Source organism: Pseudophryne corroboree, chromosome 6 (genome assembly GCF_028390025.1).
Source record: "Pseudophryne corroboree isolate aPseCor3 chromosome 6, aPseCor3.hap2, whole genome shotgun sequence".
Taxonomy (NCBI): Eukaryota; Metazoa; Chordata; class Amphibia; order Anura; family Myobatrachidae; genus Pseudophryne; species Pseudophryne corroboree.
This window is the reverse complement of record NC_086449.1, coordinates 775,035,854-775,107,942: the sequence shown is the minus strand read 5'-3', so window position 1 is coordinate 775,107,942 and position 72,089 is coordinate 775,035,854. Positions and strand designations below refer to the sequence as shown.

Below are 72,089 nucleotides of genomic sequence, written 5' to 3'. Positions count from 1 at the left end.
ACGAAGAAAGCGGTCGCAGAGACAACCACTAGAAGATTGACAGAAAGAAGGCGTTCCTGTGCGTCACTGGACCGTTGCCTGCCGTTTTCAGGGAGTGGCGAAGAATATAGGATTTTAATACCTACTGGTAAATCCTTTTCTCCTAGTCCGTAGAGGATGCTGGGGTCCACTTCAGTACCATGGGGTATAGACGGTTCCGCAGGAGCCATGGGCACTTTAAGACTTTTCAAAGGGTGTGAACTGGCTCCTCCCTCTATGCTCCTCCTCCAGACCTCAGTTATAGGAACTATGCCCAGGGAGACGGACATTTCGAGGAAATTATTTACGTTTAAACTAATGGTGAGATTCATACCAGCTCACACCCCAACCATGCCGCACACATGGCATTCAACAAAACATACGCCAACAGGCATTAACCATTTGCAGCAACATGCTGAAAACAAAAGTAACACAACTTGTGTAACTATAATGAACAAACTGTAGGTAAAGTACGCACTGGGTCGGGTGCCCAGCATCCTCTACGGACTAGGAGAAAAGGATTTACTGGTAGGTATTAAAATCCTATTTTCTCATACATCCTAGAGGATGCTGGGGTCCACTTCAGTACAATGGGTTTATACCAAAGCTCCTTTACGGGCGGGAGAGTGCGGATGACCCTGCAGCACCGATTGACCAAACTTGAGGTCCTCATCGGCCAAAGTGTCAAACTTATAAATTTAGCAAATGTGTTTGACCCTGACCAAGTAGCCGCTCGGCAAAGTTGTAAAGCCAAGACGCCACCGGCAGCTGCCCAGGATGAGCCCACTTTCCTAGTAGAATGGGCCTTCACCGACTTCGGTATCGGCAATCCTGCCATAGAATGAGCGTGCATTGCCGCTCTGCTTTTCGTTCCGCCTTGCCTGTTTATGTACACGACTGCTGTTACATTGTCCGACTGGATCTGCACGGGATGATCTTGAAGAAGATGTACCGCTTGTAGAAGGCCGTTGTAAATGGCTCTCAATTCCAGAACGTTTATTTGAAGGCAGGCTTCCTGACTTGACCATTTTCCTTGGAAGCTTTCTCCCTGTGTGACAGCTCCCCAGCCTCGGAGACTTTCATCCGTGGTTATTAGGACCCAGTCGTGAATCCCAAACCTGCGTCCCTCTAGTAGGTGAAAACTGTGTAGCCACCACAGGAGCGAAATCCTGGCTTTGGGGGACAGGATTATTTTCCGGTGCATGTGTAGGTGGGATCCGGACCACTTGTCCAACAGGTCCCACTGGAATACTCTGGCATGAAATCGGCCAAACTGTATGGCCTCGTAGGCCGCTATCATCTTCCCCAACAACCGAATGCATTGATGGATCAACCCGCTTGTTGGTTTCAATATTTGCTTGACTATTTTCTGGATTTCCAGAGCCTTTTCCACTGGAAGAAATACTCTCCGTACTTCTGTGTCCAGAATCATCCCTAAAAAGGACAATCTTGTCGTCGGTTCCAACTGCGACTTTGGAAAATTCATGATCCAACCGTGTTGTTGGAGTATTGACAGGGAGAGTGCGATGTTCTGCACCAGCTGTTCCCTGGATCTCACTTTTATCAGGAGATCATCCAGATAAGGAATTATATTGACTCCTTTTTGACGAAGGAGGACCATCATCTCCGCCATCACCTTGGTGAATACCCTCGGTGCCGTGGAGAGTCTGAATGGCAACGTCTGGAACTGGTAATGGCAATCCTGTACTGCGAATCTCAGATAAGCTTGGTGAGGAGGATAAATGGGAACATGCAAGTAAGCATCTATTATGTCTACTGACACCATGAAGTCCCCTTCCTCCAGACTGGAAATCACTGCCCTCAGGGATTCCATCTTGAACTTGAACCTTTTCAGGTAGAGATTCAGATTTTTCAGGTTTAAAATCGGTCTGACCGAGCCGTCCGGCTTCGGAACTACAAAGAGGCTTGAATAAAAACCTTCTCCTTGCTGTGACAAGGGTACCAGGACAATGACCTGATCCTGACATAATTTTTGAATTGCCGTTGGAACTGCCTCTCTTTCTGGAAGAGAAGCTGGCAAGGTCGATTTGAAAAATCAGCATGGGGGGACGTCTTGAAACTCTAGTTTGTACCCATGGGACACTATTTGTAAGACCCATGGGTCCAGGCCAGATTGAATCCAGATTTGACTGAAAAGTTTCAGACGTGCTCCCACCCGAGCGGACTCCCGCAAGGGAGCCCCAGCTTCATACTGCAGATTTGGCAGAAGCAGGGGTGGACTTCTGCTCCTGCGTTCCGGGAGACGCTGCAGATTACTTTCCTTTTCCCCTGCCCCTACCTGCAAAAAAAGGGGGGAACCTTTGGCCTTTTTGTATTGGTTGGGCCGAAAGGACTGCATGTGAGAGTGATGTGTCTTTTTCGCCGGTGTAGGAGCATAAGGCAAGAATGTCGACTTACCTGCGGTAGCCGCCGACACTAACGCATCCAGCCAATCGCCAAACAAGGCCTCACCTTTATACGGGAGAGCCTCCATATTTCTTTTGGGATCTGCATCAGCATTCCACTGGCGAATCCACAACGCCCTCCGAGCCGACACTGCCATGGTAGCGGTTCTTGATCCCAAGAGACCAATATATTTCATGGTTTCTAGCACGTACACAGCAGCGTCTTTGATATGACCTAACGTTAGGAGTATCTCGTCTCCATCTATTGTGTCAATGTCTAATGACAAGTTTTCTGACCACTTTTCAATAGCACTACTCACCCACGCACAGACAATGGTAGGCCTGAGTAGTGTCCCATTGGCCACATCAATAGATCACCTCACTAACTTGCGGTCTTTCAGCTCCTTAAGTGAAGCCATTTGAAGCGCAGGGAGAAACACCTTTTCTCTTTTATGACAGGGCCCTGTCTAAAATGTGGGGTGACTCCCACCTTTTTGAAAAGAGTAAGCTGCCTGAATTCCTTTTGGGAATCTGAAATTTCTTTTCAGGTTAAATCAGATTCCCTCCAAGAGACTGTTCAACTCCTGAGGTGGAGGGAAAACTACATTACTTCTTTACTAAAGTAAACCCTCTCCTTGTGGTAAAAGAGGGGGCTTCGTAACTTCTAACACCTCCTTTATAGCTAAAACATGTTTTGAATGCTTTTTGCTAACTTAGGACCTATTCCCCTGGAATCACTAGTGTCAACACAGGGATCAGAGTCCGTGTCGGTATCAGTTTGTTCTACTTGTGCAAATTTGTATGTGACCCAGAGGGGTCCCTGTGGATGAAAGGCTATTAAAAATCACATCTTCAACAGATTATATTCAGTTTTCTGTATGAGATTCAGTCCAACCTCTTACTGATATGATTCAAACTATCATGTAACCTTTCACCCAGTCAGGCTCTTGGTGTCATATTACACCTCTGTGTCCCTAACATGTCTCCCACAGAGGAAGAGTTCCCTGCCTCAGACATGTCACACACGTGCACAACCACACCACAGACACTCCGGGCTTACAGGGGACAGACCCACAGTAAAATCTGTCAGAGGGACACAGATAGGATTTGCCAGTTCACAACCCAGCGCCAGTAACACAATGTCTGTGAACACAAAATGCCCACTGACATGCAGCGCTTTTATAATGTTAATCACACAATTATATAGCACCAAATTCACTGTGCCCCCCCCCCCCTGTTTTGCACCCTGATACTTGTTCATCAGTGGAGGAGGACCAGCGTTCTTCTCTGCAGCCTGGAAGGAGAGAAAATGGTGCTGAGCAGTGTGCTGGCTGACTGAGGAGGAAGCTCCACTCCCTCAATGGCGTGTTCCTCCTCAGCTTTTATGAGGTAATTTTTTATACTGGCGGGGGTAGGACTGTGCCTCAGCAATTTATGCCCCTTATTTATGCCAGTTTCAATAGGTTTCATGCTGCCCAGGGCGCAGGGCGCCCCCCGCGCCCTGCACCCTGAAGTGCCTGTGTAAGTGTGGGCAACATGGCGCGCTGTGTTCCCGCCAGCCGCGCGGTACCTTTAGCCGTCACTTTGATTGAAGATCCTTTCTTCTAACACTCACCTGTCTTCTGACTTCTGGCTCTGTAAGGGGGGTGACTACGTGCTGTGGGAGTGAGCATCTAGGTACAGCTAGCATTCAGTACCCTTCAGGAGCTAATGGTGTCCTGTCAGCCAGAAGCAGAGCCATGAAACTCTTTAGGAAGTTGGTTCCTACTTCTGCCCCCTAAGTCCCACGAAGCAGGGAGACTGTTGCCAGCAGTCTCCCTGAAAATAAAAAACCTAACATAAAGTCTTTTCAGAGAAACTCAGTAGAGCTCCCCTGGAGTGCATCCAGTCTGCCTGGGCACATTTCTAAAACTGAGGTCTGGAGGAGGGGCATAGAGGAAGGAGCCAGTTCACACCCTTTGAAAAGTCTTAAAGTGCCCATGGCTCCTGCGGAACCGTCTATACCCCATGGTACTGGAGTGGACCCCAGCATCCTCTAGGACGTATGAGAAAATGCAGGTGTGTCCAGGAGAACGGAGGGCAGATATCTGACGTCAAAGCCGGCCCCAGCATCGCTGAGATCGTCGCACAGGGTAAGTATGTCCAGGGCTACTCTTGTTCTGCTTGAATTTTTTTTAGCTTAGCAGGGTTGCACAAGCGATCGCAGCCCTGCTAAGCTAAAATACACTCCCCCATAGGCATGGACTAGTTGATCGCAGCAGCAGCAAATAGTTGCTGGCTGCGATCAACTTGGAATGACCACCATTAATTCAAAGGATAGCTAAAAATGTTTTAAATAAACACCGACGTTAAAAACAATGGAAAACAGAAGGAGAACACGCTACCCACAATCTGGAACACTGAAGGACTGCTTTCAAACAAATGTGAGTCCACTAACTCTACATATCAAACTACTCCAGTCTGAGTCACCTGGACACTTATAACTTGTGGGCCTAATTCAGATCTGATCGCTTGGTTGCGTTTTTTGCTGGCCTGCGATCAGATAATCGCCGCCCAGAGGAAGCTCTACCATAGAGCGAAATGCGCATTGGTTAGCCGTGTGCCGCCGATGCATGTTGAATGTTTTAGCTCACTAAATACTTGTCTTTACTGCTACCTAAATACCATTTAGTATATGGAGGAGATTCAGTCGGGAAGCCTGGATTCTTAGAATTTGCTTGTTATCCACGTATCATCTTATGACGCATGGCTATGTTGAATAGCAGATAGCTGTTGCAAGCAGGGTCAGCATACTTGGAAATTGAGATAACAATAACTCTATATATATTGCTAAATTTGGCACATCTTATTATAGAACGCTGTGCCAGTAAGCACAAGATCAGAGGCGTTTGGAAGTGTATGGTAGTAATTTATACAATTGATTTAAACGTAACCATATACCAATTGGGACATACTTCCTCTGATGTGGGATAATATTAGTAATCATAGGTGTACCTTGATTACAAGTATCACTGCTAATAACTTGTGCACATCAGTTATAAACAGCAGTCCCTGTAACAAACAGGGTACTGAGTGTCAATAAATAAATACATATGAATGGCTGACTCCTGCAAATCCTATTACAGCCTGTGTGCATCAGCAATAAACAGCAGTCCCTACAATAATGAATGTGTTGAGTGCATATGATCTATGAGGAATTAAGAATGCTGTGCATAAAAGCACAGGATTAGAGGTGGATGGAAACACACTGGGATATTTAATATAACTCATATAAACATACTAATACACTATCTGGGACGTATTTCCCCCGCTGTGGGATAACATCAGCAATTACAAGTGTGTAAACATATATACCTGTATTACGCAATTATATAAACAGGGACATAGATTGGAAATATTTGGGGTATAAATATCACGTGCAGCCAAGAAGCCTGGTATATGTAATGTCTGCACAATGGGGGTCATTCCGAGTTGTTCGCTCGGTATTTTTTTCTCGCAACGGAGCGATTAGTCGCTAATGCGCATGCGCAATGTCCGCAGTGCGCCAAGTAAATTTGCTATGCAGTTAGGTATTTTACTCACGGCATTACGAGGTTTTTTCTTTGTTCTGGTGATCGTAATGTGATTGACAGGAAGTGGGTGTTTCTGGGCGGAAACAGGCCGTTTTATGGGTGTGTGCGAAAAAACGCTACAGTTTCTGGGAAAAACGCGGGAGTGGCTGGAGAAACGGAGGAGTGTCTGGGCGAACGCTGGGTGTGTTTGTGACGTCAAACCAGGAACGACAAGCACTGAACTGATCGCAGATGCCGAGTAAGTGTGGAGCTACTCAGAAACTGCTAAGAAGTGTCTATTCGCTATTTTGCTAATCTTCGTTCGCAATTTTGATAAGCTAAGATTCACTCCCAGTAGGCGGCGGCTTAGCATGTGCAAAGCTGCTAAAAGCAGCTTGCGAGCGAACAACTCGGAATGACCCCCCATGTCCCTAGCATATAAATAAGGGCAGAGTGCTAAGAACTTGAATTGAACTACATTTAGCAACATTTGTTGCCACTCTCTGCAGACAAGACTGAATTGACACATTATAAACATCAAGGTTGTTATTAAACATTTGTTGCCAGTCTCTGCACACAATACTATATTGAAAATAACTGTTATCAGCATAAGTAAGCTAATAGATACATTATAAACATTAAGGCTGTGATTGAATCGGTATATCTTTTATTCACTCTTCCCATTTGTTATGGTCAACCCGTAAGACTAATACACATCACAAGTTCACAACACATGTAATATGTGGAATACTATTCAGGTATAGGTGCAGTTACAGATTATATATAGAATTCTATGACAAGGACAACAATACATTATTATCTATAGTGGATGTATATATAAACAATTGGGGCTATAAACATTTGTACTCATCATAAGAGTATATTGAATATATAACAAATAATAGGCGGCACACGATTTGGTTTTAAAATATTTTATTTTCACACAAGACAGAAATCTGTCTAATAAAGATTCTTCTTTTTTCTTCACGTTTTTCTATTTCTATATTGTTTTTAAATATTTCGCTTTAGTATGGTCGAATAATTAAGCCATAACAATATCATAGGTGGAACACAAGTTAGGAACATTCCATGTGGATATTTGCTATCTTCATTTGAGAATATGTACTCAGTAATGAAGCTATGAAATTATCAAATTATTTGTGAATGGGATGGAGTGCACCCCAAGAAACTGATCCCTGCTATCATTTTCTTTTCTACATATGTTTCTGGATCAGTGGGTAGCACCAATATTCATATGTATATGTGCTATGCACATTAAGAACTAGATATACAATTCCCAATATTAAAATCAATTGATAGTTAAATTCCAGGTGCGGGATTTTCTCTTGCAACTAACATGGTCCCGACAGTTACCTGGAGGACACTAGGACCCAGGAGGGAAGAACCTGCAGGCTCAAGGCGATTGGCGGCCCAGAGAGCGGGAGAAGGGTAGGCGGGACTGGCGCCAGGAGAGACAGGTCGGAGGAGCCGCGGCTGACGAGACGGAGTGCGCCCCCGCCGCTGAACTGAAGAGACGAGCGGAATGGGAGTGACGCGAGAGGAGCGACGCGCGCTACGGACCCCGGGTGAGGAGAACACCGGGCAGCGCGTCGGAGAGTGCTGGCGGGCGGTGACAAGAGGGGAGACGCACTGTACCGGCCAAGTAAGGAGAGCTGTGAGCCGCGGTCAGGAGGACTGAGGCAGCGTGAGCCGCCTGCGGGAGAGCGGACCGCACTGCCACATCAGAGGAGAGCCGGACGTCGAGTGAGGAGATCGAGCGCTGCTGCAGAGGACGTCCCCGCGCCGGCCGGGAGAAGCTACGGGCGGTGAAAGGGAAGAAGCCACGTTGGAGAACCAGGTACTTTCAAATCTGCCCAGCCTTCCCCCCTCCACTCTACCAGTGAGAGATACCCTACAGGGGTACAGGGACTGCCAGCCCCATTTACCCCAGCCCTGACCGGTCGCACCTGCTTCCTCTCATAATATGCACCCTCAGCACACACCCAGCGATACCATTGCGGAGAGAGTCCTCTGAGCCACAACAGGCCTGACCACGTGAACCCATTTGGGATCAAAGCGCCACCTACCACCAATCCCCGCGACTATATCACAGGATACGGGCCGGCCCTAAGGGAACAACGTCACTAACCTGCATCCCCTTCCCATGTTGTACTTAGGGAGGTGTACCCAGCAAGACAACTGACACTGTTCGATTTGCTTCCCAGCGGAGGTAGTTGTCCGTACCCTCAAGGCTTCCATTTCCGAGTATAATAGCCCCGCGTACTGAGTGCAGGACTTACCAATCCCTCCCATTGGGGAATAGACATAACTCCAGTGACATTACCGTGCACACGTACGTTTGAACTTCTCCGGATTATATGGATTTTGGGCCAGAGACCCCTTTATTGAGTTCATAGTGCCACCTAGTGGCGTATTCAGCGTACTGCCTGTGTATTCATGAAACTTGCTTTTCTAAAGACCCCTTTTTGGGATGTTAAAGTTCTGAAATGCATTTGTGTCATTATTATGCTATGTTCATATTACTTTTGTGAATGATATATGAGCAATGGTAATGATCTTATCCGAAATGTGCTAGGTTTACTAACCGCAGATCCAGTTTCCCTAAACGGGGACTAGTCTCGTCTATAATAAATCTTTGTTACCGTGTCCCACCGTAGTGGTCCTTACACACTTTGGGAGGGGGGTGTTGTCCATACTGGGGTGTCTCCGTCCCTTCTGACCAGGTCCTATGCAGGTGTTCTACGCAGATTCCGGCAGACGTCGCGACAAGCAAGAACGGGACGATCAGAGGGGCCGCAATTGGACAGGCGGGAGACTCAGGTACGCTGACATATCACAACTGGCGTCCGCGAACAGGATACGAACAAGATGATGGATCCACAGGTTCCCGCTACTCCCACATCAGCATCCGGCAGGAGGATGCTACCAGGGTCACCCGGACAAAGAAACACGACCACCATGGCGGCATCACCGTTGACTATGCCATACTATTTTGGAGCACCATGGTTACCAACATTTGCAGGAAAACAAGTGTCGGGTTCGAGTACATTCAAAGAATTTAAAGACAAGATGTACTCCATGTTCCGCCTGTACTCACTAACCGAAGAACAGAAAATAGAGATCGTGATGGGTCAATTGACGGATTCGGCACTACGGGAAGTGAAGGCATGGGAAAACAGCGAAAAGAAGACAGTCGAATGCATCTTCAAGAAGCTGGTGACCATATTCGACTGCCAGACCATAGCGGAATTAAAGAGCCGCCTTTATGCGAGGAAGCAAAGACCCGATGAAACACTGCGTGACTTCGCACTGGCCCTGCAAGAAGCTGCAAAGACTATACGGGCTCTGGACGAACGAGAGGTCGAAGGGATAGACAGAACGTTAACAGACCTGTTTGTGGAAGGGGCAAGAGGGGAGACGATTCGATCTCAAATGCGTATGGAGAGACGACAGCAACCAGGGAGCTCCTTCTCCGAATTTAAAGAGACGGTGCTGCAGATCCTTGGGAAAAATCAGAGTAATAATGTCGGGAAAGACGCATATTCGGAGTGGAGTGAAGAGGACAGCTACAAAGAAACCACACCGCTCAGGAAATTTGACGGACCAACCCAAGTAGGAACGGTCCTCCAACAAGCGCAAGCCTCACCGAGTCCAGATTCTATGGAAACGCTCAACCAAAAGCTGGCGGAGATGACGGCGAATCTCTCCCGAATGAACCGAAGGATGGATGAGTTCGACAGGGACCAAGACAGGAATAGGCGCCGAGAATGGCGTCAAGAACGAGGTGGGTGGAGTCGTCCTCGCTGGGATGTGGTGAGAGAATCTGGCCGAAGACCCACCGACCAGTTCGACTCTCAGGGGAGCCCGATATGCAGAGGGTGTCGACAGAGTGGCCATATTGAAAGGAACTGCCCTGCGGCCGCTTTAAACGAAGAACTCCCGAGGCAACGGATCGACCCTCGGGAGAGGAACCAGTAAGTGGTCCACTGCCCCAAGAATGGTCCAGATACGTCGGAGAGTGCCTGCACCTGAAGATCTGTATCAATGGAATTGAAATTCCAGCTCTGTTGGATACTGGGTCGCAAGTCTCCACCATCCGAATCACCGAGTTCCTTCAGCACTGGGACAAAGCTGCCATCGTGTCCCCACCAACCACCTGGCTCCACCTGCTGGCCAGCAATGGTCAACCCATAACGTATCAGGGTTACTGGGAAGCGGACACAAAAATTGGCAACGCAACATTGCCCCGACAAGGGTATCTTGTCACTACGGCTCCTAACACTCACCTACCTCCCGTCATCCTGGGGATGAATGTCTTGAAGAACTGCCCTGATGAGCTAGTGGAAGCCCTTCGGCAGGAGATGCAGATAGCCGCCCCAGTGGAGCGGAGAGCCTTGCAGCAGACGGTGCACCTGCTGGAGAAAGAGAAGAAATTCGCCAACCATCGAGGGGAGGTGGGGAAGGCCAGAATCGCCGACCACCGGGCCACCCTCTTGAGGCCAAACTCCGAACATGTAGTTTGGTGTAGGGCAAGAATCGGTCCAGGAGGACGAGATTATGAAGCCTTGGTGGAACCCTGTGACTCGGAGGGCCAACAACCCTTCGCGGTGGCAAGAACGCTAGCAAAGGTGGAACACGGAAGAGTACCAGTACGCATCTTGAACCCGCATCCTTATGCTATTAGACTGCACAAGCACTGCCTGGTGGCGAAAATAAGCTCAGTTGACTTCCAAGACATTGTGGGCCAGGGTGTGACCACAGCTGCCCAAGAGACGGCAACCGAGGGGCCGTCGACAACGAGTCAAGAACCCCCATGGTGGGCTGATATCCATGTCGGCGACGCGAATACCCCCAACGAACAGAAAGCGGGAGTATTAAGAGTGGTGCGGCGGAATGCGGCAGCTTTTAGCCAATACCCATCTGATTTCGGAAGAGCCGACAGAGTGTACCATCATATCCCCACAGGGACGACCCCTCCTATCAAGGAGAGACACCGACCCCTTCCCCCAGCCTTGTACCAGCCTGTGAGGAAGATGATAGCGGAGATGAAAGATGCAGGGGTTATCAAGGAAAGTCACAGCCCCTGGGCAGCCCCGCTAGTGATCGTTAAGAAGAAAGACGGCAGCCTCCGCTACTGTGTAGATTACCGCAAACTCAATGCGGCTACCCATAAGGATGCCTACCCGCTTCCTCGGATTGAAGAGTCCTTGACGGCCCTGAAGACTGCCGCATACTTTTCGACCCTTGACCTCACCAGTGGATACTTGCAGATTCAGATGGCTCCCGAGGACATGGAAAAACAGCCTTCACAACACCGATGGGCCTGTTTGAGTTCGAAAGGATGCCTTTCGGGCTTTGTAACGCGCCCGCCACATTCCAACGCGTCATGGAACACTGTCTTGGGCAGCACAACTTCGAGATGGTCCTGCTATACCTCGATGACGTAATAATTTTCTCGAAGAGTTACGAGGACCACTTGCAACAGCTCGAAGAAGTGTTCCAACAACTGACAAAGTGTGGTCTGAAACTGAAGCCCACGAAATGTCACCTGCTCAAGCCCAAGGTCCAGTACTTAGGCCATGTCGTCAGCACAGAAGGCGTGATGCCCGACCCTGAGAAGGTCCGAGTTGTTTGGGACTGGCCGGTGCCGAAGACTGTTAGGGATGTCGAAGCTACCTCGAGTTCGTGGGCTACTACAGACGTTTCGTGGAGCACTTTGCCAAAGTGGCAGCCCCGTTGCATGAATTGCTGAGAGGCCAGTCTGGCCGCGAGAGGAGGGGATCGTCACCAGTGCAGTGGGGCAAAGAACAGCAGCAGGCCTTCCACCAGTTAAAGACCTCCTTAACGGAAGCCATGCTGTTGGCTTATCCCGATTACGAGCAGCCATTCCAAGTCTGCACAGATGCCAGCCATCGTGGGTTGGGAGCCGTCTTGTCTCAGGTGCAGAATGGGAGCGAGAGAGTAATCGCATATGCCAGTAGAGGATTACGCAAAACAGAACGGAATTGCGAAAATTACAGTATTTTCAAATTGGAACTGCTCGCCCTAGTGTGGGCTGTCACAGAAAAATTTAAACACTACCTCGCTGCGACGCCATTTATCATCATGACGGACAACAACCCATTGGCGCACCTGTCCACTGCCCGGCTCAGCGCCCTCGAACAGCGATGGGTATCACGGCTCGCCAATTTCCAATACACTGTGTCCTACGGGAGTGTGAAGTCCAACGGCAATGCCGACGCTCTGTCCCGGTTGCCCACCACCGATATGGCGGAAGAAGGAAGGGATGTTGAGGAAGAAATAGAAGCCCCCGTCTTCAAGGCCTCGAAGAAAAGATGGATGGTCACCTCAGATCCACTAGCCGTCACGGACCGACAACGATCGGATTTGTCCGAAGCCCCTGCTGTAGACTGGGAAGCGATCCAGCGACAGAATCCAGTCCTGAAGGAACTCACAACCCTCCTCCGACGGAACCATCAGCTGACCCGGGTGCAACATGCCGAAGCGGATCCGGAACTGGTGAAGTTACTGCGACATCGGAAACAAAGCATCCTAGTACGTACCAGTATCGACCCCAGTACTCACCAGACCGTGGACCAAGTGGTTGTCCCCAGGAGACAAGCAAACTTTCTACTCACTGCCTACCACAACAAGTCAGGGCATTTTGGTACACAAAAGACGGAAGCCATCTTGCGTACACGGTACTTCTGGATAGGTCTGCATGATGACGTAGAACGATGGTGCCAGGACTGTGTCCCCTGCAACCTGAAGAGGCGCCCAGATGCACATCAGAAGGACCATTTACACCCCATCAAGAGTCACCGTCCACTGCAAATTGTCGCCCTTGACCACGTAAAACTAGAGCCCAGCACCAGCGGACACAACTATGCCCTAACCATGACCGACCACTATAGCAAACTCTTGGTGGCGGTCCCTGCAAAGGATTTGACTGCTAAGACCACGGCCGAACTATTCCTGAAACACTTCGCCAGGCCCTACGGGTATCCCGAGTGTATACTGACCGACCAAGGACCTGCCTTTGAGTCGCAGCTATTCTATGAACTGTGCTCCTACTACGGCTGCCAGAAAGCGAGAACGACAGCGTACCACCCACAGGGGAATGGTTTGTGCGAGAGAGCTAACCAGACTCTCATCGGGATGCTCCGAAGCCTACCAGCGGGAGACCGTGCCCGTTGGCCAACCTTGCTGCCCGAACTGGTCTACCTCTACAATAATGCGGAGCATTCCTCCACCGGTTTCACACCATACTATCTTATGTTTGGTCAACAAGGTAAACTGCCACAAGACCTAGAGCTCGCCCCCCGCGCTAACGGCTCCTGCCACTCCCCAAACCGACTGGGTCCGTGAGCATCAGCGGCCAGAGATCTGGTGGAAATGCGGATGGGGACGGTCCGACACCGCCAAGAGAAGAATTACAATGCAACCATCCGCCCTACACCTCTGTACGTGGGCGACCTTGTTTGGAGGAAACGGAATCACCGCACTAGTAAGTTGGACACCATGTGGGAAAACGCACCCTATGTCATCATCAGTGTCCCGGAGGGAGAACGGTTCACCTATGAGATCCGCTGAGGTCAAGATGGACCCGTTAGTGTTGTGTCCAGAGAGCAACTCAAGCCTTACACCTCCGAGGTACCACCAGAAACAACGAACTCACCTGCGGCAGAAGGGCGGGGACCCCTAGGGGGCATACCCCTACTCGACCCCATGGAGTTCTTACTCTTTATGTGCGGTCCACCCGCATCGAGCTCAGCACCCCATGACACCTTAGACCTCGTGGTTAATGGGCCCTTAGACGGTCAGAGTCGACCCAACCCAATCACTACCCATAGTGAGCACAGAGCCTCCCCGGTTGAAATTAGAAGGTCGGAACGTAGCACAAAGGGCGTCCCACCCTCCAGGTACAGGGAATAAGCTAATATTTGATCTGTAAATACGTTGTTCAGAAATGTATAGGTGTGTTGGTACCCAACTTGATTATATTCACCCATTTACTATTGTTCGCATCTTGAAAGACTGTGGCATTGACTTTTGGTATGTTGCCTAATGCGTGAGGACACGCAATCTTCCAGAGGGGGAAAATGTGATGCCTAGCATCTGTCCTCCGATCCCTCCTAACTACAATTGCAGCTGCTGCCCGGTAGGGTTTGATAGGCTGCCCGGTTGCTAGGCAACTAACGTAGTCCCGACAGTTACCTGGAGGACACTAGGACCCAGGAGGGAAGAACCTGCAGGCTCAAGGGGATTGGCGGCCCGGAGAGCAGGAGAAGGGTAGGCGGGACTGGCGCCAAGAGGAGAAGTCTGGCGGGAGAGACGGGTCGGAGGAGCCGCGGCTGACGAGACGGAGTGCGCCCCCGCCGCTGAACTGAAGAGACGAGCGGAAGGGGAGTGACGCAAGAGGAGCGACGCGCGCTACGGACCCCGGGTGAGGAGAACACCGGGCAGCGCGTCGGAGAGTGCTGGCGGGCGGTGACAAGAGGGGAGAAGCACTGCACCGGCCAAGCAAGGAGAGCTGCGAGCCGCGGTCAGGAGGACTGAGGCAGCGTGAGCCGCCTGCGGGAGAGCGGACCGCACTGCCGCATCAGAGGAGAGCCGGACGGCGAGTGAGGAGATCGAGCGCTGCTGCAGAGGACGTCCCCGCGCCGGCCGGGAGAAGCTACGGGCAGTGAAAGGGAAGAAGCCACGTTGGAGAACCAGGTACTTTCAAATCTGCCCAGCCTTCCCCCCTCCACTCTACCAGTGAGAGATACCCTACAGGGGTACAGGGACTGCCAGCCCCATTTACCCCAGCCCTGACCGGTCGCACCTGCTTCCTCTCATAATATGCACCCTCAGCACACACCCAGCGATACCATTGCGGAGAGAGTCCTCTGAGCCACAACAGGCCTGACCACGTGAACCCATTTGGGATCAAAGCGCCACCTACCACCAATCCCCGCGACTATATTACAGGATACGGGCCGGCCCTAAGGGAACAACGTCACTCACCTGCATCCCCTTCCCATGTTGTACTTAGGGAGGTGTACCCAGCAAGACAACTGACACTGTTCGATTTGCTTCCCAGCGGAGGTAGTTGTCCGTACCCTCAAGACTTCCATTTCCGAGTATAATAGCCCTGCGTACTGTGTGCAGGATTTACCAATCCCTCCCATTGGGGAATAGACATAACTCCAGTGACATTACCGTGCAAACGCACGTTTGAACTTCTCCGGATTATATGGATTTTGGGCCAGAGACACCTTTATTAAGCCATAGTGCCACCTAGTGGCGTGTTCAGCGTACTGCCTGTGTATTCATGAAACTTGCTTTTCTAAAGACCCCTTTTTGGGATGTTAAAGTTCTGAAATGCATTTGTGTCATTATTATGCTATGTTCATATTACTTTTGTGAATGATATGTGAGCAATGGTAATGATCTTAACCGAAATGTGCTAGGTTTACTAACCGCAGATCCAGTTTCCCTAAACGGGGACTAGTCTCGTCTATAATAAATCTTTGTTACCGTGTCCCACCGTAGTGGTCCTTACACACTTTGGGGGGGGGGGGGGTTGTCCGTACTGGGGTGTCTCCGTCCCTTCTGACCAGGTCCTACGCAGGTGTTCTACGCAGATTCCGGCAGACGTCGCGACAAGCAAGAACGGGATGATCAGAGGGGCCGCAATTGGACAGGTGGGAGACTCAGGTACGCTGACATATCACACCTGGTGCGCACAGGCACCCCCTAATGTGCGCCACCCCCCACACGCCGAACCTGCTGCAGCACAATGGAGTGATCACTGCTAATTCCTGGCTGTGGTACTCCCCCCTCCGCTGCTGCAGCCACAGCCAGGGCAAGCCAAAATACAGTATGCTGAGCCATTGCTCAGTTTAACTGGGGCAGCAGCGACTTTCTACACTGGTTTGGAGGGGTTTTTGGTAAAAGTGGGCGTGGCCACGGAGTTCCGCAATTAGACCACACCCCCAACTTTCCCTTAGCCCGGCAATCTACTGTATGTGCAGCCATGCCTTCTCTTGCTGGTGCAGGTGGATCTCTGACAGCAGCCATCCCATGGAGCCCGGCTAAGAAGGAGAAGGTAAGATTTGTGTCAGTCTGTGTCAGTGTATTTGAGGGGCCCCGAGGTTCTGAACACCCCCAGGGCCGGATTAAGCCCCCAGGGGGCCCGGGGCACTCAAAACAGGGTTGCCCCTTTCCCTCATGTTGGTACCACATCCCCTGGGGGCTGTGCCTCGTCCCCCTGTGGCAGGTTGTATATATATATATATATATTTATTTTTTATAAGGCGCTAAATACATTATTAAACGTGGTGGGGGCTCATGAAATATTTCAGAGAATCATTCAATATGTATGAAGTGGGGGAACATTAAATAGGGGTGAACTTGTATAATTATTATATAAGAGCCCCCATCACATGTTTAATAATCTATTTAACACCTTATAAAATATATTTAATGATTCTCTCCCCCCAGCCGCCCCCACCCCACTTTCCTCAGTTACATACCCGCCACTGATCACCGCAGGGCTGACAGGCACCTTCAGAGTCTGTCCTGACGCCTCCCAATGTCCCGCTCCTCATTGAATTCTTAGGGGATGAGACATCACGTCATGATGTCTCATCCCCGAGTGTCAGTTGCGCAGCGCCGCTACTCACACTGGCGCTGCAGACGGAGTGGTGAGTATGCGGGCACATATTCCATTGCAGGCGGGGATGACTCTGCTTGTCTTAAGGCTCCGCTGCGGGCAGCAGCACTCCCGCTGCTGCTGGGAGTGCTGCTGATGGCGGTGGATCCTGGAGACAAGTAGAATCAAATGTGGACAGCAGCTCCGGATGGGAGGCCCCCTTAGAAAGAGGGGCCCTGGGTACTTACCCCCTGGACCCCCCCTTAATCAAGCACTGGACCCCACCCCGTTAGATCTCTGCTATAGTGTACATGATCCAGGAGGAGCCACAGCATCACAGAACTGCAGCATGACAGAAGAAGCACAAAGCAGCTGCAGACACCCTCCCCACCCATGAGGAGACTGACACAGAGACAGTGTGGTGTCAGTGTATTTTTACTATATTTCCATTCTCATGAAACCTCTCTCTCTCTCTCTCTCTTTCTCTCTCTGTCTCTCTATCTTTCCCTCCCCCTCTCTAATTCCCCCTCTCTCCCTATCTTTTCCTCCTCCCCCTCTCTCTCTTCCCCTCCCCCCCCTCTCCCCCCCCCCCCCCCCTCCCATATATCTCTCTCCTATCTCTCTCCTACTTTCTCTCCCTCACTCTCTCTATGGGGCCCATTTATCATGGATTACATATTAAATGTGAGCTGGGCAGGATCTTACCGCAAAGGATCGCATTGCAATATGCAATCCCTTCAGGTGACCACGATGCAGTAAGGCATTTCTGGAGGAAGGTTCTCAGGGAACCCAGCCTGCTCTACTTTCTCCGATCTTTACCCCATAGGATACAATGGGGTATTGCAGTCAAATATTGCAGTAGCTGCGGGGAACATTGATACATTGTGCAGCATTGCATCCCCCATAGAAACCTATGGGGGATGGGGCTGCGGGCGGAAATGGAGGGATCGCAGCAGTTATCTCCGATACCTGCTGCAATCCCTTCTTTATACATACTAGGGAAACTTAATATTTGCGGCTAATTTCTGAAAACGGGTGTTTTCAGGGGACATAGCCGCAAATATTTTTTGATAAATGGGCCCCTCTGTCTCTCTCCTTCACCGTATCCCTCTCTCCTTTTCCCTCCCCCCTCTCTTCTGGGGGGGGGGGATCTCTCTATCTCCCCCTTTCTCTCCCAGTGGTCGAGGTGCCACCTGACCTGCAGTCATTTACTTCTACCACGGTCTATTTCAGCGGGGTAAGGCTTCATGGTCATGCTGGGCGATGCCTGCTGTGCTGGGTCAGAGGCGGAGCTACAGATGTTGCCGCCGCTCATCCATCATTGCGGCATGGATGGCGTGACTAGTGTGCCTTAGTCTATGATGCACGCGTGCATATTCACGCACATGCCATAGACTTCTATGGAGCGAACGTTGGCTGCAACTATTCACAACACAGCGTTCAGTGTAGCTTGCCACGATGCATATGCCCGCTGGCTACATCTGTAGTGGCGGTGCTAGGGGCACCAGCCAAAATCTGCCTTGGGCATCAAATTGATTAGGGCTGGCTCTGGGCATAATGTTAATATGGCTCATACCGTGTGTCATAAAATGAATTTCGGCTCATACCGTGTGGCATAATGTGAATTTGGCTTATTCCGTGTGGCATAATATGAATTTCGACTCATACCGTGTGGCATAATGTGAATTTTGGCTCATACCGCGTGGCATAATGTTAATTTTGGCTCATACCGTGTGGCATAATGTGAATTTGGCTTATACCGTGTGGCATAATATGAATTTCGACTCATACCGTGTGGCATAATGTGAATTTTGGCTCATACCGCGTGGCATAATGTTAATTTTGGCTCATACCATGTGGCATAATGTGAATTTGGATCATACTGTGTGGCGTAATGTGAATTTTGGCTCATACTGTGTGGCGTAATGTGAATTTCGGCTCATATTGTGGGGTAATGTCAGTAAGGGACACTGCTGTAAGTAGCTTGTGAGCATGGGGACATGTATGACAAATGCTGGTGTACTGCAGAGGAGGAGTGTGATGGCATAGAAAGAGGCAAATGTGGTTCTGATGGCACGTGTTAATTTTAAACTGTATTTGTGTTATATTAAAAAACTCAAATGTTCAGCCCCCTACATCTCCCATACTTTTCAGAATGTCCCACTCAAATTTAGGGTGTAGGTGCTTGGGGGTGCAAGGGGTGGGGGTGCATATGCACCTAGGCCCACCACTCTCTAGTTCCGTCACTGGGTCAGGGATAGGTTGGGGAAGTGGAAGCAGCAATAGGGTGCAGTGGCAGCTAGGCCTCAGGGTTATGCCGTAGCGGACAGTCAGTACCGGCCGGTGGTCACACCATTATGTTTCATTTTATTTCTCTGGGGTGTATTATGTCTATGTTATTTGTAGGAACTAGGGAGAAATTAGATTAAGCCATGTGATATTACTGAGACAATGTAAAATAGTGCTAGACACACCCCTCCTACGGTGCACCCCCTAATAAAATAAGCTGCGCACGCCTATGAGCATGAAACACCTGGCAACGAGCAGGTAATTTAAAAGTAATTAGAAGCCTTACTGTAGGACTTAATGTGTAATGGGCATTACGGTGTGTGGCATAATGTATCAAGGACATTGCGGTGTGTGTCATAATGTGTCACAGGCTTTACGGTGTGTGGCATACTATATCACGGGCATTGTGGTATGTGGTATAATGTCTCAGGGGCATTGCAGTGTGGCATAATGTATAACGGGCATTGCGGTGTGTGGCATAGGGTATAACGGGCATTGCGGTGTGTGTCACAGGCATTACGGTGTGTGGTATACTATATCACGGGCATTGTGGTATGTGGTACAATGTCTCAGGGGCATTGCAGTGTGACATAATGTATAACGGGCATTGCGGTGTGTGGCATAGGGTATAACGGGCATTGCGGTATGTGTCACAGGCATTACGGTGTATGGTATACTATATCATGGGCATTGTGATATGTAGTATAATGTCTCAGGGTCATTGCAGTGTGCGGCATAATGTATCACGGACATTGCGGTGTGTGTCATAATGTGTCAGGCATTACGGTGTGTTGTATACTATATTACGGGCATTGTGGTATGTGGTATAATGTCTCAGGGTCATTGCGGTGTGTGTCATAATGTGTCACAGACATTGTATGTGCTATAATGTATCAGGGGCATTGCAGTGTGTAGCATAATGTATAAAGGGCATTGCGATTCCTGTCATAATGTGTCACAGGCATTACGGTGTGTGGCATAATGTGTCGGGGGCATTACGGTGTGTGCATCTTGTGTCATGTGCATTATTGTGTGTGGCATAATGTCTAAGGGCCATTGCAGTATGTGGCATAATGTATACTGGGCATTACTATAAGGTGGAAAAATGACAAATAATGTAAGGGGCATGAATCAGGATTATTTTTCTTTCCTGTGGTGGCTAACGTCTGGGCGTGCAGGTTGCAAAACTGGGGTATAAGGTAGTCTTTTCCTGCAACGCCACGCCCCTTTATGTGAAGCCACGCCCATGTCAATGAAGCCACGCCCCCTTTGTGGCGCGTGCATGTTTGTCCCTTTACTAGTGCCAATTATGGGGGATGGGGTGGCGCCAAATAATTTTTTGGCTAGGGGGAGAAAAATGTCTAGTTACGTTACTGATCCCTCCATTATCTTAGGCGACTTTAACATCCCAATTGATATACCCACAAAATCCCTTGCCTCTAAACTCCTTAACCTTACATCTTCGCTTGGTCTCTCTCAGTGGACCTCCTCCCCCCTCCAATGTGAATAGGAGCTCACTGGATCTGGTCTTCACTCACCACTGTGATATTTCTGATTTCTCCAACTCCCCATTTCCCCTCTCAGGTCAACACCTGCTCTCCTTTAACTTATCTTTCTCTGCTACTGCATCTCTAGCTCCTAAGGCCACCATCACTTAACATTAAAATTGACGCTATCGACACCACTTCCTTATCCTCCCTGCTCGACTCACTTCTCTCTCCTAAGCTGTCTCGTTCATGCCCTGAACAAGCCACATCCCTATACAATGCTTCCCTTACTTCTGCTCTTGACTATTCACCCTCACAGATCAACACCTCAGCCCTGGCACACCAAATGTACCAGATATTTGCAAAAATGCTTGCATACTGCCTAGCGACAGTGAAGGAAATCACGCTCTAAGGCAGACTTCCTCCATTTCAAACTTATGCTCTCATCCTTCAGTGCTGCCGTTTCCCTAGCTAAACAATTATCTATTAAGAACCTCATCTCCTCCCAGTCTTCGACCCCTGGCCCCTCTTTGCCACTCTCAACTCCCTCCTCTGCCCACCCCCACCTTGTTTCCCCTTCTCACTTTCTGCTATTGACTTTGCCACTTCACATCCAAAATTGACTCCATACGTCAGGACATCACATCCCACCAAACCATCAGTATCCAGCCACCTCCTTTCTCTTACCACCCATCCCCATCCTTCATACCAGCTCTGACATCTTTCTCCCATGTATCTGGTAAGGAAGTCATGGCCCTCATCCATTCCTCACCCCTCTCCACTTGACCCTATCCCCTCCCGCCTTCAACGCTACCTCTCGCTCTCTTCCTGTTCCCATTTTGGCCACCTCCTCAATCGCTCCCTCTCATCAAGCACTGTCCCCCCTGCCTTCAAGCATGCACTTGTCTCCCCTATTCTTAAAAAAACTACCCTTGATCCAAACACCCTCTCCAACTATCGACCCATCTCTCTCCTCCCTTTTGCTTCCAAACTCCTTGAGCGTATTGTCTAAACCATCTTACTGCTTTTCTTTCCTCCCACTCACTGCTTGACCCATTCCAGTCTAGCTTCCAGTCTTTCCACTCCACCTAAACTGCCCTCATAAAAGTCTGCAATGACCTCCTTTCTGCTAAATCCAAGGAGCACTACTCATTGCTTATTCTCCTTGACCTCTCTGCTGCTTTTGACACTGTTGACCACCCTCTCCTTCTGCAAATCCTTCACTCCCTTGGTCTGCATGATACTGCCCTCTCCTGGCTGTCCTCCTACCTCTCTGACCATTCCTTCTCTGACTCCTCTCATGGCTCCACCTCCCCCCCACTTCAACTACCTGTAGGTGTCCCCAAGGTTCTGTTCTTGGTCCTCTCCTTTCCTCTCTCTATAGTCCTCTTAACGTGAACTCATTATCTATTTTGACTTACAATATCATCTCTATATTGATGGTACTCAAATCTACCTTTTCTCTCCTGACCTCTCACTTGTTCTCCTCACTCGCGTATCCAACTGTCTCTCTGCTATCTCTTCCTGGATGTCCCAGCGCTTCCCACCCTCCTGCACAACCTCACCTCCCAAAATCTCATGATCTATTGATGCCACGACTTTCTCCTCTAGCCCCCAAGTGCGCTGTCTTGGAGTAATCCTTGACTCCTCCCTCTCCTTCAAACCACACATTCAGCACCTCTCATAAACCTGTCATTTTCGGCTCAAAAATATTTCCAGGATCAGACCTTTTCTCACCCTGGATGCCACTAAGACCCTTATCCACTCACTGGTCATCTCCAGACTGGACTACTGTAATCTCCTCCTATCTGGCATCCCTGACACATACCTCTCTCCACTCCAAACTATCCTCAATGCTGCTGCCCGGCTCATTTTCCTCACCAAACGTACTATTACCCATCTCACCTTTCTTACAAACCCTTCACCGGCTCCCTTCCCCTTCAGAATCCATTTCAAGCTTCTCACACTCGCTTACAAAGCCCTCACCTACTCCTCTCCCATCTACATCTCTGACCTTATCTCCCTTTACACTCCCACCCGTCCTCCTCGCTCTGCTAATGCACGCCGACTCTCCTGCCTACTGATTACCTCCTCCCACTCCTACCTCCAAGATTTTTCACCTGCTGCTCCCTTTCTCTGAAATTCTCTACCACTCCCCCTCAAACTCTCCACCTCTCTAAAAAACTTCAAGACACACTTCTTCGCCAAACCCAGCCATCTGTCATACTAAGCCCTCTGTGGCCCACGTTCACTTTCTACCCCATCTGTGTCAGCCCTGTCTGTCTGCCCCTCCCCTTTAGAATGTAAGCTTTCACGAGCAGGGCCCTCTGCCCTCTTGTGCTTTTACGTCTCTTAACCTATCTTCTTTTCAATACTCCCTCTGATGACACCAAAACCCTCAGTTTTTTGCCATCCTGATACTTATTTCAGTGTTGCCTGCTGGCGCAGCCATGTTTATATACCCTGTACTTGTCCTATATTGTATTGAATTGTGAGTCATGGTTTTTGCGTTTTTGCTTATTTGTGTATGTACTCTGTAATTGGACGTTGCGGATCCCTTGTGGTGCCATATAAATAAAGGATAATAATACTAATAACAATAATTTTTATGTGTGTGTGTATATATATATATATATATATATATATATATACACTGTTTTGTACATCTGATACATTTGCATAAATAAAAATATATAAAATAAACAAATACTTAAAAAAATAAAAAAATAAAAACATCAGAAGTAGATACTCCATTGTTTATTCCTGAATGTCGGTTTGGTTATATTACTGTACTGTTGTATCATTTCATTATCACCACTCCAGCACCCACTATGAACCACTCAGGGCTGAGCAAGCCTCTGATTCAGTATTAGCTTGCAGAGGGTGTGCTGCCGACGTCACAGCCACTCTCCCAGGCTTCCCCCCCAGCGCCCCGCCTACTCCTCTCCCTCCTCCTCCTCCTGACTGTCAGTCTGATCTAGAGCAGCAGAGACCGCAGCCTCTGGAACAGAAAGGTAAAGAAGCAGCCCTGGAATTGCTTTCTAAACTGCAAAGCCCTACCTGGTAGCAGATCAGCAGCCAGCCCTGCCCTGGCCATGCTGCAGTATCTATATTTAGAGGCCTGCTGTGCTCATCTCTTATCTGCACAGTGCAGATCTGGCAGAGATAGAGGAGGCCAGATCTGCTCTGCGACCTTTGTATATTTCATGTGCATGGCGCTGCTGGGTGTGGGGTTGTAGTTATGCAAGTGAGTGTAGTAAGGCAGATTGGGCAGCAGTATGGGCATATGTGTGCAGTCTGTAAATGATAGTCCACATTGCAGGATGAGAGATCTGCAGATAGGCCTGCAACGTATGGGAGAGAGCAAGCCATTGTCTGTATGGATTAATCCTCTGGCAGATGTATTTTGAAATATGTGTGTGTGTGTGTGTATATGTGTGTATATATATATATATATATATATATATATATATATATATATATCTTGCGTTCCATATTGCTATGTGTTAGGCTGTCTCTATATCCTGGTTGTAGGCTTCTAATTATATATGCCATTCTGTACTGTACTTGCATCTGCCTCTATGACTGTAATGATCATGAAAGTATCTATCTATCTATCTATCTATCTATCTATCTATCTATCTATCTATCTAGTATGTGACCTTTGCAGTGAAAGCCATGTGCAATACTATTCCTTCATGCATGCTTGCACATTCCTGTGTGAGTTCCGTTCACTGCAATACAGCATTTGGCCCATTCACCTTGAAAGAAGCCTTCAACACATTGCAATACTCCTGTAATGTACTATACAGGCCTCTCATTCGGTTACATCGGCTGTTTTATGGAGTATTAGGGGCAGGCCATTGCAATGCATGTTCAAGGTCATTATTGCTTAGCATTGGTTAGTCTATTAGATTTTGCCCTATGTCGTATTATTTCAACTGGCTGCACAGTTGTTAAATCTATTGAGATAGGTTAGTGAAGCACACACAGAATAATCAGGCAATGTGCAATGAAAGACGTGTGGTTCCATTCATCATCTGTATTATAAACTGGGAAGATTCCAGAACATGTATATTGTAAAGCAGCGCAAGGACGGGAGCCATTTGTTGTGTCCCTGCTATAAGGTGTCATTTGACCCTGAGTATGAAGGACGCTCCTCAGTTGGCATCAGTTCCTTAAGGCATGGGAATGACCTATAGCAGGCAGTGTGAGCCTACACATGTAGACGGGTTACAGGATAGCTCAGTTCCATCACCGTTTTATACCACATGTAAAGTGATATCCTGCAAAGTCTACAAGCAGCGTAGATTTCCTGGAATACTACGGCGGCTTACCACGTGTGTATAGGAGCATGTCTAGGCCTGAACATTATATTACGTGCCACTCTGAATATACAATACTAACAGATGGCAGCCATATTGTAAGGGAAATTATGCCAGGTTCTTCATTTTAAAATTGTAGGATCTCATTTAGGGGCTAAGGGGGACATTTACTAAGCAGTGATAAGAGCGGAGAAGTGAACCAGTGGAGAAGTTGCCCATGGCAATCAGTCAGTAACTTCTATAATTTGCATACTATAAAATGATACAGAGCTGCTGATTGGTTGATGGGGCAACTTCTCCACTGGCTCACTTCTCCGCTCTTATCACTGCTTAGTAATTGTCCCCCTTAGAGTAATGTAGGTTTTGCCACTGCCGTGTTGCAGATGGAACGCAATGAATGTTCTACAAATTGCGCAGGCATTGCGATGGCTGTTTCCGTTGTCTGCAGCCTCTGCCGTTCACACTGTGCCAGTTTAAACTGCTGCACATCTGTTTTATCTTGTCCTGTGATTTGCAACAACACTCATGTGAAAAGATGTCAGGGTAGACGCCTGCGGAATTTATGGCCCGGCCATATTGCATGCCCTCTGAAGTACGCCGTGAACTGGTTTAGTCGTGATGACCGCAATACTCATTTACAGTATTATTTATAAAGCAGAAACATATTCCATAGCGCTGTACAATAGGTAGATTTTAATTACAGGCTTTTGTCATAGTGCCCGGTTGCGCACGTATCAGTCAGTTAGGGTTGCCCCAGCATCGCAGGTTTTCCTGCGCACCTCTGTGGGTGTGAGGTAAAACTTGCAATGTAGATGGATGTGATTTTGTGTTACATAGCGGCAAATTGCAGCCATCACGTTGAATAGGGTCCTGTCCCCAGTACAAAAAAAGGATGTGGTCTGCATCCCGACAGTCGGTATGCCGACGATCAAAATACTGACAGCGGCATCGTGTCTGTCAGATTCCCCCGACACAAAGTCGGCAAATATTAGGGTTAGGCTGCGGTTTAGGTTGTGGGGGAGGTTAGGTTAGGGTTAGGCTGTGGGCGTGGGGGAGGTTAGGGTTAGGCCACGGGCGTGGGGAGGTTAGGGTTAGGCTGCGGGCGTGGGGAGGTTAGGGTTAGGCTGTGTAGGAGGGGGAGCTTAGGGTTAGGTTGGGGGAGGGGAGGTTAGGGTTTGGCTGCGAGAGGGGGAGTTAGGGTTTGGCTGCGGGAGTGGGGAGGTTAGGGTTAGGCTATGGAAGGGGAGGTTAGAGTTAGGCTGTGTAGGAGGGGAGGTTAGGGTTAGGCGGAGGGGAGGTTAGGGTTAGGCTGCGGCGGAGGGGAGGTTAGAGTTAGGCTGTGTAGGAGGGGAGGTTAGGGTTAGGCGGAGGGGAGGTTAGGGTTAGGCGGAGGGGAGGTTAGGGTTAGGCTGCGGCGGAGGGGAGGTTAGGGTTAGGCTGCGGAGGAGGGGAGGTTAGGGTTAGGCTGCGGAGGAGGGGAGGTTAGGGTTAGGCTACGAGGGAGGGGAGGTTAGGGTTAGGCTACGAGGGAGGGGAGGTTAGGGTTAGGCTACGAGGGAGGTTAGGGTTAGGCTGCAGGGGAGGTTAGGGTTAGGTTGCGGGGGAGGGGAGGTTAGACTTTGGCTACGAGGGAGGTTAGGGTTAGGTTGCGGGGGAGGGGAGGTTAGGGTTAGGTTGCGGGGGAGGGGAGGTTAGGTTAAAGGAGGGGTGAGTTCAGGGTAAGGATTACAGTATTTACCAAAATGTGTCGGGATTATGGGGGTAATTCAGACCTGATCGAAGCAGCAGTTTTGTTAGCAGTTGTGCAAAACCATGTGCACTGCAGGGAAGGTGTGTGTGTGTGTGGGGGGGGGGGGGGCAGATATAAGATGTGCAGGGAGAGTTAGATTTGGGTGGGTGTGTTCAAACTGAAATCTAAATTGCAGTGTGAAAATAAAGCAGCAAGTATTTACCCTGCACAGAAACAAAATAACCCACCCAAATCTAACTCTCTTTGCACATGTTATATCTGCCCCACCTGGAGTGCACATGGGGCCTAATTCAGATCTATTCGCTCGCTAGCGTTTTTCGCTGCGCAGCGATCTGGTAACTACTGCGCATACGTATGCACCGCAATGCGCAGGCGCGCCGTATGTTTACAAAGCGGATCGTTGTTGTGCACTGGTTCTAGCAAAGAATCCATTCGCACAGCCGTTCACAAGGAGATTGACCGGAAGAGGGCGTTTGTGAGTGGCAACTGACCATTTTCTGGGAGTGGTTGGAAAAATGCAGGTGCGTCAAAGCGTTTGCAGGGTGGTTGTCTGACGTCAATTCCGGGCTCGAACAGGCTGAAGTGATCGTAGCGGCTGAGTAATGTCAGAGCTACTCAGAAACTGCACAAGCTGTTTTTGTACAGGTCGGCTGCACACGCGTTCGCACACTTGTAAAGCTAAAATACACTACCCTATAGGCGGCGTCTATCTGTTCGCAGCGCTGTAAAAAACTGCTAGCAAGCGAACAGATCTGAATTAGGCCCAGGGTTTTGCCCAACTGCTAACAAATTTGCTGCTGTGATCAGGTCTGAATTACCCTCTCTGACAGTTGGGATGCCGCTGTCACCATCCTGACTGTCGGCATCCTGTACTGACCTCTAGTAAAAGCAGAAGGTGCAAGTAAATGTTCTGTACAAAATGAACATATATGGAGCCGGATGTACTAAGCAGAAAATGCGGTAAACCCCCTGTTTACCGCATTTTCCTGATGTACTAAGCCCCGTCCGGCTGGTCAGCGCCGCGGCGGGGTTCGCCAGCTTTAGCTGGTGATAGTTCATAGAAGCCTATGGGCTTCTCTCCGCGGCGCTGTGTGAGGGATCCGATCGGATCCCTCCCAGCATGCCCTGCGGCCGCCCCCGTCACCCCGCGCATGCGCAGACTGACTCCTGGGGCCGAATCCCGGAAGTCAGGCTGCCGCTGCGCATCGCGGAGGACAGCTCTTATCGGAAGAGCTGTCCTCCGCAATGCTGATCGCATATGTTAGTACATATGCGATCAGCAAAGTGGCGATGGGCGGCGATGTACATTAGTACATCCCGCCCATGGTGTAGAATGTAAGTGTTGATGAACGCTGAGTGAACAGATCACACATGGCGCTTTAGGATAAAACTTCAGAATATGATAGATGTATTGCAAATTAGTGTGCTAATTATGTGGGGAAATATGATAAGCTTATCTGAGTAGTAGTTTTCATCTCCCTGGCAATACTGTTGCTAGCCAGTCACAGTCCCTCCTGCGTATGCATAACCACGGCATTTTCATTGAAAAAATGTTTGGCGTATGGCGCAACTATAGCCAGCCGTGGAGAATGATAAATAGACAGCAGTCATAAATCATACACAAAAAAATAAAATTTGCGAAGAATTTAGGGCTTCTTGCCTTTGATAATTTGATCCCTAGCATTAAAGGTTAGGGTACTGATACAATCCGGGAGAGCAGTAAAAAGCTAAGTGCAGCACAGGAGAAGTTTTACAGGTGAGAATCGGAAAGTGGGATTATCGATGATAAAACTTTTGTGGCAATGTCAAATCAAATATCATCAAACTAAGGGTGAGGCAACAAAAACTCTTTTCAGTTGGTTTGAATATGATATTGCCCTGATGGTGGCCCTCGCTCAGGATACACATTTGTAGTAAATTTCTGCAGTTTTGTATCACCCGGCGGCTCATTTCCGGCGTTATTGCTGTAATATCCTGGCGAAGCTCACTGCCATTTGTCTGGCTACGTTATCAAGCAGAATTTTCGTTACGGAGCGGAAAGCAATCCTCATCCGCTTCATGAGAGGCCTCTACACAGCCAGCGGGGCCATCTGACAGCTGAGGTCTACACACATCCACCAAGAACCATTAATGAACTGAAGGCTGCTATATGCCAAGAAATGACCATATCATATTCAAAACCAATTGAAAATAAACTGCATTCCATGGACTTTTAGAGTATGTACTAACATTTTCAGTAGCATCTACCGTAGCTTTTTTGAAATTTTTGCCTCACCCTTTATGTACGTGATAGCAGTAATTGCTATGTGCTGCATTATGAAAGCTTTCTAGGTGAGAATCCTGGCCGCAGTGTGAGGCTGGCAGGTTCAGCGTAGGTAATATGGTGTGTATGGAATATGAGTCTCCCAGGCGCGGGGTGCCGGGGGCCCGGCTTAGTGATGCCAGCTATAGTTTACAGTATTGAAGGAAGTAATGATGACAGATATTAGTGTTTGGTAACGATATTGGTAAGGTAAAGAGAAAAGGATGGACGCAAGAGATATTTATGAGGGTTGGGTATGTTTTGTCAATAGTTACTATGTTGACAGTCATTATATAACCACTTTAATATTGACAGGAACAACATGCTAACAGATAAACAGTTGGAATGTACTAAAACCAGGATGCCAGGTTTCCGATAAAGGGGCCCATGGGCTTCTTTCCGCCTCGGTGCTGTCAGAGGGATCCCAGCATCCCCCTATGTCCGCCGCGTCACTGGGCATGCGCAGGGGGACTCCTGGGTTATAAATCTGGAAGTCCAGGGGAGAGCTGCCCTTTGCAATACTAATCACATATGCAATTAGTAGTGTTCATGCTAGGCTGTTTTAGCAGGGCGACGCACTCTGCCAGAATTTTAAAGGACAAAATGTGCCTTGCCCCTTTTGTGCCACCCTGCTAAAACAGCCTGCCCGATGCCGCCGTGTGAATTAGATAGATGCATGGCATCTACTCACATTCAAGGAAGAGCTTGGGGGAAGCGGTGCTGGGCACACCCCCACAAGTGATGCAACGGGCTGGGCACGGGTGTTAGTGATGTCGAGGATGCCGTCCCGTCCCCGTCCTCCCGGCCACGGCCCCTTTACATGCACGGGCACGCGCGCACACAAAGTCTTCCTGGGGGGAAGACTACAATCATTATCGGTGGGATGCGCCACAAGAGGTTGGTACATTCCGCCCAAAATGCCAGCACCTGGGTGAGCGCTAAGAGTCCCTTTGCAGACTCGCGGCGCTTGCCACAGGATCTATTCCCACTCTATATGGGTGTCGTGGACGCCTACGAGTGGGAATAGCCCTGTTGCGCCGGGATTCTGGCTGGCGGCATCGTCGGCTGGTGGGATTCCGGCATCGGTATCCTGACCGACGGGATCCTGACAGCCGCAAATTAAACGCATCCCGTTTTCAGGGCCACTAGTTTCTTTGCAGTGCTGGTGAAAATGCCATTCGCAGAGGCAGCACATTGCAGCGGCCATCAGCAATGTTGGGAGGCGTCCGTCGCAGCATTGGGAGGTGTCCATCGCAACGTTGGGAGGCGTATATATGGGCATTTACAAATATGTTCATCTTCCTCTTTTGACACATATTTCAAAAAAAGTAAAACCAAACCCATTGATACAGATTTATAATTGCATACGTACATACACATACACACAATACAACTTATATGTTGTTAATCGGTCTTTAACGTGCTCTACATTATTATGCATCACCAGGGTCATGTAAATGTGTCAGTATCCTTATTTTACACAGAAATACGTATATAACTGTTATTATTAGTGGGGGGAAGCACTGTGACTGTTACGTTTCCTTTGTACAGCCTGAACAGCCACAATTAGCTCCAGTCTATTTCGGAAACGAGTTAAGTTCCAACTTTTTCCATCTAGTGCTGTAATAGGCATCTGTAGTAATGCGCTTGTGATAAATGGGACCATGGGATACGGGCAAGTCTGCGGGGGAACAGCTACTCTGGTCTCTGAAGTGGATCACTGGCATGGCCGCTGCATCATTAAAATCAAATTAATTAATTCTGCATAAAGGCAATTGCTTCCCATTACCCCACACAGAAGGAACCAGTGTGTTCAGCTGCGTTGTAGACATAATGAGCGTCTTATGAAAACTCTAGATCTCTGTTCCAGTATTAGGTTGTTATATACTGTTTAAAAGATGTATCAAATATTGGAGAGTGTTAAAGTGGAGAGAGATAAAGTACCAGCCATTCAGTTCCTAACTGTCTTGTGTCTTTACAGGCTGTGTTTGAAAAATGACAGTAAGCAGCTGATTGGTTGGTACTTACCTGATGCAGAGCATTCCAAACTTAATTGAATCCGGACCGATATAGGCTAAAGATTGTACGCAGATGTTCTCCCCCCCCCCCCCCCCATCTACATCCCCACTGAAGATTAAGATATAGCAGCTAGTGACAACTCGTACAGCTCACTCTCAGTACCATGCAGGCCTGCACTGGCCCACGGGGTACAGGGGAAACCACCGGTGGGTCCCACTGCCTGGGTGCCCACCTCCTGGTATAAGGTTCAGGTTCCAGACGGTGCACTTGAATTATACATCATACAAATGTAAGAGGTGCGGCTGCGTGTGGTGGTGCCTGCTGCCGTGCAGGTGTAGAGTCGGTACTCACCAGGTGCCGCTCTCTCTCACCTTCAGGTACCGGAACCTTCAACGGACCTGGCAATCTTCAATCGGATCCGGACACGGCGATTCCCTCTCGGAGCTGACCGACGACCGAGCTGAGGAGAGAATAGGTTACCTCAAGGGGGGTATCAACCCTTCTTCCACCGGAAAAGGGGATACCCCAGAGGTGACGGCGACCTTCACCGGTTGGGTGAAAGGTCATCACAGGCACAAAGCCTCAGCCACCCAGAATTCACACACTCGCACTCACGCGCGTAGTGTGATGAAGGGGATTCTCACGTCCGTGAGCAATCCCTATTCCGGCGCTCGGGGACAGACAAAGGGACAAACGTACACGGATGCTACTCACCATCTCAAGTCTTGCACTCCGATCTTCTCCACTTACAGGTCCCTGTAAGGAGGCAAACAAACAAACAGCCGTGCAGGGCCTAGAACTACCCTAGTGTGCGTCCGCTACACTAGCTACATAAACAGAGCTTTCAAACTAGCTCGTGTGAGTGGTGCAACACAACTATGCACAACTTAAACAACACATACACTTTGCCCTGCACGGTGCCAACATACATCACAATATCGGAATACAAGATCACACGGTGCTGTCCCTTTAATTCCTACCTGCCGCTGGAAGGGGGTGGGCGCCACACAGCCTGCCCACCTAAACACCTCCGGGTGGCCCGGGCCTAGTGCCCAGTGCCACCTTTATTCACCTTGGGGGCACTTACTCGCTGGGCCTAGCGCCTCCTGACTGCGCCCAGGCCGGAGGCCTGACTTCACCCACGGGCCTAGCGCCCACCTAACTTGTTGCCCGTTGGGTGACCTGGGCCTAGTGCCCAGGGTCACCTTATGTTCCTAGTGGCCGCCAACTGGACTAGGGCCTAAAGCCCTCTAATACCTCCGCAGGCCTAATGCCTGGATTGCCCACGGGCCTAGTGCCCGCCTAACTTGCGCAGTTTTAGGTGGCTTGGGCCTAACGCCCAAACCACCAAATCTAACGGTGATCCCCCAAACTCCTAGCTCCGCCACAGGCCTAGTGCCTGGATTGTGCCCCGGGCCTAATGCCCGTCCCTGGTGGTCGAGGGAGGAAAGGGAGGGGGAGAAAGTTGCCTCACTGAGGCCTCACCTGCCCTAGGGATCTTCAGCGCCCTCTTCTGCCGCTGACCCGTCCTGGCCAGCGGCGTCGCCTCCGCTGCTCCGCGTCCAGCCGCCGCTGGACATCTTCTTCCTGCAGGCCAACGTCTTCTGGTCTCTTCCGCGGCCTCAGGACCTCCTCACCGCTCTTCTGCGCGGTCTTCTTACTCCGGGTCCCGTCCGCTTCTTCGGCGCGGCCTCCTTCCTCCGCTGCTCCCGCCCGGCGTCTCCTCTCCTCGCGCGCGTGGTCTTTTCTTCAGGCTCCCGCCCGGCGTCTGACATCAGACGCCGGGGGCGGGGCCTATGACGCGGCGAGCGCCGATTGGCTCGCCGCACCCCTCTCCGATTGGCTGCCACTCCGGGAGCCGCGATTGGCTCCCGGAGGGCGCCAACATTTAAATGCCCCTGCAGCCTCTGGTCCGGTGCAGGGAAAAGGGTAATCCCTGCACCGGACACCCGCCGCCGCCACACACTGACAGGCGCTGGGGACAGACAAGCTGGCCCAGCGCTGTCAGAGACGTTGTCCCGCAGGGGACACAGGCTCCCTGGCTGCTGCAGCTGGAATGTGTCCTGTAAAACAGGACACATTCCCACACATATGTTACCTCATACTGTACTATGGTGTATTTTCTACAGTGCATTGCTGTTGTGACTCTATTAATATGGTACATTATCATGCATGCAGCAGATGAATTTACTGTATATATTTATGAAGGGGCCCAGACGTTGCACTCTCTAATGCAGTGATTTTCAACCTCTTTTTACTCGCGGCACACCAAAAAATATTTTAAAATTGCCAAGGCACACCATCCGTTCCCCACAGAAAAAAAAAACAAAAAACACACATTGGGCTTCACAGTAATAAAAAAATGCACACATGCATTGGCCTACACAGAAAAAACAATCACATTGCTCCCCACATAAATCATGTTGCTCCCCACATAAATCCTATTGCTCCCCTCATAAATCAATCACATTGCTTCCCACATACTGTAAATCATGTTGCTCACACATAAATCAATCACATTTCTCCCCACATAAATCCTATTGCTCCCTACATGAATTATTCACATTGTTCCCCCCATAAATCCATAAATCCTACTGCTCCCCACAGGAGAAATAACATAACAAATATTAGCCCCCACCGGTCAGTTGTCCTCCTCCCTGTTCCTCAGTGGCGGGGACTGTTCATAATGGAGTGCTGTGAATACTAAGCAGCGGGCGGTCGGGCAGGTGTGGATGTGGGTGGGCAAGGAAAGCTGTGGACGCAGGTGGGAACTGGAAGATGTATATGCAGGCTGGCTGGGTGGTAAGATGCGGCAGCTGTGACCTATGATATCACACCGCCGCGTCATCAAGGCACAGGTCACAGCCGGAGTATGAATGATCCTCTAAGAAGAGCCCAGGACAACAGTTCACTCTGAAGGTGCAGGAAGCTGCTCTGGCTCCGTGGCACACCTTGCAACTGGTCGCGGCACACTAGTGTGCCACGGCACACTGGTTGAAAAAAAGCCTGCTCTAATGGTTAGTCAAACCAATGAAGTGGCAGGCCACACCCCCTCTGCGGACTGGCCACACCCCTAAACATAGGCCCCTACCACTGCATTCCCCCAGTGGGCCCTACATGCCCCAGTCTGACACTGCTACCATGCTGTTATATAGTGGCAAATTAAGGTGATTTAACAGTTGTGGATTACAAATCCCTTCCCGTATGTAGCACAGCACGGTTTTGCCAAGGTGCAGAAATGAATCTACTCTCTAAATGTACTTCTAACTCTAAAGGACGGTATGTACTACTATGCATCGCATTTTGGTTGGGATACATCCTGACACTTGGGTGCATAGCAGGGTTAATAATGCCAGTATGTACCTACAATTGTGATTAAACTCGCAAAGGACAGCTCTTCTGAAAAGAACTGTCCTTTACAATTATAGGAATTCCATGTTTGTCACTTGGGAGCCCTTTTGCACATTTGCAGGATGACACACGAACCACAAAGGACATGAGAGGGATCCGATTGGCTCCCTCTAGAGGCAGAATGCGGGAAGAAGCCCATAGGCTTCTATTCGGAAACGCCATCTACAGATAGTGTTGCCTAACAGGTCCAAGCTCCGAAAAGTGTCACATTCCAGAGCTTGGTACATATGGGAAATGCGACCAAAACTCTGAGAGGGTCTTTGGAGAATAAATTTGGTTCACTGAATGCATTCCCTTATCTAGTACATTATTATTTAATCATTACAAGTAAACACCATGCACTACTCATAACTCCACCCGTGCTGTGCCATACAAACTAGACTATACTTCTGTGTTACCTCTTCCATCTCTGTTGTAGAGCAATGGCTGAAATGACTCAAGTACTATCCAGGCATTCTCCTGAAGAGTTTGGCCTTAGTGTTGCAATTGCTTCTGGCTCCTATCTAACGTGACGGGGAGCTATTCAATTGTTTGTGCGCCCATCCCGCTCTGGTCTCACACCCAAATTCACAAGGATTAGCCACGTAAAGCGGCTCTTCCCATGCATCCTATTGGGTGCCCGCATTTAGACAGATTTCTGCTTGCACCTTAGGAGGGGGGAACTGAAATCTTTGATAAGTTATGGACTGCCAAAATAATTGCATAGCTCCCATCACTTTAGACAAGAGCTACAGGCGGCCAAGGGTGGTCATTCCGAGTTGTTCGCTCGTTGCCGTTTTTCGCAACGCAGCGATTAGGTGGAAAATGTGCATGCGCATGGTACGCAGCGCGCATGCGCTAAGTTATTTCACACAAAACTTTGTAGATTTGCTGGTGTTCGTGCGATGCTTTTCAGTCGCACTGCTGATCGGTGAGTGATTGACAGAAAAGGGGCGTTTCTGGGAGGTAACTGAGCGTTTTCCGGGAGTGTGCTAAAAAACGCAGGCGTGCCAGGGAAAAACGCAGGAGTGACTGGAGAAACGGGGGAGTGGCTGGCCAAACGCAGGGTGTGTTTGTGACGTCAAACCAGGAACTAAACGGACTGAGGTGATCGCAATCTTGGAGTAGGTCTGGAGCTACTCAGAAACTGCATGAAAATTTTTAGTAGCAGTTCTGCTAATCTTTTGTTCGCTATTCTGCTAAGCTAAGATACACTCCCAGAGGGCGGCGGCCTAGCGTTTGCAATGCTGCTAAAAGCAGCTAGTGAGCGAACAACTCGGAATGACCACCAAAATCAATTGACTCTACACCACTGATTAAACATAAAAAAAAAAAAAAGGAATGTTATGGAACAGAGTTGATGTTTGTCGTGGGATCCGGTCTGAAGATCGACAGTGTCTAGGTCGGCAATGTTTAAGTCGACCACTATAGGTCGACAGTCACTAGGTCGACATGGATGGAAGGTCGTCAGGGTTTCTAGGTCGACATGTGCTAGGTCGACAGGTCTAAAGGTCGACATGAGTTTTTCACATTTTTTATTTTTTTATTTTTTCATACTTAACGATCCACGTGGACTACGATTGGAACGGTAAAGTGTGCCGAGTGAAGCGGCAGCGGAGCGAAGGCACCATGCCCGAAGCATGGCGAGCGAAGCGGTGCACTAATTTGGGATCCCGGTCACTCTACGAAGAAAACGACACCAAAAAAAAAAAAAAAATCCTCATGTCGACCTTTAGACCTGTCGACCTAGCACATGTCGACCTAGAAACCCTGTCGACCTTCCATCCATGTCGAACTAGTGACTGTCGACCTAGATACTGTCGATAAAACAAACCACACCCGTTTGTCGTCAGGGGTGGCCAGTCGGACATTCCTGTTCTGGACCGTGTACAGTTGTGTGTTATGTGGCTTGTGATCTACCAGCTGCCATTTTCTTCTCTCTAAGGTTTATGTACTGAGATTTCTAAGGACTTGTCTTGATTCCCCAGCAGTAAATGATGTACGCTATGGGGGTCATTCCGAGTTGATCGCACGCTGCCGATTTTCGCAAGCACAGCGATCAGGTTACTACTGCGCATGTGTATGCATCGCAATGCGCAGGCGCGTCGTACGTGTAAAACCAGCATCTAGCGACGAATCCATTCGCACAACCGATTGACAGGAAGAAGGCGTTTATGGGTGTCAACTGACCGTTTTCTGGGAGTGGTAGGGAAAACGCAGGCGTGTCCAAGCGTTTGCAGGGCGCGTGTCTGACGTCAATGCCGGGACTGGACAGGCTGAAGTGAACGCAAGGGCTGAGTAAGTCCTGGGCTACTCAGAAACTGCAAAAAGCTTTTTTGCCTGCACATGAGATCGCACCCTTGCTAAGCGAAAATACACTCCACCGCGGGCGGCGACTATTCGTCTGCACGGCTGCTAAAAGTAGCTAGCGAGCGATTAACTCGCAATGAGGGCCCATGATGGGAGAGTCCAAATCATAGAAATGTGTTTAGAAAATCACCTTTGCAGAATACCAATTATTTCACTATTTACTACTTCACATTACAGCTTTAATACCGAGACCTTGACATTACACAGTGTTCTTTAGGAATCGCACATTATGAACCAGTGTCTGAGTCTGTAACACAGCCGTCTCCTGTTTGTTGATTGACAGCAACAGCAAAGCAGTTAAAATTAACTCTGTAGCAGCAGCAGCTGTGACACTGATGGGGTATACTGCTTAGGGGATGCGGTTATGTGACCGGCGGTCTGCTTAGGACCAGAGAGCCCAAAAAATGCTTCATTATTCTGTATCACCAAGTGCAGTGCCTATGCATGCTGTATGCTGGGCATATAAACCAAATGCCAGTTTTTTCCCAGCTGATAGACTGTTTATCTCCGTGACCCATGATATAATGATGTAGTGCAGTCATACACAGATGTGACTTTACTGTCTTTCTTCCACACTTCGGTAACCATTTTCCTCTGGATGAAACCTGCAGTCGTCTTTGCACTATTAGGGCTGTGCACTGTACTAAGGGGGGTGATTGAATTAAGGGTGAAGCGCGCGAGAGACGGCTGCAAGATGCCATTGGAAAGCCAAAAATAACACCATAGAGATACGTATTAAAATGTACAAGGTCGGGGCTACCTTATGCATGGCTGATATGCACGCTGCTTCACACTTCATTGAATCAACCCCTTAATTGAATGAATACCAGAGGCAGGGGGGGTTTCAGTTGCCCGAAAACCTCCTTTCCTTACTTCTGCTCTGCATTTACTCTGCCAGAAATGTACTTTTATTATTATTATTTATTTAACGGTGTGCTATATTTTGCCAATACTTGTAACCCCAGAAAATGACTCCTACTGTACCTGTAGGCTATACACAAGAGCAGATGTTGTTTTTTTTTTGTTTGTTTCTCTCTCTCAAATAACAGTGGATATCTTGAATATTCCATGGACAGTCTAATAAGTACTATGAAGGATTTTAAGCACAATTATGTCCAGCGTAAACTGCCAGCTGTCCTGAGTACCAGCGATCACAAGCGAGGTAGCCTGCTAGAATGGCATGTTTGGCATCACCGGGAATGGGTGTAGTCCTTTGGATGGTGGTTTGTGAGTATTTGGGAGCATGGTCTCATGTGCTGAGACATACTTTCATTCTCCTACATCAGTTTCCATCCCAGTACGTCTACTGGCTACAAGTCCTTCCAAAATGCAGATGCAACAAGTGCTTCTACATTCCTTTCAGGACGGCCCGTGTTCCCGCTGTATTGAGCCCAGCGTTCCAGCAAGCCAGCTAGAAGAGACTGAGGACTCTTAAGAAGGATACGGTCGTTAGGTCGACCCAAATTAGGTCGACCACTGAAGGTCGACATGTCCGTTAGGTCGACATGTACTAGGTCGGCAGGTCAAAAGGTCCACATGAGTTTTTTTTTTTATTAAAAAAAATGGGATATTTTTCATACTTAACAATCCACGTGGACTACGATTGGAACGGTAACCTGTGCCGCACGGAGCGGTAGCAGAGCGAGGCAGCTTGTCCGAAGCATGGCAAGCGAAGCGAGCCATGTGAGGGGACAAGGTACACTAATTTGGGTTCCCCGTCACTTTACGAAGAAAACGACACCAAAAACAGTAAAAAAACACACACATCATGTCGACCTTTTGACCTGTCGACCTGTAGGCCATGTCGACCTAATGGCAATGTCGACCTAATGAGTGTGGACCTAAGATGGGTGGATCCCATGACCCATACCCTCCTAAGAAGTGAAATGGCAATTGAATTCACTATTGGATATCATAATAATATAACTAAAGTCTTGACTTCATGGGAGACGCTGCCTTTCATGGAGATCAGTATGTAGTCATTTCTACCTGTATCTTAATTTATCCATCTCATATACAGCTGTACAGAGAAGGTGTAGGATGAAGGACGGCTCTTGATTAGGCTGCTATCCATTTACTTTCCCATGGAAGGGGCTATTTTTTTCTTTTGTATATTATATGACTTTTGTATATTATATATGATATGAAGTATGGCTGCATATAGGCGAGGGCTGTTCAGGCTTCATAAATAGTCATTATAACTTCCTGAGGGTTGTGTATATATCAACCTGCACACATAGGTGTGCGCAGGGGGGGTGCCTGGTGCGCACAGGCACCCCCTAATGTACTGGCACCCGATCTCACATGCCTGATGCAGCAATCGTCGAGCAGGCTGATTACTGTCCCCTCTGCGCTGCACCCTGTCAGGAATGCATTACTGACTGGACGCCTGGGTTAATCAAGGGTGCAACTGACACCGGCTTTCAAATTCCCAGCTCCACCTCCATGTACAAAAACAGTGTGATGTGAGGTGATTACGACATGCTGCTCGCACACCCACCCGTCACACCCGCCACATACACACCTCTCTCCTTCTATGCTATGCCAACGCCAGCCACTGATGAGGAGCAGCATGCAGCCAGCGTTCCTCTTAGGAAGACAAATTCAATACTAGCAGACGGCCGGCAGCAGCATCAGTACTAGTCTGCGACAGTCAGTGTCAGTGAGTGAGTGACTTGTAAGTAAGCTGCTGCAGCTTGCAGAGGAAAGAGAGGGGGAGCCAGACCAGGCTGAGGAGGAGCAGTGTAATTGCAGTGAGTGCCATCAGGGGTGTTTGTTTGGTGTACACCACAACATCTGACAATGTATCTGCTTTATTAGGATTTGTACAAAGATGGATATTTTATATGTGTTGACCATCAATAGATGGTACTAAACACGCCCAAAAGGCGGTGCTAGACACCCCCCCCCCCCCCCCCCGACGGTGCACCCCCTAATAAAATGTGCTGCGCACGCCAGTGCCTGCACATGGTCAACTCACATTATTATGACCACCAGCTAATGGCCAGAGTAAAGGTGCATACACACCGTGCAATGTGTGCTTACAATTTTGACTATACAGTATAGTCAAAATCATGAGAAACGTTAGCACATATCGCCCTGTGTGTATACAGCTTGCGATACCGATGTGTTCTCCCGTGGGGTTGGTATCGCATAAAAAAATAGACTGTGCAGGCAAGGCAATTTTTACCACATTGCGGTATATTCATAAGAGTCTGGTCCATTCCGACATGCAGTTGTCGGAATAGACCCGACAACCCCTATTCAAAGGGGTCGATTCTATTCGGCAACTAATGAATAGCGCCGGAAATTAGCTCCCGACGCTATTCAATTCAGCAACTAATTACCTGCAATTGTCGTCTTGTCCTGCCGCCACTGTCAGCGGCTGCCGAGTGCGCTGACAGCAGCGGCGGTGGGAGCTGTCAGCGGCGCCGAGAAGGGTGGGGGGCGGGGGAGAGCTGTCGGCGTTTGCTGTGTCTGCGGCGGTGGGAGCAGCAGCGGGAAAGCAGCGGAGGAGGGGGGACGGGGCGAGCAGCGGCTGCATCAGCGGAGGCTCGTGGCGGCGTCCACCCGGCTCCAGCAAGCGGGACCTCGCTTGCTGGAGCTGGGTGGACGCTGCCGCTGGGTTCCTGCTCTCCCCGCTGCAGCGCTGCTCCCCCCGTCTCCTGCTCTCAGATCTCTCATCTCAATCTGACTTTTTTTAAAGTCAGATTGAGATTGTCGGAAACGGGGCTAAAACCTGTCAGGTTTGGCCCCGCTTCCGACAATGCACGCTGATTGGCGGCTGAAGCCGCCGATCAGTGTGCATTCCGACAGCATTCTGACAAGTTGGGTTTCCCGACTTGTCGGAATAAACGGGGCCCTAATGAATAGGTTGGAACCCCTTCTGACCTAAAACTGTCGGAAGCTGCCGTCTTTCCGACAGTTATTGAATATACCCCATTGTGTACAATCTAGTTTCTAGTATAGTCAAAATTGTATACAGTCAAAATCGCAAGTAAAGTCAAAATTGGTGGTTCTGGGATCCGGGGAGTTCAAGGGAAATCGCATAGTCAAAATCTCACCGTGCGTATGCACCTTTACCGCCGCGTGCAGCACAGACAGGAGCTAGACGGGCTGAACTGGCGTTTTAGACACACGTTTGTCTACATGCATCTAAGCTGGGGATGATATAGGCTCAGCAGACCGTGGTTTCTTCAGAACAAATGAATATAGCCTGTCAGGCCCCCATTTCTTATACGTGTCCAAAAATAATTACATTTCTCCCAGAGAAGAAATAAATCAAAATGTTACTATTATTGCCCGACAGTCATTGAAATCCCCTCTGTGACCGCTGTCACAAAACCGCCACAGGACATGCACGGTGTAACGTAGACACATGCATAGTTGGTCGATAATCTCTCAACGGAGTAAAAATCTGGTTGCGTTCAATTTTTAATTTAGCCCAGTATCCGTAGAAAACATGTCAGCGGCCACGCCAAGAGTAGTGTTGGTTCATTGAGAAAGACCATGGGGTATATTTGCTAAACAGCGGGTCTTGAAGCTTCGACCACTGAATGGAACACATTATGCATTTATTGCTATTGGGCCTCATTTAGGTTTGTTAGCAAACTAAAAAAGCAAGCAACTGGGCAAAACCATGGTGCACTGGAGATGGGGCAGATGTAACATGTGCAGAGAGAGTTAGATTTGGGTGGGAGGTGTTCAAACTGAAATCTAAATTGCAGTGCAGAAATAAAACTGCCAGTATTTACCCTGCACAGAAACAATATAACCCACCCATGTCTAACTCTCTCTGCACATGTTACATCTGCCCCACCTGCAGTGCAACATGGTTTTGCCCAATTGCTAACTTTTTTGGTTTGCTAACAAACCTGAATAACCCCCATTATCATGATCAACCCAGCTAGCCAATCCGCTACTATACTGTTACAGCACTGAAACATAGGGATATTTCCAAGGACAAATCCTAAAATGTTGGCGCGTTCCCTTGTAATTAGGCAGTAGGTAGCAGCTACAGTACGTTGTATAGTGTGACATGCCCTGCACTATTCACTAGTGACCTGTCCTGACATCTGGGTTTGTATAGTGAGTTCTGATGTCCTGTGCTTGCAGCATATGCCACACTAAGCTAGATTAGGTATAGGCCAGTAGGGGAGGGGTTATTGAGGGATGAAGGGCGTACATTAAAGATAATAAAAATTAGACGTTTATTTTTTGTAATTTTTTTTATGGCAACTGTGGAATATTAGTTTATATGCAATCTGTATACGGTGATCAGCCATTGCATATTGCCTCATATTGTAATGTGCATATATCTGTGTGACCGTTATGCTGAGCATTTACTGACATGTAAAATGTCAGATTACCCAGAATGCTTTAGGTGTAGCAAGCCATGCTTGTGTGATGGATCGTTGCTGACGGCCGGCTTGGACAGAGTAACTCTGACTGTGATTCATCTTAATTTCCATTATTTTTCCTGGCCTTTGTGGTTAATTGCAGCAGTCCTGTATACGTGACCTCCTAAACGTGTTATCTGAGGGACAATATACACGCTGGAAGCTTTTCTCAGAAAGGGCAGCAGCTCAGAATGAGATCATACAGACAGTAGGAGGAGCCTTTTTATATACTACTACTGTGCTATGGTGTGGGAAAATACAATAATATACAGGTTATGTATGCGTGTAGTGTATAGTCATTTAAAACAATTATAGTTACAAAACTAAAGAGTTTGGGGGGAGAGGGGGAATGTATCAAACCATGGAGAGAGCGAAAGTGCAGAGAGATAAAGTACCACCAATCGGCTCCTGTCTTATTTTTTTTTTTTCAAACACAGCCTGTGAAATGACAGGAGCCGATTGATTGGTACGTTATCTCTCTCCACTTTATCTCTCTCCATGGTTTGATACATCTCCCCCTGGCTAATTTATTATTTGGTCTTAATTTTGTCATTTTTTTTTTTCTATTTAAAATTGGTTTTCTCTTCTATCAGTAGAAAATGGCAATACCTCCGTCTTATGCTGATCTAGGGAAATCTGCTCGGGATGTATTCACCAAGGGATACGGTAAGTGAGCGGTCAGGGGAAGGGTGGCACAGCGGTGGTACTGAAGTGAGCAGAGCTGGAGTGTACGTGACAGGTTGTGCTGCTGCGTTTGGTCAGTGCTTGCAGGTGACGGTCTGTGCAAGGGTCTCCATGGAAACCAGCGGCGCTGCCCGTACACTGTGCTTTTTTTTTTTATCCTGCCGGCGTGTGCATGCGGCATTGACTTCCTATTCATCCTTCCAGTCTGCATTATGTTATTCCCCTATGCAAAATGCCAACAAGGGTATAATGTATATTGTAATAAACAATACAGCATGTATAGGAATATGTAACGAGGCTTCTAAAGAGTGGGGAAGTTGACCATAGCAGACAGACTGATCTCTGACAGCGAGCCTTTGTCGTGCCACTGAAAACTGTTCCACATGCCACGTCTGACGGGCGTGCTGGGAGTTGCTAATCCCAGAGATATACAGTAGGCATCTAAGTGAATGGAGTCCACATAATCTCTCCGGTCCATTATACCTTTATTAGAACGTTGTATCGAGGCTTTCTTCAAAGCCGCACCCGTGCCTAGTAACAGAGCGCCCTTCCTCTGTTCTGGTAATGTATCGACTCCTACATGCAGCTGGTTCCTCAGCAGATAGAACCCTACATTTGCCACTTGGTACCTGATTTCACATGACCCATGCAGAATAATTCACCTTAGATGGAGATCACAGATGCATTTACAGTGAGAAAGTCATATTATTCATTTGTTACCATTATTGAAAATGTAAGCTTTAAAATTGCTGCTAATTTATTATGATTATTATGATTATTATTAGCAGTCAGTAGATGTATCCATGGAGATGGAAAACTTTTGTCATATTCTGTATTATATTATCCCGCTGAAATGGGACATAAGTGTGTGGTTAAGCTTATAGCATTGTTCCACTAGAGATTTATTTCTGTTTTACTGCTCAGAAATAAACTGCTTTGACTTCTTTATTTTGCAGGTTTTGGCTTCATCAAGCTTGATCTGAAAACAAAATCTGAAAATGGACTGGTAAGACTTGGACGCTGCAGCAGCCTTTCCCTGAACCTAAGATATTGTGAAACTTTCCATGTAATGTCGCACATCAGGCAGAATGAACATAGGACAGGAGGTGGTAGCTCTGCCCGCTGCTCTTGTGTCCGTAACACCCTCAGCCTGAGTACATGAATGGTGTTGGTTGGTTCTCAGGCTGGGTACACACTTATGGGCCCTGCACACTGGCAGATAAAACAGAACGATTTGAACGTTCTCGTTCATAAATGAACGAGAACCCATTCATATCGTTCTGTGTGTAGGCAGCAGCGATTAACGATGCGCGGCCCCGCGCTCGTTAATCGTTGGTGCCCCGTCGCTTATGCATGCAGGCCAATATGGACGAGATAGTCCATATTAGCGTGCAGTGCTATGGAGCCGGGTGACGGGGGGAGTGAAGAAACTTCACTCCCCCCGTCACCCCCCCCCCCCTCCCGCCGCCGGGTTGCCCGTCGGCCGTATCTGCCGTCGGGCAGCTCGGCGGAGAATCGGTATGTGTGTAAGGCCCATTACCCGAAATATACCCCGATGGAAGGGTAAGCTTAAATACTTACTGATCGGCTACTCGATATGTTGTCCTGACGTCACAGCTGGGCGAGCATTTTAATTTGCCTGCCCAGCTATGATATCAGTCTCTGCAGCTAGTGTATGGCAGGACCACACACCTGCCCGGCGGCGCTGTAAAATGATGTCATCATGCACGACGAACCAGCGCCTGCGGTGACACAATCAGTGTAACCCCCCCCCCCCACCCCCACCCCCATTACCTAGCAACAGTGAACAACAGGTACCGAGCTTGAAAAAAAGATATACAAACACCCATCTTTCAATACTTACTACATTAGCAGACAATAACAATATAATATATAAAAATACTGTGTTGCATAGATGTAACAATAGCTAAAACGTCTAGGAATAACATTACAGGATACTGAAGAATAAATAAGAAAAATATACATATAATCATTTTCTGATATAAGACACTGCGGGGGCACTTGGGGCCTAATTCAGACCTGATCGCAGCAGCAAAATATTTCTCTAATGGGCAAAACCATGTGCACTGCAGGTGGGGCAGGTGTAACATGTGCAGAGAGAGTTAGATTTGGGTGGGGTGTGTTCAAACTGAAATCTAACTTACAGTGTAAAAATAAAGCAGCCAGTATTTACCCTGCACAGAAATAATATAACCCACCCAAATCTGACTCTCTCTGCACATGTTACATCTGTCTAACCTGTAGTGCAACATGGTTTTGCCCATTAGAGAAAGATTTTGCTGCTGCGATCAGGTCTGAATTAGGCCCATGATTTGGTAAACAACAAATTTTGAATTACAAGTTAAATGATAACAAATGTAATATGTTTTACCAGAATGGGAGTGTTGGAAAGTTTTGCCTGTTAGTAACCGGCATGTAGTACAGCCGCAACCATAACAGCCATTGCTGTACTGTATGTTATAAAATGCTTACTGTAATTGCTAGGCATTTTTAAGTGCCGCACCTTGCTGGTCTATATATACAGTTCTGTTCATCTCCATCTGTGTGTGTATATTCCTACAAACCAAGCTGCCAATTCACACAAATAACAATCAGCCCAGCCACACCCACATTACCCTGAAGCCCACCCATTTCTGATAAGCTCTGCCCCCTTCAGGGTCTACAAATTGGGGCTGTAACACTCATTTCGGAGCAGTTGGGCGATAACGCAATGAAACATGTTTATTTTTGTCAGTTCATAACCATTTCATTTTTCCCTTTTTCCAGGAATTCACAAGCTCAGGATCTGCAAATGCCGAGACCAGTAAGGTCGCTGGCAGCCTGGAAACCAAATACAAGTGGTCCGAATATGGCCTGACGTTCACAGAGAAGTGGAACACAGATAACACACTGGGCACAGAGATCACTGTAGAAGATCAGGTAATGGCTACTAGAGGAAGGCCAGTAGACCTCTAACGTACATGACATTACTAGCCTGTTTCTGAACAATGTAAATGCAACTGGCCAATCTCTTTTCTGTTCAGCTTGCAAAAGGACTGAAGTTGACCTTTGACTCATCGTTCTCTCCTAACACTGGGTAAGAAGTGATTGTGTTTCAATGTCTGCGCAAGGAGTCTTTGTTTGCTGATCTGTGTTTGCTGGGTTGATAAGAGCATGAATTGTATGACCTTTTTGTCATTATCGCTTCACATTCTGCTAACAGTAGGTTTTCTCTGGGCATTACTTTAGGGTGTGGGCAATTTATTGTCCTCATTTTCAAGTCATGTTTGTCAGGGCCACATGGGCCTGGGGGCTGCAAAGGATCATGGGCTTATTGTCAGAATTGGGGAAGGGGTTGTGACCAGTGCTTTGTGGGTGTGGCCATTGTCCAGGGGGCGTGTACACACCCTACACGATCAGCCCCAATTTCTCCGTAAAAGGGGTATTTATCAAAGCTTAGAGACCAACCAATTAGCTTCTGCAATTTTTTCAACACAGCCTGTAAAATGAGTCAGAAGCTGATTGGTTAGTGCTTTATATCTCTCTCAACTTTATCTCTCTCCATGCTTTGATAAATACTCCCCTTAGTAATTGAACGTAGAGAAATTGCATCATTTTGTGAGTAAAGTAGAAATACAATTTTTAAACTTATGCTATGTCTTACTGTGTGGCCAGCTGGGCTGTTTGTTATCATCATGTCACCATATTGATGGGCCTGGTTTATGTAGAGGTCTTGGGCTGCAGTCCCATCTGCACCATTGTCAATCTGGCCCTGATGTTTGCATGCCCCCTCTTTTTAACTGCTCACGTGAAAGGATTGGGATGTAGTTGTGTGACCGGCGGTCAGGAGACCGCCAGTCACAATACTGACGCTGGGATCCCGCCCACTAACAATCCCAATAGTCGGCATGCCGACTAACAGGGACTATTCCCACTCATGGGTGTCCACGACATCCATAGGGTGGGCATAGAACCTGTGCTCGCTACCGAGCCCGCAAGGGGCTTAGTTGCACTCGCCTCCTCCGCCAGTCATCTTGAAGCCGGGTAGTGCTGCATTCATATCACTGTTGCATCCCGCTCAGCTATTGTTGTATTTACTTTTAGGTATGTGCTGTCCGTGTGTTCCCACTTTTCATCTGTGGTTGGACGTGTTTTGAGCATGGTAATAATGAAAAATGCATCAGAAGTACAGTCACTAACACTTACCATTACAGTGTTCAATATGGCCTTGAAATTTAAGTTCCAAATGCATATTTTGGCGAGTTACTTGTTTATTGGCGTTTTATACATGAGAAATTGAGCTAACAATAATACATCTGGTACTATATTATTACAATAGAAACAAAAAATTGCTATTTTGAATATTTAACATTTAAGGTAAACAAAGTGTTGTTTTATTAATATGTTTATAAAAAATAAACTTGTCTAGATATTATAAAACTGATTTCTGCTTTTGGAAAAGGTTGTAGCTAGAGCACTACTGCCATCTACACTGTATAGCTATTAATTTATCCCACTTTGTGGAAAGTGATATATTGTAAAATACTCGGTGGATCCCCATATCTTCTTCCGTGTGCCTTGATTTGTGCCACCTCATGGGAGGAGTTGGGTGAAGTGATTATTGCTGGATTAGGTGCACTTATGTGGACAATTTACTGGATAAATGAATTTTTGTGTGGACCAAATCAGAGTCTAGATATCATTTTATACATGATAACTAGATTCTGATTGGCTGGTATGGGCAACACCTCCACCTGTCCACATTAAAAGGTTTGAAAAATATCCCCCTAAGTCTATTCGCTACTTCATTCTAGCTGATTGGATACTGAGCTAAGCCCCACCTACTCTAAGGTGCAAGTAATGTGTTTATACACAACTTTAATCACACACAGTGCCCTTCTGATATTTAGAGTACACCTTTTGCACATTCTACTGCAAACCACTACTATATATTTTGTCATTCTCTGCAATAAAACCACACATATTAAACTGCCACTATATACTCTTTGTAATGGTTTCCTTCCCCACACATGATTACACCTGGCAGAGACGCATTGCAATACATCACCATTTTGTTCATTGCACCACGAGTAGCCAAACACCTGTATTGTCTCAATCACTACACAGAAATTGTTTTCCCATAACTAGTGAAAGTAATTAATTCTCATGATTTATCATTGCCCATGATTTCAGGCTGTCTACACACAAGCTGAGCCTGACATGCAAGTGAAAAATATGAACCTTCAGATTAGTCACCTGTGTGGTTGGTCGTATTGAACAATTTCAATTAGTCAGGTCTGGAGCCAAGTGGGAGGATCACTTCTGGGGGGAGAGTTACCAAAGCTTCTATAGAGTGGAGAAGTTGATCCTAGTTTATCAGATTATACCTATCATTTTATAGAATGTACTCGATAAAAGCTAGCTAGAATCTTATTGGTTGCTATGGGCAACTTCTCCACTCTTTGGAAGGTTTGATATATTTCCCCCTACATTTCAATCAGCATGTATTTAGAGAGGCCAATTCCGGGCCATTTTTTCAATCCTGGGGATCGGGATTGAAAAACAATCAATCCCAGGATACCCGGGATTGGGTTGTCAAGCACCCACCCAGCTCCACCCCCAACCCACAATAATTTACCATCCTCCTCCAAGAGCAATAAGGCAGCAGCTAAGCAGGCGTAGGCAGCCTGCAGGCACAGTCTCACTGGGCGAGGGGATGGGGCCTGGGCAGTGTGGTAGTGACATTAGTCTGGTGGCAGGCAGCAGCAGGGCAGGACTCCCTATTTCACCCGTCCCTCAAAATCCCAACTGGCAGTGGCACTGGTGGCAAGGCAACTAGTAAAAAAAAAAAAGTGTGGCTCTGTGAGTTACAGGCATCCAGGGTCAGGGCGGCTCACCCACACACCATGTGGCTACTTACGGTGTGCTGCTGTGACATGGACCGGGACTGAGGGTCTGCCGGTCTGGGGGTTTGTGAGACTCTGTGGTGTGGCACCGCACTGCACCATCCGCAGCCCTTCTCGTCCTCTCCTCCCGCCTCTGCCTAAAATGGCAGGCGCAGCTGAAGGGGCGGGCCGGCGTGGGGTTGCACAGCATGACCTGAGATGTCATGCGCCGCCCCGCACAGCCATACTCAGCCCGGCCTCATCAAATGCGCATGCGCAGCATAATCCCAAAAATCCTGGGATTGGAAGGTCCAATCCTGGGATTATAATCCCAGCAATTTTGGGGCCAAATCCCAGGATCCCGATGATTCCGATCCAAGGATTGGCCTCCATGCATGTAATACTTAGCCCTGTGCATTAAGGGGATCGTGATACAAATAACATACCACGACCTGTAAGAGAAAGTAAAGATGTCCATGACCAAATAAGGTGCAGGGAACAATTGGTGCACAAGGTAGCAGGATAACAATTGTGACTGGTTGCGGTGAAAGTGCGCGTGGCTACATTACGGCAGAAGTATTATCAGCCACAATAAGACATTGGCAAATGGCATTTGTGTGCAGGTATCGGAGGGGAAAGAGGAGGCCAGTGGAAGGTGGCAACATGAAAGGTGAACCAGTCACCGTAGACGTATTACCAGCTGACAGCCGCAACCGACCTTCACCATTTATCTCACCTGAACCGGCTGCCTCTTCTAGCTCTGGAAAAGGCTTTCACTGTTGTGCTGCAAGGGCACCCTTGTTGTGCTAAGCCAGCTCAGCATGGCTGTGTGCCCGGTATTTTATGTTGGCATCATGCTCGCTGCTTCACACAGAGCCAGGGCACTTTTTTTTCATGGCTCTGTTGTGGTGGCAACCAGGGGGGGCGAAGGGGGAACAGAAGGGGCAGCATCTACAACAGTTGGACTTTCGGGGTCCAGCAGCTGTATGGAAATGGAATTTCAGTTGATTTAAGAAGACAAATCCGCGTTATGAGCGTGGTGAGCCACTGCGTTCACAGATGTGTCATATCTGTGAGACGTTTGAGCCTGAGAGCAGATCTCTAACGGCTGTCTGCTTGCTGCCACTTTTGGCCTCGAGACCATTACCGACCTATCAAAAAGTTTTTGTTTTGTTTTTTTAATCAATAGAATTATAACTGAACGGGCATTGTTATAACGGGTGGTATTCATGTGACCGCCGGTCAGCTGACCGACAGTCACATGACCTCCTCCGTGAGCCCGACGGCTCACTATCCCGATGGTCGGCATGCTGACCAACAGGGACTATTTCCACTCGTGGGTGTCCACGACACCCATAGAGTGGGAATAGAACCCGTGGCGACCGCAGGTCGCCACCGAGCCCGCAGCGTTATAACAGAAGCCATACTTCCATTCTGTCCGGCCATCCATGATCTGCTGTGAATGAAAGCACTGGATGAATTATGTATTCAATAATAATATGGAATTGACATAATTACATTTGACTAGGGAGGAGATTTAGCAAAACTTGGAGAGAGATAAACTACCAAGCAATCAGCTCTTGTCATTTTTCAAATGCAGCTTGTAACACGGCAGTTTGGAACTGATTGGTTGGTATTTTATCTCTCGCTAAGCCTTGATGAATCTCCCCTTGTATCACATAGTAGTGGATTGTTCTCTGAACACTAGTGTTTAGGGGAGTGGATCATTAGATCGACAGTGTCTAGGTCGACCACTATAGGTTGACAGGGTTTGAAGGTCGACAGGGTTTCTAGGTAGACATGTTCTGTGTCGACATGAGTTTTTCCTGTGGGTTTTTTTGTGTCTTTTTCTCCGTACAATGACGGGGAACCCCAATTAGTGCACCGTGTCCCCTCGCATGGCTCGCTTCGCTCCCCATGCTTCGGGCAAGGTGCCTCGCTCTGCTACCGCTGCGCTTGGTACAGGTTACCGTTCCAATCGTAGTCCACGTGGATCGTTAAGTATGAAAAAGTTAAAAAAAATGTGAAAAACTCATGTCGACCTTTTGACCTGTCGACCCTGTCGACCTAGTGACTGTCGACCTAAACATTGTCGACCTAGACACTGCCGATCTTCAGACCGGATCCCAGTGTTTAGACCCTCAGTGTCTAATCACTGGCCTAGGCGTTCCATTTATTTTTCTTACATTTTCTCAATGGGGTCGACGCAGAATTGATGGCAGATGGGCAGTAGTTGCACCTGTTTTGTGGGCATGGATATAAATGTAACAAAAAGGACCAAAGACTATGGCGCTATTAATTTATAAAGATTGATACAAATTATAATGGAAACAATAACTCCGCAGTAAAAACCACTACTCATATGCTTGTGATCATATATTAGTTATAAATGGGTCACAAATAACCCAAATATAATAGAAACCACTTAGTATTTAGAGATTTGCGCTATTATAATTCATCATATACATAGTCTGGTATGGGGAAAAAGTACAATGTACCACTGTTGTTACTCTGTATCAGGGGTGGGGAACCATTGGCCCTCCAGCTGTTGTTGAACTACACATACCAGCATGCCCTGCTACAGTTTTGCTATTGGACCATGCTAAAACAGTTGCGGGGCATGCTGGGATGGGTAGTTCAGCAACAGCTAGAGGGCCGCAGGTTCCCCACCCCTGCTCTATATTATGATATTTATTTTTAAACAATATATAATATATTTAATAAAAAATTATAAAATGACACAGTTGGCTGTGAATATATACATTTACATACACATGCAGAAACTTTTACTGACACATATGAAAAAGATCGGGAATTTACATATTAAATATCAATTATTTTGAACTGCTAATGTGGATATTTTATCTGGACTGTGCTTTGGATAATAAACATTGTGATATATCTCTATTATAATCTACAAAATGTATACCTCTTCATGTCTGGAAATATAACCGTTTTATTGTGGATATATCATTGGATACCCACTGCCTTTACCAGAGACTCCATGTGTGGTAACTATGAGGCTAATTCAGGTGTAATCGCAAATAGCGATCCAACCGGAATTTTTACGATCGCCCTACGGGCGCACGCGCAGGGCCCGTCCTGCGAATGCACCCGCATTAACTGTGGGCACCCGCAGAAAATGCGAACACCTCTGCCTGTCAATAAAGGCAGAGGTGTTCGCGGGGGTGGGCGGGGCGGCAACGCTCCCATTTCCTAGATGGAGCATTGCTGGGGGCGTGGCTTAGAAACGGGGGCGGCTGTCGTTGAACAGGGGGCGTGGTGTGGGCATGATCGGGGTGGCTGCGTGACATCACACGCAGCCTCTGGGATCACAAAAATGGCGGCGGGCAGAATTTGCAATCCTTACTGAATCAGGTCCTATATACAGATATAATATTAATTTCCCCATACAAGATCTTTTGCATATTTGTCAGTAAAAGTTTCTGCATGTGTATGTAAATGTATATGTTCACAGCCGGTTGTGTCATTTTATAAATTTTTATTAAATATTCTATATTGTTTAAAAATAAATATTATCATATAGAGTATGAACAGTGGTACCAGGGCCGTAACTACGTGTGTGCCAGGTGTGCCTGGCACACAGCGCAGTTGCCCTGAGGGCGCAACGGCCAGCGGCATGTAATGAGTCAAATTGACTCATTACATGCCGCCTCTGTTGTGTGCGCCACGCTGTGGAGGAGAGAGCAGCGCCGCGGGCAGCTTCGGAGGAGGGAGGGGGACTGGAGCCGCAGCAGCGCAATGTAATTGGTAGTAGCGCTGCTGCAGCTGTCTCTTCTCCTTCCGTATTGGCTGCCCGGTGCTGCTGTGAATGCTGGGATGTTCCTTCATCCCAGCATTCACAGCAGCGCCGGGCAGCCAATACGGAAGGAGAGGGAACAGCTGCAGCAGCGCTACTACCAATTACATAGCGCTGCTGCGGCTCCAGTCCCCCTCCCTCCTCCTCCTTCTCCCCTGCCTCCGGAGCTTCCAGCACGAGGAGCCTGACTGCCAGCGGGGAGAGATGGTAAGTATATCTCTCTTTCTCTCTCTTTCTCTCTCTCTCTCTCTCTCTCTCTCTTTCTCTATTTCTCTATCTTGTCTGCCGCAATGTGTAAAAAGGGGCACTGGCTGCCGTAATGTATAAAAAGGGGGACTGGTTCCCGTAATGTGTAAAAAGGGGGACACTGGCTGCTGTAATGTGTAAAAAGGGGGACGCTGTCTGCCGCAATGTTTAAAAAGGGGGACTGGCTGCCGTTATGTGTAAAAAGGGGGACGCTGGCTGCCGTAATGTGTAAAAAAGGGTACGCTGTCTGCCGTAATGTGTAAAAAAGGGTACGCTGTCTGCCGTAATGTGTAAAAAGGGGATGCTGTCTGCCGTAATGTGTAAAAAGGGGGACGCTGTCTGCCATAATGTGTAAAAAAGGGGACGCTTTCTGCCTTTATGTGTAAAAAAGGAGACACTGTCTGCCGTAATGTGTAAAAAGGGGACGCTGTCTGCCGTAATATGTAAAAAGGGGGACGCTGTCTGCCATAATGTGTAAAAAAGGGGACGCTTTCTGCCTTTATGTGTAAAAAAGGAGACACTGTCTGCCGTAATGTGTAAAAAGGGGACGCTGTCTGCCGTAATGTGTAAAAAAGGGGACGCTGTGTGCCGTAATGTGTAAACTAGGCATTTTAGCGCTGTGTGCAAGAAACGGCATTGGCGCCCCCCCCCCCCCCCCCCACCATGCAAGATAGGGGCAGTGCGCACCGTAGGCGCTCGAAAAATATATAGGGGTGTGGCTTCATGGGGAAGGGCGTGGCCACAAAATAATACCAATTCATACTACGGTGCACAGTGGTCTCCATTATTCAAATTACACTGCACAGTAGCGCCACTACACCAGGTAGAGCCCCTTTTACACATTACAGCAGACATTCCCCCTTTTTACACATTATGGCAGACAACGTCCCCTTTTTACATATTACGGCAGACAGCGTCCCCTTTTACGGCACTGAGTGGTACATTGTACTTTTCACCATATCAGACTATGCATATGATGAATTATAGTAGCGCAAATCTCTACATACTAAACGGATATAAATGTGGTTATTAGCACGAGTGATCTGCTATACACGCCTCCGCAGCCGGGTCGCCCCTGTCAGAGCATGCGGTTTCACACTTGTCACTATTACCAGAGTAGCTGTGTTCCTGGTGATCATATATAGCGTGATGCCCATTGCTGGTAATAGATATTTATGAAGCACACGTGCCACCTGTTGCAGCATCATGTCTCTGATGGGGGCCGGTACTTTATGGTATTATGCCCCGTTTATCAGCCGGCTGTGGTTGGGACGTGCAAATTGGGCACTGCACTTGGTGTAAGCAAACCTACTCAAACGCTGGGGATACACTTGTTGTCCCCCCAAAAAGTAGGCAGTTGTGTGACGTAGAGTTGAGACTGGCATTACCCAGTGGGAACCATATATATATATATATATATATATATATATATACAAAACAGATACTCTCCCTTTTGCGCTATTAAACAGAAAGTGAGAAAGGATTGGGTTAAGGCTGCCAAATTCCACTAAGTCCCTTGTTAGGAGGGACTAAAAAGATACAAATATGTGCCAATAGAGGAATGGGCGCACTTGGGTTGTTTTTCCACCCAATATTCAACGGGGAAAAACAGCAGTCTCCCTAAGATATTTACTCCTAATTTGTGAGCATAAAACCACATTTAACATGTTCCATGTAAAATTTATTACAACATAAAAGCAATGATACAAAACGGTATAGTATCTCTTCTTGCAGATAACACCATATAGTACAGAGGACCAGTTGAAATAACTTTGATAGATTCCTCCTTCTCCTTTGACAATTCGGAGATTTGATGTTTATGAACAAATAACCCCATAGGGTTATTTGTTCATAAACATCAAATCTCCGAATTGTCAAAGGAGAAGGAGGAATCTATCAAAGTTATTTCAACTGGTCCTCTGTACTATATGGTGTTATCTGCAAGAAGAGATACTATACCGTTTTGTATCATTGCTTTTATGTTGTAATAAATTTTACATGGAACATGTTAAATGTGGTTTTATGCTCACAAATTAGGAGTAAATATCTTAGGGAGACTGCTGTTTTTCCCCGTTGAATATTGGGTGGAAAAACAACCCAAGTGCGCCCATTCCTCTATTGGCACATATATATATATATATATATATATATATATATATATATATATATATATATATATATATATATACTGTATTCTGAGGTAGATAACTACTAAAACAATTATGTATGTAAATTTTATAAAACAAAATGTAATGTTCTGAGAAGATGAAATAAAGACATTATATGAAAATGGGTGCAATTCATATATAAGTTGATACACATATAAATGTTAGATGAAATATATGGCATAAACCTATGTGTATAAATATATAAACAGAACAATGCGTATCGTACCTGACAGGAGGTGAAAGAGCTGCAGGTGGTGAACTGCAGAATACGTCCGGAAATACCCAGCATAGGCTTCCAGGTGTTTCCAGAAACCGGTAAGCACTATTCCACAAGTAGGTCCAGAATAGCACAGGAGCAGTCCAACGCGTTTCGAGACTAACTGTTGGTCTGCTCTTGTGCTATTCTGAACCTTGGACCTACCGGTGGACTCTGCAGTTCACCATCTGTGGCTCCTACACCTCCAATGGGGTACGATCCGCAGCCTTCTGTTTACATCTTTATACACATAGGTATATGCCATATATTTGAGCTAACTTTTATGTGTATCAGCTGATATGAATTGCACCTGTTTTCATACAACGTTTATTTTATCTATATTATTTTGTTTTATAAATTTGCATATGTAATTGTTTTAGTAGTTATCTACCTCATTCATATCCCCGGCAGTGTGTATACGGCTCACACTAGGTAGCGCTAATCTCAACACTACTTCACACAACTGCCCGATTATCAGCTACCCACTGTAAAGACCGAGACAAAGCTTTCTCCGTCTCAGAAGACAAACTTTATCCATCAGGGGTGGTGGGTGCTCAGAACCCAACCCCCCCCCCCCTCCCCCCCTGCATGTGCGCCACTGACAGCATAATGGTGGTCATTCCGAGTTGATCGCTAACTGGATTCGTTCGCTGTGCCACAATGAGGCAAAAAATGGCACTTCTGCGTATGCGGCGCAGTACGCACGCGCGACGTACTATTACAACGAACGATGTAGTTTCACAGTCGCACTGCTGGCCGCAGAGTGATTGACATGAAGTGGGCGTTTCTGGGTGTCAACTGTCCGTTTTCAGGGAGTGTTCAAAAAAACGCAGGCGTGCCAGGAAAAACGCAGGCGTGGCTGGGCGAATGCAGGGCGTTTTTGTGATGTCAAAACAGGAACTGAACAGTCTGAAGTGATCGCAAGCGCTGAGTAGGTTTTGAGCTACTCGAAAACTGCAAAAAAAACTTTGGTAGCCGCTCTGCGATCCTTTCGTTCGCACTTCTGCTAAGCTAAAATACACTCCCAGTGGGCGGCGGCATAGCGTTTGTACGGCTGCTAAAAACAGCTAGCGAGCGAACAACTCGGAATGACCACCAATGACATTCAATTTTATTGGCCAAATTTCATATTCTCGTAATCCATACTGTTTGCCTGGAAAACTGTCTTCTACAAAATGGAAGTTACATTTAGCATCCTCATCCACGGAACTTCGGCCAGTGCATTACAGGGCTCTTTTTCCAGAAAGCCGCTTTATTTTGTTTACCTCAAAGAGCAGCCTGACCATTGTCTTTTACTTATACATTTAGAAAGAAAAATGCGAAAATTAAGACTGCATTCAAGCGGGAACACCTTAACTTAGGTTGTGACATGGATTTCGATATCGCTGGTCAATCGATACGGGGAGCGGCGGTGTTTGGCTACGAGGGATGGCTAGCCGGCTACCAAATGACTTTCGAATCGACCAAGTCACGAGTCTCACAGAGCAACTTCGCTGTGGGTTATAAAACGGATGAATTCCAGCTGCACACCAACGTGTAAGTACGATGTTATTAAATTAATTTCCAAGTGTTTGAGAACTTTTACAGACAGTAGTTATATACGCTATACCTTGTAATCAGTGCCAGTCCTACAGGTGCATTTGTGAAACGTAGAATGCGCATTTTGTTTTAAACGTTTTGTTCTTTTCGTTGGAAGGTCCAGTATTTCCATGAGGAAGATTTCACTCTCCTCATTTCTCAAACCGCGTTATTAATGCATAGCGTGCAAATATATTAATAATGAACGTATAAGAATCTGTGTTCTCCTGAATATTGGTTAGCTCCACAGAATATGCTCGCTGTGCATTCAGATGTCTCTTCGTTCACCTTTGCCGTTATCGTACCACATAGCCCCGCTTGGCGAGCCAAGGACTCTGCGACTTAGCCGCAGCAAGCGTCTTCGTTCTTGTTTTGCATCCTATTTGCACCAAAAAGCAACAAAACTACAATGCACGCACGCAGTCAGTCCATTACGCTTACACGCGTATGTGTGTTTATATACAGATGTGTCCTCGTACGTCTAGCCTCAATACGCCATGTAGCGGGAGATGTCTGGCGCGAAGGAGCAGACAGGTCCCGTGCAGCTCTGTTAGCATCGGACATCTTTTTTTTGCCGATAATGCGAGTTATTCACATTGCCATGCGAATAGGACGCACACACAGACTCTGCTGATTAAAATGATATGTGGCATGCCTATAATCTCTGTGCATCTGTGGCTGTATCTGCATATAAAATGGTATGATGCAGTTCCCGGTCACACACAGAGAATATAGGCTTGCCGCATATCATTTTAGTCGGCATAAGCTGCTTGTGCGTCTTAATTTGCATCGTTTTGCCAATAAGACACATTTTAATGGAAAAAAAGTTGCACGTAAAGACCATCCGTGCTGCAGAGTCACGCCACGGCATGACGTGATTAGAAGGGCTGTTTAACTTTCAGGAATGCTAGATGAAAGTGGACACATCTGTATATAATATATACACATACATACATAAATACATACAGTATATGTATAGCTTGATAAAGGGTCCTGAGCAGACACGAAACGTTACTGCTTCCTGCACCAAATAAACTCCATTAGTATATGTGTTCAACTAATTTTAAAAATATATAGTGCTATGTATAGTTTTATTAGTAACATATTCTATTTATTACAGAATGCACACCATTCAGCATCATGTACAATAATTGTTTATTACCAATTTATGGTATTTATGGACTGTAGTTAGGAACCTATGGGGGAGATTTATCAAAACTTGGGAAGAGAGAAAGTGGAGAGAGATAAAGTACTAACCAATCCTCAATTAACTGTCATGTTACAGGCTCTGTTTGAAAAATGGCAGTTAAGAGCTGATTGGTTTGTACTTGCTCTCTCTCTCTCCAAGCTTTGATAAATCTCCCCCTTTAACTGCAAAGGATGAGCTGCAGTAAAGGTCGAGGTGACCTTTGAAAGGTGACTTTGTGAAGGTTTATTGCATATGGCTTCCTGTGCGTGCAGACTCACATATACAGTATGTTTTCTTTTCCTTACCTGACGTGTATTGTGTTGCCGCAGGAATGACGGTACAGAGTTTGGAGGCTCCGTATACCAGAAGGTAAATGATAAATTGGAGACGGCCATCAATTTGGCGTGGACCGCAGGAAACAGCAACACGCGCTTTGGAATCGCAGCCAAATATCAGATTGATTCAGATGCTTCTTTCTCTGTAAGTACATGGTTATAAACACCAAACACATTATACCCCGTTATGTCTATTCTGGATGTAGACAGATGTGCCGCTTGCTCCTACAAATAACAAGTGATTTGGCGTAGCGCCGCTACCTATCTAATAGTGAGGCTTATATAATAACCTCACATTTAAGCCTACATTTGCATAATGCTGTTGCAACCAAACATTTGCTTTCGATGTCTAAATAGTAAAGCTGATTGGTTACAGTAGGTTTTCACTTAAATGCAATGTTACTGAATAACCCTATGGGATACATTTATCAAGCCTTCTGTAGAGTGGAGAAGTTGCCCATATGCACCAATCAGCTTCAAGCTAGCATGTATCGAGTACATTCTAAAAAATTATAGGTAGCAGCTGATCTGTTACTATTGCTATGGGCAACTTTTCCACTTCTCTGCCCATTAGAAGCCTCGATACTTCTCCCCCTTGGTACCCGCCAATCTCAGTCATTCTCATTAGCACATCTCCACCCTGCAAGCCAACCCCCCTTCCCCCGCATAAATCTAAATAAAACTATTGTCTACTTACCTCATTATGGCCAGGATGTACTATGCATCACCTCTGCGGTGTGATACTTCCCGCCACTTATCGGATACACTGACCGGGCATTAATAACGCAGAAATCTACCTAGAAATGCAATTAGAATTATAAAGGACAGCTCTCCCACTAAGATCTGTGCTTTGTGATCACTGGACTTCCAGATTTAGGACCCGGGAGTCCTTCTGTGCTTGCACAGTGTTATGAGCGTGCTGCAGAGGGGGGATGTATGTGCTGAAATGTGAGAGATCCAATGGGTATTTATGGGAATGCGGCCAAAGCTACTAAAATTGCATTTTCAGAGTTTTTTGCGCGCATTTTCACATTTAGCACATCCCATCCTATAGCCGTGGTAGTCAAACAAGTTATGATTGGACATTCAGGGCCTCCACATCTTGCTGTGTTTGTTTGGACAGCTATTTATATACCATACCTTCTTGAGAGCATTAATCCATGGTGGGGTGCGGTTGGGTTGTGCTGGCCTTGGGGGGTCTTGTGCTCTGGACTTGAACCTTTAGAAATGTTAGTGATCCACAGATGAGGTCACCTGGACGTTGTGGGTGGGCCCATATTTTTGGCCAAAATTATGCTAAGCACCTCAATTTTACTCTATGCTATATTGTAGAGTTTATTATAATTGTTTAGTATTGTGAGTGTGCACCTGTGTTTTCACTTTTTTTTCTTGCATTACCTTAATCCAGAAAGAAATAGAGAATCCTCCATGCCTGTGCTACAGTTTATCTAAACTAACACAATCCCCAGTGATGTTTCTCTCAACATTAGTGGTGACAAAATTTTGAGCAAGACCTTCATTTATTTATCTATTAAAATTGACTTCTATAGCACCAGCATATTCCAAATGACTTGCTTTTATGCATGGGAATCCACATTTAAATTACCACTTATGTAAAGACACATCGTTGCAGAACTTGGACAGGTGCGCGTTGTAACATCCCAGTATCATTATATCATTACATTTCCTGCAGGTGTTATTGAATGCAGTTTAATGGCCTGATTGAGTCGCACTCAACTCCGTGAATTTCCGTGTGTGCATTAAATGTGTATTGTCTGGAAAACAAAGTTTCCATACTTTGGATAACATCAATGACGGTATCATTTGTTTTTGCTGTGTAGGTGAAAGTGAATAACTCCAGTCTCATTGGATTAGGATATACTCAAACGCTGAAGCCAGGTAAAGATATTCAAACACCTTCCAACCAAACTATCTGATGTAAATGCATAACATTCAGAAATGCATTCTTTACATATTATGTATAAAACTTCCCGTGATGCTAGTACGTTTGTGAACCCTGGAGAATGTTTTGATTGACTGCATAAATGTGGCCTTACAGCTACGTCGTCATAATAGATAACAAGAACCCAGTAAATCAAATAACACACAGAAGGTTATACATTTTCATGTATTTGTTGATCGGCTATTGAATTACTTTGTTGATGAAAGCATGTGAGCCTCTAGGATTATCAGTTTAGTTAAGGGGATACTTGGTGTTAGAGGTGTCAATCGATGGGACAAAACCAGTTGTGTATTCGGTCATCCTGCCCTCTTTTAAAAATATAAATCTGAGTACTCGCTACCAAAGCCGGGTCTTTAGCCCCCCAAGCCTGTGACTGCATGTCATTCCTCAGTGCTCATCAGACTTGAAAAGGCTATTAAACGATTTTTCTCTATCGTCCTAAGTGGATGCTGGGGTTCCTGAAAGGACCATGGGGAATAGCGGCTCCGCAGGAGACAGGGCACAAAAGTAAAGCTTTTACAGGTCAGGTGGTGTGTACTGGCTCCTCCCCCCATGACCCTCCTCCAGACTCCAGTTAGATTTTTGTGCCCGGCCGAGAAGGGTGCAATTCTAGGTGGCTCTCATAAAGAGCTGCTTAGAGAGTTTAGCTTAGGTTTTTTATTTTACAGTGATTCCTGCTGGCAACAGGATCACTGCAACGAGGGACAGAGGGGAGAAGAAGTGAACTCACCTGCGTGCAGGATGGATTGGCTTCTTGGCTACTGGACATGAAGCTCCAGAGGGACGATCACAGGTACAGCCTGGATGGTCACCGGAGCCACGCCGCCGGCCCCCTCACAGATGCTGAAGCAAGAAGAGGTCCAGAATCGGCGGCTGAAGACTCCTGCAGTCTTCTTAAGGTAGCGCACAGCACTGCAGCTGTGCGCCATTTTCCTCTCAGCACACTTCACACGGCAGTCACTGAGGGTGCAGGGCGCTGGGAGGGGGGCGCCCTGGGAGGCAAATGAAAACCTTTAAAAAGGCTAAAAATACCTCACATATAGCCCCAGAGGCTATATGGAGATATTTACCCCTGCCTAAATGTACTAGATAGCGGGAGACGAGCCCGCCGGAAAAGGGGCGGGGCCTATCTCCTCAGCACACGGCGCCATTTTCTGTCACAGCTCCGCTGGTCAGGAAGGCTCCCAGGTCTCTCCCCTGCACTGCACTACAGAAACAGGGTATAACAGAGAGGGGGGGCAAAATAAATGGCAATATATCAATATAAAAGCAGCTATAAGGGAGCACTTAATCATAAGGCTATCCCTGTCATATATAGCGCTTTTTGGTGTGTGCTGGCAGACTCTCCCTCTGTCTCCCCAAAGGGCTAGTGGGTCCTGTCTTCGTATAGAGCATTCCCTGTGTGTCTGCTGTGTGTCGGTACGTGTGTGTCGACATGTATGAGGACGTTATTGGTGTGGAGGCGGAGCAATTGCCAAATATGAGGATGTCACCTCCTAGGGGGTCGACACCAGAATGGATGCCTTTATTTGTGGAATTACGGGATAGCGTCAACTCGCTTAAGCAGTCGTTTGCCGACATGAGGCGGCCGGACACTCAATTAGTGCCTGTCCAGGCGCCTCAAACACCGTCAGGGGCTGTAAAACGCCCCTTGCCTCAGTCGGTCGACACAGACCCAGACACAGGCACTGATTCCGGTGGTGAAGGTGACGAATCAACCGTATTTTCCAGTAGGGCCACACGTTATATGATTTTGGCAATAAAGGAGATGTTACATTTAGCTGATACTACAGGTACCACTAAACAGGGTATTATGTGGGGTGTGAAAAAACTACCAGTAGTTTTTACCGAATCAGAAGAATTAAATGACGTGTGTGATGAAGCGTGGGGTGCCCCGATAAAAAAAACTGCTAATTTCAAAGAAGTTATTGGCTTTATACCCTTTCCCGCCAGAGGTTAGGGAGCGCTGGGAAACACCTCCTAGGGTGGACAAAGCGCTAACACGCTTATCAAAACAAGTGGCGTTACCCTCTCCTGAGACGGCCGCACTTAAAGATCCATCAGATAGGAGGATGGAAAATATCCAAAAAGGTATATACACACATGCAGGTGTTATACTACGACCAGCTATTGCGACTGCCTGGATGTGCAGTGCTGGGGTAGTTTGGTCAGAGTCCCTGATCGAAAATATTGATACCCTGGACGGGGACAATATTTTACTGTCGTTAGAACAAATAAAGGATGCATTTCTTTATATGCGTGATGCACAGAGAGATATCTGCACACTGGCATCACGGGTAAGTGCTATGTCCATTTCGGCCAGAAGAGCTTTATGGACACGACAGTGGACAGGCGATGCGTAGAGGAGTTATTTGGGGTCGGTCTATCGGATTTGGTGGCCACGGCTACGGCCGGGAAATCCACTTTTCTACCTCAAGTCACTCCCCAACAGAAAAAGGCACCGACTTTTCAACCGCAGCCTTTTCGTTCCTTTAAAAATAAGAGAGCAAAGGGCTATTCATATCTGCCACGAGGCAGAGGACGAGGGAAGAGACAGCAACAGGCAGCTCCTTCCCAGGAACAGAAGCCCTCCCCGGCTTCTACAAAAGCCTCAGCATGACGCTGGGGCTTCGCAAGCGGACTTGGGGGCGGTAGGCGGTCGTCTCAAAAATTACAGCGCGCAGTGGGCTCACTCGCAGGTAAATCCCTGGATCCTGCAGATAATATCTCAGGGGTACAGGTTGAAATTAGAGACAGAGCCACCTCGCCGTTTCCTGAAGTCGGCTTTACCAACGTCCCCCTCAGAAAGGGAGACGGTTTTGGAAGCCATTCACAAGCTGTATTCTCAGCAGGTGATAGTCAAGGTACCTCTTCTACAACAAGGGAAGGGGTATTATTCCACTCTTTTTGTGGTACCGAAGCCGGATGGCTCGGTAAGGCCTATTCTAAATCTGAAGTCCTTGAACCTGTACATAAAGAAGTTCAAGTTCAAGATGGAGTCACTCAGAGCAGTGATAGCGAACCTGGAAGAAGGGGACTTTATGGTATCCTTGGACATCAAGGATGCGTATCTCCACGTTCCAATTACCCCTCACACCAGGGGTACCTCAGGTTCGTTGTACAAAACTGTCACTATCAGTTTCAGACGCTGCCGTTTGGTTTGTCCACGGCACCTCGGGTCTTTACAAAGGTAATGGCCGAGATAATATTTCTTCTTCGAAGAAAAGGCGTATTAATTATCCCATACTTGGACGATCTCCTAATAAGGACAAGGTCCAGAGAACAGCTAGAGATGGGTTTAGCACTATCTCAAGAGGTGCTAAAGCAGCACGGATGGATTCTGAATATTCCAAAATCCCAATTAATGCCGACAACTCGTCTGCTGTTCCTGGGGATGATTCTGGACACAGTTCAGAAAAAGGTTTTTCTTCCCGAAGAAAAAGCCAAGGAGTTATCTGACCTGGTCAGGAACCTCCTAAAACCAGGAAAGGTGTCTGTACATCAATGCACAAGAGTCCTGGGAAAAAATGGTAGCTTCTTACGAAGCAATCCCTTTCGGCAGATTCCATGCAAAGGGATCTGTTGGACAAATGGTCAGGGTCGCATCTTCAGATGCACCTGCGGATAACCCTGTCGCCGAGGACAAGGGTATCCCTTCTGTGGTGGTTGCAGGAGGCTCATCTATTGGAGGGCCGCAGATTCGGCATGCAGGATTGGATCCTGGTGACCACGGATGCCAGCCTGAGAGGCTGGGGAGCAGTCACACAGGGAAGAAATTTCCAGGGAGTGTGGTCGAGCCTGAAAAAGTCTCTTCACATAAGCATTCTGGAACTAAGAGCAATCTACAATGCTCTAAGCCAGGCGGAACCTCTGCTTCAAGGAAGACCGGTGTTGATCCAGTCGGACAACATCACGGCAGTCGCCCATGTAAACAGACAGGGCGGCACAAGAAACAGAATGGCAGAAGCTGCCAGGATCCTTCGCTGGGCGGAGAATCACGTGATAGCACTGTCAGCAGTATTCATCCCGGGCGTGGACAACTGGGAAGCAGACTTCCTCAGCAGACACGACCTTCACCCGGGAGAGTGGGTACTTCATCCAGAAGTTTTCCACATGCTATTAAACCGTTGGGTAAAACCAATGGTGGACATGATGGCGTCTCGCCTCAACAAGACACTGGACAGTTATTGCGCCAGGTCAAGAGATCCGCAGGCAATAGCTGTGGACGCGTTGGTAACACCTTGGGTGTACCAGTCCGTTTATGTGTTTCCTCCTCTGCCTCTCATACCAAAGGTATTGAGGATTATACGGCAAAGAGGAGTAAGACTAGTGGCTCCGGATTGGCCAAGAAGGACTTGGTACCCGGAACTTCAAGAGATGGTCACGGACGATCCGTGGCCTCTACTTCTGAGAAGGGACCTGCTTCAGCAGGGTCCTTGTCTTTTTCAAGACTTACCGCGGCTGCGTTTGACGGCATGGCGTTTGAATGCCAGATCCTAAAAGGAAAAGGCATTCCAGAAGAAGTCATTCCTACCTTGATACAGGCAAGGAAGGAAGTCACCGCGAAGCATTATCGCCGTATTTGGCGAAAATATGTTGCGTGGTGCGAGCAGCGGAGTGCTCCGATGGAGGAATTTCAACTGGGTCGGTTTCCTACATTTCCTGCAATCAGGATTGTCTATGGGTCTCAAATTGGGATCTATTAAGGTTCAAATTTCGGCCCTATCAATATTCTTCCAAAGAGAATTGGCCTCAGTCCCTGAGGTCCAGATTTTTATCAAAGGAGTACTGCATATACAGCCTCCTGTGGTGCCTAAGGTGGCACCGTGGGATCTAAATGTAGTTTTAGATTTCCTCAAATCCAATTGGTTTGAACCACTAAAGAATGTGGATTTGAAATATCTCACATGGAAAGTGACTATGTTACTGGCCCTGGCTTCGGCCGGGAGAGTATCTGAACTGGCGGCTTTGTTTTATAAAAGCCCTTATTTAATTTTCCATTCGACATAGGGCAGAGCTGCGGACGCGTCCGCATTTTCTCCCTAAGGTGGTATCAGCGTTTCACCTGAACCAGCCTATTGTAGTGCCTGCGGCTACAGACGACTTGAAGGACTCCAAGTTGTTGGACGTTGTCAGAGCCTTAAAAATATACATTTAAAGGACGGCTGGAGTCAGAAAATCTGACTCGCTGTTTATACTGTATGCACCCAACAAGTTGGGTGCACCTGCTTCTAAGCAGTCGATTGCTCGTTGGATTTGTAACAAAATTCAACTTGTACATTCTGTGGCAGGCCTGCCACAGCCTAAATCTGTTAAGGCCCATTCCGCAAGGAAGGTGGGCTCATCTTGGGCGGCTGCCCGAGGGGTCTCGGCATTACAACTCTGCCGAGCAGCTACGTGGTCAGGGGAGAACACGTTTGTAAATTTTTACAAATTTGATACCCTGGCAAAGGAGGACCTGGAGTTCTCTCATTCGGTGCTGCAGAGTCATCCGCACTCTCCCGCCCGTTTGGGAGCTTTGGTATAATCCCCATGGTCCTTTCAGGAACCCCAGCATCCACTTAGGACGATAGAGAAAATAAGAATTTACTTACCGATAATTCTATTTCTCGGAGTCCGTAGTGGATGCTGGGCGCCCATCCCAAGTGCGGATTATCTGCAATACTTGTACATAGTTATTGTTAACTAATTCGGGTTATTGTTTAGGAAGCCATCTTTCAGAGGCTCCTCTGTTATCATACTGTTAACTGGGTTTAGATCACAAGTTGTACGGTGTGATTGGTGTGGCTGGTATGAGTCTTACCCGGGATTCAAAATCCTCCCTTATTGTGTACGCTCGTCCGGGCACAGTACCTAACTGGAGTCTGGAGGAGGGTCATGGGGGGAGGAGCCAGTACACACCACCTGACCTGTAAAAGCTTTACTTTTGTGCCCTGTCTCCTGCGGAGCCGCTATTCCCCATGGTCCTTTCAGGAACCCCAGCATCCACTACGGACTCCGAGAAATAGAATTATCGGTAAGTAAATTCTTATTTTAAAGACTATAGTCTAGTTATCCATAGCCTTGTAATATGGAAGAAAAAAATGGAGCACTGATATAGACAGTAAAATATTAACAGAGGTCTTTTCAATATATTTATTCTAAAAACATTCACATTCAAAAATAAAATAAATATGAAAAAAAATCATATAAAACACACAATATTGGGCCTGATTCCTTTTTGTAAGCAAAAAAAAAGCATGTAACTTTGTGTCTGGAACAAACCATGTTGCCATGCAAAGGGAGCAAATACATTTATATTTTTTCCATGCAGGGTAAATACTGTCTGCTTTTGCATGTAGCCCACACATTTTAGACAGCTTTATTTTTACATTGCAATTTAGATTTCAGTTTGAACACACCCCACCCAAAATCTAAATCTCTCTGCATGTGTTCCATCTGCCCCACCTGCAGCGCTACATGGTTTTTCCCAGTTGCTTGCTTTTTTGCTTTACTTACAAACATGAATCAGGCCCACTGTGCCACGGCCGTCAGATCAATTTATGGCATGATATGCTAGTAACAGTGTTCATAGGAACAAATATCCAAAATATCCAGAATCTAAAGTAGACTCCGGGACCAATAGTCCTTTCTAAGATAAAGGTCAAGAATACAGTACGTTTCCAATATTATGATTAAACAGTGTCTCACGTTACATGCAGAGATAGGTGAGGGGCATAGCCTAATTTACTTTGTATGATCTTCTGTTATCTAGTGCAAGGTCTCCATAGTTTGGACTTACTATCCCAGTGGTCCCTATTGCATTAGGGCTTAGGCCAACAGAGGTGTTTAAACCGATCTAAGTAATTTTTTTCCAATTTACTCTGAATGCCAATTTAATTAACAGTGAATATATTGTATCCGTGCACAAATCTTCATTTAAAACCATTTGTACTTGGATGCCATTGTAAAGGGGGGTACTCACGGAGCGATATTCTAAGCAATCTGACTAGATTGCTTAGATTTTAAGCACGATCGCTCCGTGTGTAGCCCCCTCAGCGATAGCGATGCGCGGCCCCGCACATCGCTATCGCTGCTGCTAGATCGGCCTGCATGCAGGCCAATCTAGCGGGTCGCTCACTTCACCCGCTGGGTGAAGTGAGCGCCCCCCCCCATCTTCCCCCGCACGCTCAGCACAGATCGTGCTGTGCTGAGCGGCGGGAGAGATGTGTGCTGAGCGGTTCGCTCAGCACACATCTCTCGTGCATCGGCCCGTCTATATGGGCCTTTAAGGTACAACATGTAGAGAGGTTACAGAAGGTAACACAAAGCCAGCTTAGCTACAAGTCCAATGTTGGTGATCAGCATTCGATGTAATAAAACAGATCTATACTTTCAAACAACTTTATTTATAGAAAACTAATTACAACTACAACACATAGGGCCGTATTCAATACCCGTCGGATCCTTTCCGACGGAAAGGGATTCGTCAGGTCATTATTCAATACAAGCGGCCAAATCCGACTGTCGGATTTGGCCGCTTCCGACAACTGTGCCTGGGGACGCTGGGGAGCTTGACACCGCTCAAACAAATCCCGTGCTGTCACGTCCGGCGGGCGGGTCCTCCATTCTGCTGTCTCCGTCTGTGCTGCTGTCTCCATCCCTTCTGCTGTCTCCATCCCTTCTGCTGTCTCCATCCCTTCTGCTGTTTCCTCTCCTCATCTCAGAAACAAAGTCGGATTGACATTGTCGGAACCTGGGCTAAAACCTGTCGGATTTGGCCGCGGAACACGTGAATCCACGGCTAATCCGACAATCCACGTGGTTTCCGACAAGTCAGGAATTCCCTACTTGTTGGAAAAAATTGCCTGGTATTGAATAGATCGGAACCCCTTTTGACCTAAACCTGTCGGAAACTGCCATCTTTCCGACAAGATGGCAGTTTCCGACAGGTATTGAATACACCGATAGAGAATAACGCATCATAAGCACACAAAAATGCATTCAAAATGCATCAGTAAAACGCGTGTGAGCGTACATTAGTTTTAATGCTTTTTACCTATTTTCCAACTCGTATGTGTGGACAAGCTCTAAGGAATTGTAACACGATATTTGTCTTCCAGGTATCAAACTAACATTATCTACGTTACTCGATGGCAAGAACATCAACGCGGGTGGCCACAAACTGGGTCTAGGACTGGAATTTGAAGCATAACGCGTTTCACTCTGCACCAACTCATTGTCCAGTTGTTCTGCAGCATAGATATCCTACGATTCTAGTGTACCTTTGTTATGTTCAGTATCCTGGATGCAGAGAACCTTCTGGGTCAATGACGAGTGTTTCCCTTGGGGAAATAGAAAAATAAAGATCAAGCGAAGCTTTAAAGTTTTACCGTTCGAATGCCAGACAGAGTAACTTTAGGGAACAGATCTTGATATTTCAGGATAAATTTGGAAAACTTCATAGCTGCTCATATATATATCATGCTAGTCGAGAAGGTAACAATTGCCTCTTTTTTTTGTTTTTGTTATTTTTTGTTTTTTACCGCAGTAGTTCTAAAATAATATTGAAGAAAAACAAAAAGCAGTTGTATATTTTAGATTATTCAATTCTTTCCAAGAGCGAGCAAACAGCATATAGCCAATACTCCGCATATCTTTCTCATGGTCCTAAATGATAATAAAGGGATTTAAGGATTTTGCAGTCTATGTGCGCAGCCATTGAGAGCACATAAAGGGACTTGAAAGATCAAGTATTTCATAAACTGTTCTAGTCTTACAGGAAAGCTGTCTGACATCACAAATGTTACTCATAGACCATCTTAAGGTATTTTTTGCGTCTTACGATTTGCACATTGTTCCCCCCCTTTCCCTGACACACTACGGGAAAGCTTGAAGAGCCATATGCAAGGGAAGAGATTTAGTTTCTCAAGTCCTCACAGTGACGTCACTTGTAGGCATTACTCACCAAAAAGACTTTAACTTGTTTTATTTTCCTGCACCATTTCTAAAACAAATATTTTTAGCAATGTGCCCAATCCATGTAGTGTCTTCCATCTTGTGAAACTAGACTTCCTAATATGCTGTATGCAACATCAACTAAAATAAAACCAGAATAAAGTTCCGCTGTGGTGTATGATATTATTTACTAGTAAAGGGACCTGGTGTATGTGGAGTTACCACAGACTGCCCCCACCCCCTCCTGCCTGGCCCCGCCCCCAGCTCTACAGATGATCAACCCTTTCCTCAGCTCCACTCCTTCCTAACCCTGCTCCGCCCCATCGACCACCCCTTTGCTACACCACGCCCCCTCTGCTGTGCCCCACCCCCTTCCATACTTATCTGGCCTCCGTTCATTAACTGCGGCTATATATGTCTGCTCTCCCAATCAATAAGAGCCTTTGGAGAGGGTGGCACATGCCCTGGCTCCCACTGTGAGCGCGTTTAGGAGACTGGACAGACCTTAGGAAATGATTATATACATGTAGGAATTAGAGATGTGCGGGTTCGGTTTTACTCGGGGCTTGAAACGGCATCTTATTGGATCACGGCTGTCACGCGTTTTGGGTAGCCAATAACCAAAACCCGAAATACCCGAGTAAATCCGAGTAAAACCGAACCCGCACATCTCTAGTAGGAATAGACCTTAAGGGCAAAGTTGCTATGGGCAACTGGTCCACTTCTCCACTCCTTTCACTGCTTGCTACATCAACGCCTGTGTATGAAAGTGGCATTCGCTTTGTCTTGAGGGTCGAGCAGACTGCACACTGTAATATTACTCAAATTTACCTACATTACTCAGAATCAGGCCCATAAATCTCATGTTTTACTTTTGTTCGAGACGTTTAGAGAATGCATGCTCTCACACATACACACACGCTCCTCTAGGTGCTGTTTAAAGGCAATCCATAATATATACAAAAACTCTACAACAGGACAAGAAAGGGCACACACCAGACTTAATGCATGTTTTAATGTGTCGCCATCATGTTACTGTCAATACTTCATACCAGTCAGTGAATCTATTGGTGTTAGGTGGGGCCTCCATAACTCTGACTTGTTTTTCCAGCACATCCCACAGATGCTCCATCGGATTGAGATTTGGGGAACTTGGAGGCCAGTCAACACCTTGACTTCTTTGTCATGTTCCTCAAACCATTCCTGAACAATTTTTGCAATGTGGCAGGGGGCATTATCTTGCTGAAAGAGACCACTGGTGTACGTGGTCTGCAACAATGTTTAGGTAGGTGGTACATGTCAAAGTAACATCCATATGAATGGAAGGAGCCAAGGTCCAACAGCAGAACTTTGCCCAGAGCATTACTCTGCCTCTGCCAGCATGCCTTCTTCCTATAGTGTATCCTGGTGGCATCTCTTCTCCAGGTAAATGCACACGCATCTATAATTAGAGTAGTGTGTGCAGTGCACAAGGGCCCCTCAGTCCAAGGGGGCCCGCACCACACACCCTGCACCCAAATAGTTTGTTGACTGGAGAGCGGTACAATAATGAGTGTCTGCAGGCAACAGTGAAGCATGGTGGAGGTTCCTTGCAAGTCTGGGGCTGCATTTCAGAACATGGAGTTGGGGATTTGGTGAGGATTAATGGCGTCCTCAGTGCTGAGATATACAGGCAGGTATGTATTCATCATGCAGTACCATCACGGAGGTGTCTGATTGGCTCCAAATTTATTCTGCAGCAGGACAACGACCCCAAACATTCAGCCAATTTCATTAATAACTATACTTAGTATAAAGAAGAACAAGGAGTCCTAGAAGTGATGATTTGGCCCCCACAGAGCCCTGATCTCAACATCATTGAGTCTGTCTGGGATTACGGGGGTCATTCCGATTTTGCTCGCTAGCTACTTTTAGCAGCATTGCAAACGCATTGTCAACACCCACCGGGGAGTGTATTTTTACTTTGCAGAAGTGCGAACGCTTGTGCAGCAAAGCGCCTGCAAAATCTTTTAGTGCAAAAAAAGACCAGCCCTGTAGTTACTCTTCGTGTGCGTTGAATCTAGCAACGGAGGGACGGCTTTTGACGTCACACACCCACCCAGCCACGCCTGCGTTTTTCTAAGCACTCCATGAAAACAGTCGGTTGACAACCAGGAACGCCCACTTCATGTCAATCTTCCTGCGTTAAGCCGTGCGACTGAAAGCTTCGCTAGAATCTGTGCACAATCACAAAGGACTTTGTAACCGTACGTGGCGCGTGCGGTGCATGCGCAGAAATGCAGATTTTTAGCCTGATCGCTGCGCTGCGAACAACAGCAGCTAGCGATCAACTTGGAATGACCCCCTACATGAAGAGACAGAAGGATTTGAGCAAGCCTACATCCACAGAAGATGTGTGGTTAGTTCTCCAAGATGTTTGGAACAACCTCCCTGCCGAGTTCCTTCAAAAGCTGTGTGCAAGTGTACCTAGAAGAATTGATGCTGTTTTGAAGGCAAAGAGTCGTCACACCAAATACTGATTTGATTTAGATTTCTCTTCTGTTCATTCACTGCATTTTGTTTATTGATTAAAAAAAACTAACACTTCTATTTTTGAAAGCATCCTTACTTTGCATATTTTTTTTTCCACTCCTGCCGAAGACTTTTGCACAGTACTGTATGCAAATACCTTGATACTCAACGACTGTGCAAAAATATGCAAATAGCATCCATCTCTGAATGATGCCCTCACACAAGGTGGCCTATTTATTAAAGGGAGATAAGCCCTTTAAATGGTGATTTTGATTGCGTTAATGCTGCACCCTGTCCCTTTCTGCTGATAATAGCTGGCTGTAGACTCTGCATGAGACACTATTGACCATTGTTTTATTTTGTTTTGTTTTCTTCCCAAAACGAACTGCAGCTTAAGGTCCGTACACATTTGCCGATGTCGCTCTGTGAGCGTCGTCGTCTAATGTTTCCCCTCCCGGGCGGCCGACTGCACACACTGAGCGATATGACCGCTCACATCACTCAGTGACGACACACCTCCGCCAGCCCTGCATGCAGGTTGTGGACGACAGT

The 72,089-nt window shown here is 47.2% G+C and overlaps 1 protein-coding gene across 2 annotated transcripts; it reads left to right on the top strand.

The window, feature by feature from the left end:
* Positions 1-23,318: 23,318 nt before the first annotated feature.
* On the top strand, positions 23,319-69,192 carry VDAC1 (voltage dependent anion channel 1). Of its 2 annotated transcripts, none has more exons than XM_063928700.1 (9): positions 23,319-23,424; positions 42,559-42,631; positions 43,606-43,655; positions 45,437-45,589; positions 45,694-45,746; positions 56,333-56,560; positions 58,121-58,271; positions 59,968-60,025; positions 68,192-69,192. In XM_063928700.1, the coding sequence occupies exons 2-9, from the start codon at positions 42,565-42,567 to the stop codon at positions 68,281-68,283; spliced, it is 852 nt and encodes a 283-aa protein (XP_063784770.1). In that variant the 5' UTR covers positions 23,319-23,424; positions 42,559-42,564; the 3' UTR covers positions 68,284-69,192. The 2 variants fall into 2 exon arrangements, with proteins under 2 accessions (XP_063784770.1, XP_063784771.1); XM_063928701.1 differs by having other exon boundaries at positions 23,326-23,424; positions 42,562-42,631.
* Positions 69,193-72,089: the final 2,897 nt, after the last annotated feature.

What these genes read in the sequence shown, in the direction of transcription:
- VDAC1 (XM_063928700.1), top strand. Translation starts at nt 42,565, where the DNA reads ATGGCAATACCTCCGTCTTATGCTGATCTAGGGAAATCTGCTCGGGAT. An exon ending in AGATCACTGTAGAAGATCAG is followed by an intron (nt 45,590 to 45,693) that starts GTAATGGCTACT and finishes TTTTCTGTTCAG; the next exon opens with CTTGCAAAAGGACTGAAGTT. An exon ending in TTCCAGCTGCACACCAACGT is followed by an intron (nt 56,561 to 58,120) that starts GTAAGTACGATG and finishes GTGTTGCCGCAG; the next exon opens with GAATGACGGTACAGAGTTTG.